General features: G+C 41.4%; 1 protein-coding gene and 2 pseudogenes across 1 annotated transcript; 1 reads left to right on the top strand and 2 right to left on the bottom strand.

Moving 5' to 3' along the window:
* Window positions 1-19,045: 19,045 nt before the first annotated feature.
* Window positions 19,046-67,602, bottom strand: LOC128579594 (leucine-rich repeat-containing protein 37B-like). Its single transcript, XM_053581592.1, has 20 exons — window positions 66,336-67,602; window positions 64,404-64,559; window positions 63,961-64,082; window positions 63,081-63,123; window positions 62,722-62,762; window positions 60,250-60,560; window positions 53,972-54,043; window positions 50,787-50,858; window positions 46,418-46,489; window positions 45,677-45,757; window positions 35,062-35,133; window positions 34,264-34,338; window positions 29,825-29,943; window positions 27,835-27,984; window positions 26,196-26,485; window positions 25,496-25,600; window positions 22,732-22,790; window positions 21,400-21,451; window positions 21,176-21,318; window positions 19,046-20,497 (listed from the first exon to the last, which is right to left on the bottom strand). Exons 1-20 carry the CDS (start codon window positions 67,600-67,602, stop codon window positions 20,407-20,409), a joined length of 3,393 nt encoding a protein of 1,130 aa, XP_053437567.1. The 3' UTR covers window positions 19,046-20,406.
* LOC128579597 (calcineurin subunit B type 1-like) lies at window positions 41,693-42,311 on the bottom strand (annotated as a pseudogene).
* Window positions 67,603-68,457: 855 nt separating the features above from the next.
* On the top strand, window positions 68,458-69,641 carry LOC128579596 (BEN domain-containing protein 6-like; annotated as a pseudogene).
* The last annotated feature ends 2,448 nt before the right edge of the window (window positions 69,642-72,089 follow it).

The raw sequence follows: 72,089 nt of genomic DNA, 5'->3' as shown, positions 1-72,089 counted from the left end.
AACTGGCAAGCGGTTGCGTGTGTTCGATTGACCTATTCCCACCAGCAACCGTAAGTACAAGCAGCAGTGAGACTGCAAACTGGAAAGGCCTTACCTGTGAACTGTTTCAGTTGAACTGCCTTAGGGAGAGCTTGAGCAGGAGTGCAGAGAACTTTGGGCATTGTCTATGGCCCCAGACTGAGCTGCTAAGCCGGACAGAGCTAATAATATTTGGCTGTGGGCTGCAGGGAGCCATTGTGAGAGAACTGCCCTGGCAAGTGCAGCCCTCAGGGTTGAGGAGCAAGTATTGAGCGGGAGCTAGCAACCTAGTGACTGAGTAGGTGGGGACTGAGCTGCCTTACAGCCGTAATCCTCAGGGGCAGAGTGAGACCGGTTTTGGCACACTGGAGCCTCAGGCAGTTGCCCTGGGTAGAGGACTGTGGCATCACAGCTCATAGCAACCTCAAACTTCTGGGCTCGGCACTGCCCAGACCTCCATTACAGCTTCACCAGCTGGGCCTCTGCATACCCTGATCAGGAACCGTGGGAACTGCACAACCCCGCCTCCTCCCTCCCTGTCTCCACACCGGCTCGCTCATCTGGCCAGGGACACTGGTAGCCACGTGCCCTCCGGAGCCCTCCCTGTCTCTGTGCAGAGCCCTTCTCCTGGCCAGAGACTGCTGGAGCCTTGGGATCTCTGTGCCAAAATCACTGGGTGCCAGGTACTCCCAGAACTGTGCACACCACCTCCCGCCCTGTTGCTGGATATGGGTGTGTCACACTCTGGAGCTGCTTCCACAACCAAAACTCCCTGACTGGGGCAACTGCAGAGGAACTACACAGGGTAACTCCCTACAAAGATCCAGCAACAATAGGGTGATCCCGCTGGGGTCTAATCTGGGAGAGACACCTCCCCAACTCTGAGGAAGGCCACAGGCAACTGTGAAAAACAATCATGAGGTGAAATCAACAGAAAAACTCTGGCAATATGAATAATCCGAGTAGATCAACTCCCCAAGGATCAATGTGGCAGACACAGCACAAGATCCCATGCACAAACAAGTATCTGAGATGTCAGAAATCGAATTCAGAATCTGGATAGCAAATAAGATCAAATTAGAATTCCAAGCAGTAACCCAAAAGATATCTCAAGAATTCAGTGAATTCAAAGACCAAATGACCAAAGATATTGACACATTGAGACAAGAACTTGCAGCCCTCAAAGATCTGAGAAACACAGTAGAATCCCTCAGCAACAGAATGGAGCAAGCAGAAGAAACGACTTCTGGCATTGAAGACAAAGGTTTCAAATGCTCCCAAACTCTCAAAGAGGAAGAGAAATGGAGAGCAAAAACAGATCACTTTCTCAGAGAGCTCTGGGACAAGTCAAAGAAAATCAATATTTGTCTTATAGGGATCCCCAAAAGCGACAAAGTGACTTCACAAGGTACAGAATCTCTTCTCCATGAGATTATGAAGGAGAACTTCCCAGACATGCCATGAGATTCTAAAGTTCAGATAGCAGTTTCCGAACTCCAGCATGACTCAACCCAAATAAGACATCCCCCAGACGCATCATAATCAATTTCACTAAAGTTAATATGAAGGAGAACATTCTGAAAGCTGCCAGATAAAAGAAAACCATCACCTACAAGGGCAAGAATATTAGAATAACTGCAGATCTCTCTGCTGAAACCTTTCAAGCTTGAAGAGGATGGTCATCGACTTTTAATCTCCTAAAACAAAATAACTTTCAACCCAGGATCCCATACCGAGCTAAACTGAGTTTCATTTATGATGGAGAAATTAAATACTTCAATGACATTCACATGTTGAAGAAATTTGCCATAACTAAACCAGTTCTCCAGGATATTCTCAGACCTATCCTCCATAAAGACCAGCATAATCCTCCATCACAAAAGTAAACCCACCCAGAAAATTTTGAACAAATTCCAACTTCCACAGTCACAAAAGGATTAGAAATGTCCACCAGACTCTCAAAAGGCTTATCAATATTCTCAATTAATGTGAATCGTTAAAATTGTCCTCTAAAGAGGCATGGGTTCGCTGACTGGATACAAAAACTCAAGGCATATATCTGCTGCATAAAAGAATCTCATCTTACATTAAAGACAAATATAGACTGAAGGTGAAGGGATGGTCATCTGTAGCCCAGGCAAATGGAAAGCAGAAAAAAGCAGGCATTGCTATCCTATTCGCAGATGCAATAGGTTTTAAACCAACCGAAATAAGGAAGGATAAGGATGGACACTTCATATTTGTTTTTTTTTTTTTTTTTTGTAGAGACAGAGTCTCACCGTACCACCCTCGGGTAGAGTGCCGTGGCGTCACACGGCTCACAGCAACCTCTAACTCTTGGGCTTACGCGATTCTCTTGCCTCAGCCTCCCGAGCAGCTGGGACTACAGGCGCCCGCCACAACGCCCGGCTATTTTTTTGTTGCAGTTTGGCCAGGGCTGGGTTTGAACCCGCCACCCTCGGCATATGGGGCTGGCACCCTACTCACTGAGCCACAGGCGCCTCCCAGACACTTCATATTTGTTAAAGGTAATACTCAATATGATGAGATCTCAATTATTAATATTTATGCACCCAACCACAACGCACCTCAATTTATAAGAGAAACTCTAACAGACATGAGCAAGTTGATTTCCTCCACTTGCATAGTAGTTGGAGATATTAACACCCCTTTAGCCGTGCTGGATAGAGCCTCCAAAAAGAAGGTAAGCAAAGAAACTTCAGATTTAAACTTAACCATCATAATGGTGGCCAAATATTCATTTAGTTAATATTTTAGAAATCTGGTGCATAAATATTAATAATTGAGATCTCACCATATTGAGAATTACCTTTAACATTTGAACTTAACAGACATCTACAGAACATTTCATCCCAACAAAACTGAATACACATTCTTCTCATCAGCTCACGGAACATACTCCAAAATCGACATCCTAGGCCACAAATCTAACCTTAGCAAATTTTAAAAAATAGAAATTATTCCTTGCATCTCTCAGACCATCATGGAATAAAAGTTGAACTCAATAACAACAGGAACCTGCATACCCATACAAAAACATGGAAGCTAAACAACCTTATGCTGAAGGATAGATGGGTTATAGACCAGATTAAGAAGAAAATCACCAAATTTTTGGAACAAAACAACAATCAAGACACGAATTACCAGAACCTCTGGGATACTGCAAAGGCAGTCCTAAGAGGGAAATTTATAGCACTGCAAGCCTGCCTCAAGAAAACAGAAAGAGAGGAAGTTAATAACTTAATGGGACACCTCAAGCGACTGGAGAAGGAAGAACACTCCAACCCCAAACCCAGCAGAAGAAAAGAAATAACCAAAATCAGAGCAGAATTAAATGAAATTAAAAACAAAAGAATTGTATAACAGATCAATAAATCCAAAAGTTGGTTTTTTGAAAAGATCAATAAAATAGATAAACTTTTGGCCAACCGAACCAGGAAAAAAAGAGTAAAATCTCTAATTGCACCCATCAGAAATGATGACAATGAAATAACAACAGACCCCTCAGAAATTCAGAAACTCCTTAACGAATACTACATGACACTCTACTCTCAGAATTATGAAAATCTGAAAGAAATCGACTAATACCTGGAAGTACGTCACCTACCAACATTTAGCCAGAACGAAGTGGAAATGTTGACCAGGCCTATATCAAGTTCTGAAATAGCATCAACTATACAAAATCTCCCTAAAAAGAAAAGCCCAGGACCAGATGACTTTATGTCAGAATTCTACCAAACCTTTAGAGAAGAACTAGTGCCTATATTACTAAACCTCTTCCAAAATATAGAAAAAGAAGGAATATTACCCAACACATTCTGCGAAGCAAACATCAGCTTGATCCCTAAACCAGGGAAAGACCCAAGAAAAGAAAATTAGAGACCAATATCACTAATGAATATAGATGCTAAAATACTCAGTAAGATCGTAACAAACAGAATCCAACAACGCATCAAAAAAATTATACACCGTGACCAAGTGGGATTTATCCCAGGGTCTCAAGGCTGGTTCAATATACGTAAATCTATAAATGTCATTCAGCACATAAACAAACTAAAAAATAAGGACCATATGATTCTTTCAATTGATGCAGAAAAAGCTTTTGATAATATCCAGCATCCCTTCATGATCAGAACACTTAAGAAAATCAGTATAGAAGGGACATTTCTTAAACTAATAGAGGCCATCTACAGCAAACCCACAGCCAATATCGTATTGAATGGAGGTAAATTGCAATCATTTCCACTTAGATCAGGAACCAGGCAAGGTTGCCCATTGTCTCCATTGCTCTTTAACATTGTAATGGAAGTTTTAGCCACCGCAATTAGTGAAGAAAAGGTGATCAAGTGTATCCACACAGGGTCAGAAGAGATCAAATGTTCACTCTTTGCAGATGATACGATCGTATATCTGGAAAACACTAGGGATTCTACTACAAAACTTTTAGAAGTGATCAAGGAATATAGCAATGTCTCAGGCTACAAAATCAACACCCATAAATCTATAGCCTTTGTATATAGCAACAATAACCAAGCCGAAAAAAGAGTCAAGGACTGTATTCCTTTCACAGTAGTGCCAAAGAAGATGAAATATTTGGGAGTATACCTAACAAAGGATGTGAACCATCTTTCCAAAGAGAACTATGAAACTTTAAGGAAAGAAATAGCTGAAGATGTTAACAAATGGAAAAATCATACCGTGCTCATGGCTGGGAAGAATCAACATTGTTAAAATGTCTGTACTACCCAAAGCAATATATAATTTTAATGCAATTCCTATTAAAGCTCCATAGTCATACTTTAAAGATGTTGAAAAAATAATACTTTGTTGTATATGGAATCAGAAAAAAATTCAAATAGCCAAAACATTACTCAGCAATAAAAACAAAGCAGGAGGAATCATGCTACCAGAACTGAGACTATACTATAAATTGATAGTGATCAAAACAGCATGGTACTGGCACAAAAACAGAGAAGTAGATGTCTGGAACAGAATAGAGAACCAAGAGATGAATCCAGCTACTTAGTGTTATTTGATCTTTGACAAGCCAATTAAAAACGTTCAGTGGGGAAAAGATTCCCTATTTAACAAATGGTTCTGGGTGAACTGGCTGGCAACCTGTAAAGGATTAAAACTGGACCGACACCTTTCACCGTTAACTAAGATACACTCTCACTGGATAAAAGATTTAAACTTAAAATATGAAACTATAAAAATACTTGAAGAAAGTGCAGGGAAAACTCTTGAAGGATTTCGCCTTGGTGAATATTTTATGAGGAGGACTCCCCAGGCAATTGAAGCAGTGTCAAAAATACACTACTGGGCCCTGGTCAAACTAAAAACTTCTGCACAGCCATGAACATAGTAAGTAAATCAAGCAGACAGCCCTCAGAATGGGAAAAAATATTTGCAGGTTATACCTCTAATAAAGGTCTAATAACCAGAATCCACAGAGAACTCAAACGTACTAGCAAGAAAAGAACAAGTGATCCCATCTCAGGGTGGGCAAGGGACTTGAAGAGAAACTTCTCCAAAGAAGACAGTCACACGATCTATAAACACATGAAAAAGAGCTCATCATTCTTAATTATCAGAGAAATGCAAATCAAAACTACTTGGAGACATCACCTAACCCCAGTAAGAGTAGCCCACATCACAAAATTCCAAAACCAGAGATGTTGGCGTGGATGTGGAAAAAAGGGCACACTTCTACACTGCTGGTGGGAATGCACACTGATACGTTCCTTCTGGAAGAATGTTTGGAGAATACTTAGAGACCTAAAAATAGACCTGCCATTTGATCCTATAATTCCTTTACTAGGTTTATAACCAGAAGACCAAAAATCACAACATAACAAAGACATCTGTACCAGAATGTTTATTGCAGCCCAATTCGTAACTGCTAAGTCATGGAAGAAGCCCAAGTGCCCATCGACCCACAAATGGACTAGCAAATTGTGGTACATGTATACCATGGAATATTATGCAGCCTTAAAGAAAGATGGAGACTTTTCCTCTTTCATGTTTACATGGATGGAGCTGGAACATATTCTTCTTAGCAAAGTATCTCAGGAATGGAAGAAAAAGTATCCAATGTACTCAGCCCTACTATGAAGCTAATTTATAGCTTTCACATGAAGGCTATAACCCAACTATAGCACAAGACTATGGGGAAAGGGCCAAGGAAGGGGAAGGGAGGGGGGAGGTTAGGGTGGAGGGAAGGTAATGGGTGGGGCCACACCTACAGTTCATCTTAGAATGGGTACAGGCAAAACTTACTAAATGCAGAATACAAATGTCTACATACAATAACTAGGAAAATGCCATGAAGGCTATGTTGAACATTTTGATGAGAATATTTCAGATTGTATATGAAACCAGCACATTGTACCTGTTGATTGCACTAATGTACACAGCTATGATTTAACAATAAAAATAAATAAATAAAGTGAAAATAAGTAAAGTTGAAATCATGTAACAAATCACAGGGTAACTTATTATAGTGCCCCAAATTATTCAAAACATAAATGAATACTTTTGATTCCAGTTCAACATATTAATAATATACAATTACAAAATATTTTAATATTTCATATTTGCAACAACCGTGGTTGTTCAAGAATAGATCAAGGGTGATACATCAAGGCACTCTTGTATATGTATCTATTACATGTGTAAAATGATTAAATCAATAATAAAAATTAATAATTGATAAAAAAAATCTCTAACATCTTTGTTTAATTTCTGTTAAGAGGATATGTCCGTCTCTACGAGAGGTGTATTAAAGTCCCCTTTTACTGGGATGTTAGAGGATATCATATTGCTCAAACTAAGCAAGGTCTGTTTCAAGAATCTGGAAGCATTTAAACTGGGTGCATAAATATTTAGAATTGAAATATCTTCTTGTTGTGTTTTTCCCCTGACCAATATAAAGTGACCATCATTGCCTTTTTTGACTTTAGTTGCTTTAAATCCATATGTATCTGAAAAGAAGATTGCAACCCCTCTTTTCTTCTGAATTCCATTTGCCTGAAAAATTGACCTACAACCTTTAACTCTGAGTTCTAATTTGTCTTTTGATGTGAGGTGTGTTTCCTGCAGATGGCAAGGAGACGGCTTGTGTTTTTTAATCCAATCAGCTGATCTATGCCTCTTCAGTGGGGAATTCTAGCCATTGACATTTATTGAGATAATTGATAAGTGTGGTAGCATTCTATTCATCTTGTTTTGTGAAAGTCCATTGCTTAGTTTTGTCTTTTGCATCATTGTGGAAACTAGGTTCTGTCCTTTAATTTCTGGGTGTTTACTTTTCTGAAGGTCCATTGTGATAGTCAGTGTGTAGAAAAGGTTGAAATATTTCTTGTAAGACTGGTCTTGTTGTGGCAAACTTCCTCAATGTTTGCATATCAATAAAAGATTTGATTTCTCCGTCAATTTTAAAGCTTAGCTTAGCCAGATGTAAAATTCTGGGGGCTGGAAGTTGTTCTATTTAAGTACATTAAAGACAGATGACCATTGTCTTCTGGCCTGAAATGTTTCATTAGAGAAGTCTGCGGTGACCCTGATGGGTTTGCCCCTTGCAAATTCTTTAATTTTCTCTTGACTTTAGATAGATTCATCACAATGTGCCTTGGATAAGCTCTATTTGAATTGAGGTGACCAGGGGATTGATATCCCTCTGAAAGGAGTATGTCAGAACATTTGATGATATTAGGGAAATTTTCATTTATAATATTCTCTAGAATGGCTTCCATTCCACTGGGGCATTCTTCTTCCCCTTCTGGGATACCTATAACTCGTATGTTTGAATGCTTCATAGAGTCCCATAATACTGTCAGTGAATGTTCTGCTTTCTCTCTCTTCTTTTCTGCCTCTTTAACTATCTGAGTTATCTCAAGAGCTTTACCCTCTACCTCTGAGATTCTTTCTTCTGCACGATCGATACTGTTGTCGATACTTTCTATTGCATCCTTAAGTTCCCTAATTGACTGCTTCAGTTCCTTCAGCTCTGCTATATCCTTTTTATATTCTTCATATCTTTCATCTCTTATTTGATTGTTTTTGGATCTCCTTTTGGTTATTTTCAACTTTCTCAGCAATTTCCTTCATTGTTTTCATCATCTGTATTTTAAATTTCCCTTCTGTCATTTCTAACATTTCTTTGTAGGAGGAGTCCTCTGCTGTAGCTACCTCACGATCCCTAGAAGGGGGTTACTCTGAACTGACATTTCATGTTACCAGGATTTTTCTACTGATTCTTCTTCATGAGTGCTTTTTTGTATCTGTTTCCTTCCCCTAATTATTCTTTCACTTCTTGCTCTTTAAAGTTTTTTTTTATTATTATTAAATCATAGCTGTGTACATTAACGTGATCATGGGGCAACATACACTGACTTTATATAACATTTGACATATTTTCATCACACTGGTTAACCTTTCCACACTGGAAATGCCTTCCTGGCATTTTCTTAGTTATTGTGTTAAGACATTTATATTCTACATTTAGTAAGTTTCACATGTATCCTTGTAAGATGCACCGTATGTGTGGTCCCAACAATCACCCGCCCTCTGCCCATCCTCCCCCCTCCCCTTCCCTCCCTCTCCCCATTCCCCATATTCTTAGGTTATAACTGGGTTATAGCTTTCATATGAAAGCCATAAATTAGTTTCATGGTAGGGCTGAGTACATTGGATACTTTTTCTTCCATTCTTGAGATACTTTACTAAGAAGAATATGTTCCAACTCCATCCATGTAAACATGAAAGAGGTAAAGTCTCCATCTTTCTTTAAGGCTGCATAATATTCCATGGTGTACATATACCACAATTTATTAATCTATTCATGGATCCATGGACACTTGGGCTTTTTCCATAACTTAGCAATTATGAATTGGGCTGCAATAAACATTCTGGTACAAATATCTTTGTTATAATGTGATTTTTGGTCTTCTGGGTATATCCCTAGTAGAGGAATTGTGGGATTGAATGGCAGGTCTATATTTAGATCCCTAAGTGTTTTCCAAAGATCTTTCCAAAAGGAATGTATTAATTTGCATTCCCATCAGCAGTGTAGAAGTGTTCCCTTTTCTCCACATCCACACCAACATCTCTGGTCTTGGGATTTTGTGATATGGGCTAATCTTACTGGAGTTCGATGATAACTCAAAGTAGTTTTGATTTGCATTTATCTGATGATTAAGGATGATGAGCATTTTTTCATATGTTTGTAGGCTGTGCGCCTGTCTTCTTTAGAGAATTTTCTCTTAAAGTCCCTTGCCCAGCCTGAAATGGAATCACTTGTTCTTTTCTTGTTAATACATTTGAGTTCTCTGTGGATTCTGGTTATTAAACCTTTGTCAGAGACATAACCTGAAAATATCTTCTCCCATTCTCAGGGCTGTCTGCTTGCTCTACTTACTGTGTTCTTGGCTGTGCAGAAGCTTTTTAGTTTGATCAGGTCCCAGTAGTGTATTTTTGAAGCTGCTTCAATTGCCCGGGGTGTCCTCCTCATAAAATACTTGCCGAGACCGTTTTCTTCAAGAGTTTTCCCTACAATTTCTTCTAGTATTTTTATAGCTTCATGTCTTAAGTTTAAATCTTTAATCCAGTGAGAGTCTATTTCAGTTAATTGTGAAAGGTGTGGGTCCAATTTCAGTCTTCTACAGGTCACTAGCCAGTACACCCAGCACCGTTTGTTAAATAGGGAGTCTTTCCCCACTGAATGTTTTAATTGGCTTGCCAAAGATCAAATAATGGTAAGTAGCTGGGCTCATCTCTTGGTTCTCTATTCTGTTCCATACATCTATCTGTTTTTGTGCCAGTACCATACTGTTTTGATCAGTATTGATTTATAGTATAGTCTGTAGTCTGGTAGCGTGATTCTGCCTGCTTTGTTTTTATTTCTGAGTAATATCTTGGCTATTCAAGGTTTTCCCTGATTCCATATAAAACGAAGTATTATTTTTCCAAGATCTTTCAAGTATGACAGTGGAGCTTTAAAAGGGATTGCATTAAAATTGTATATTGCTTTGGGTAGTATGAACATTTTTACAATGCCGATTCTTCCCAGCCGTGAGCCTGGTATGTTTTCCCATTTGTTAACATTTTCAGCTATTTCTTTTCTTAGAGTTTCATAGTTCTCTTTATAGAGATCTTTCTCGTCCTTTGTTAGATAAACTCCACTCGTTAAAGTTTTAATAAGTTCTTTTGGTAGGGGACTAGAAGCATGAGAAAATTGAAGAGTAAGAAGGGAAAAAAGATTTAAGAAAGAAAACAGAGAAAGAAGAGGTGGTGAGTAAAAGGAAATATTGACAAAAAAAATAAAGGAAAGCACTGAAAGAAAGAAACAGGAGTAATATAGTTGTATAGTAGTGTACTATGACACAACCTTGAAGACCCCCAACCTCTGGGGGTGCTGGGTTGGGTGATTCCCTTGAGGTCAACAGCTCTTTGCCAGCCGGATCAAAAACAGTACCCCACCTCCACCTGGTAAAGAGAAAAGCCAAAAATACTGTAAATAAAACCAAAACAAACAAGCAAGAACCCTAATGGGGTAACATTGGAGGAAAAAAAACCAACAACAAATAATAGGGGCAGACACACTGGCAAAAATGAAATTCTAATTGTTAAAGAAGGCAAAAATGGAAGATTGTATTTGAACTAGGATAGTGAAAAAAAGAAAGAATATATTAAAAAAAAATTGCAATCAGTGTAACTGGCTTATTGTACCCTCGATGAATCCCCAGCAATAAAAAAATAATAATAAAAAAAAAATAAATGAAAAAGAAAGAAAAACACCAGGGAAAAATGTTGGAATTAAGAAAACAAACAAATAAAAAAAGAAAAACCCCAACAACACCCCCCCAAAAAAAAACCCCCCTAAAGAACCAAATACTATATATATTTTACTGAATATTGTCCGGGCAATAGGTGATCTTCTGAGTTATAAGATGTTAATCACAATGTTGATACAGCTGTACAAGATGGAGACTGGAGGTCTCTGCTGACCTCTCAGACCCTGCAGGCTTGGGAGCCCCAAAATGTCCTCAGCCCACTTAAAAGACACTCAAAACTATGAACCTTGGCCAAGCAGAAGCTTTCCAGGGAAAGCACTTATCCCTGGGATCTCTCCCAGTGTGGCTGCCTGCTTATCCAGTGCACCACGTCCAGACTCCCACTATGCCCCTGAGGGCCAAGGCTGTTAATCTGCCACACTTGGAACTCCACACTTCCCCAGTGTCTCAGTGCCCTCCTTTGGGCAGCTCAGTCACTAGATAGCTCGCCCAAGGTCTCCCGGCTGATCTCCGCGCTGCAACACACAGGGGCAGCTCTCCCACAGCAGCTGTGCAGGCAGTCCAAAGCTGAACGATATTAGCTTCCTTCCGGCTCAGTGTCTCTGACCTGGGCCCCAGACAAGGCCCAAAGTCATCTTCACACACAGCCCAAGATCTCCCAAGGCAGTTTAATTCAATGCCCAAGTCCAAGAAAACCCAAACAGCCCACAGGTAAGGCTTTTCCTGCGTGCACTCTCGCTGTTGCTATGGGTGCAGCTGCAGGCAGCCTATGATTGAACAAACGCACCTACCACTTGCCAGATTTTCCACTGCTTCTGTCCTCCTCATTGGGTCCAGAAGTCTCTCACTGGCTTCCTGTGTCACCAAAGGGAAGCCTCTGGGCAAAACTCACCAGCCAGAGATGGCTGGAGTCTTCTCTCGCCACTCTCACTGTGCCTGGCTGCACAGAAGCTGTTACTTGACTGCCATCTTTTTTCCCTCCTCAAGTTCTGTTTTCTTTTAACTAGCAACTGGCATGCTGTCTCAACAGCCACCCGGTCTGTCAGAGCACAGCAGTGAGGATGCCACAAGAGAAAAAAGAAGAGAGGAAGAAACAGCTGAGCAGGGTCACATGTGAAAACAGTGCACTCCGTGGATTAAGAGGTGTCCCTGTTAGTGCAGACGAGCTGCACTAAGCTGTGGTTTGGGAAAGTCTTCTTTTTTGTTCTTGATGGTTCTAGCACTCTGGGAGACTAGGTGGGAGGATTGCTTAAGGTCAGGAGTTCTAGAACAGCTGGCGCAAAATCAAGACCCTGTCTCTACAAAATAAGAAAAATTGGCCAGGAATGGTTGAAGCCAAGATTTGAGAGTAGGCTGGACATCATAGCAAGGTCCCAGCTCTATAAAAAGTGTAAAGAAATTAGTTGGTCACAGTGGTGAGTGCCTGTAGTCCCAGGTACTCAGGAAGCTGAGTCAGGAGGATCACTTGGGCCTAGGAGTTTGGGACCGCAGTGGGCTATGATTTAGTCAGTGCACGCCAGCCTGGTAGTGGAGTTATGCTCTGCCTCTAAAAAAATGAAATAAAAATGAAAACATGAGGAGACTTTTTTGAAGGTTAAAAAAATCGTTTTATATAAATTGTGGTATAAGGAAATAGATTATGACAATACTTTTTATGTTTGATAGGGTTACAGCAAATAACAAAGAGAGAAACAGAAACAAAACCCAGGACCTTGAAGGACCAAATGATTATCTTCAAACAGTGTGGGTTTAAAATTTTTTTCATTTTTTGTTTTTGTTTATTGCCAAACTTCTAAAACATGGATCTTCACCATCATGGAGAAAAAGCCCATTTGAAGGTGTCACTGTGGTCTAGTGAAGGTGATTTTTAAAAAGGACAAATCAGGTTTCCTCAGTTGCTGAAATCAAAATATGAGGTGGTTTTACTTTGTGAGCAAAAAGTATTTGAAACCAACTCCACTCATTGCATAAACAGTAATAAGGAGACCAAACATTTTGTTTTAAAAGTTACTTTCCAAATTTCAAATCTTCTCATATACCAGCAATTCAACCTGTGGGTCGCAACAACCCCTTGTAACAGTGAAAATACATCCTGCATATCAGATCTTTACATTATGATTCATGGCAGTAGCAAAATTACAGTTATGAAGTAGCAATGAAAATAATTTTATGGTTGGGGGGTCAGCACAACATGAGGAACTGTATTAAAGAGTTGTGGCATAAGGAGGCATCAGGAAGGTTGAGAACCACTGTCATATACAGACATGATATTCAAGAGCTAATCTAGAAGAAGGGGTGTCTTTGTATGTTAATAAAAATACAACAGCTTCGGGATAATTTGCTCTATTTTGCACATAGTACTTCTATGCCTCTTCAGCAAAAACTCATTTATGGCAGATTTCAACGAGGCTGTGATTGAATTAGAGAGGCAAGGTGATAATACGGTAGGAGGGACCGTCTGTGTAAAAGCCCCTGGCAGGTGGATCTCCACATCTGAGCTACCTTCAGAAGCAGCTGGAGGACAGAGAAGACTCTCATGGAAATGAGGCCAATCATTTCTTTTTTTACATCTCAACTTTGTATGAGAGGTAAATGTAAAAGAGTGAGGTTTCAAGACTGGAGTAATTGATATGGCAAGTGCTGACTGAGGCCAAGTCAGTGCCAGGCACAGTGTGTGCACGTAGGGCCACTAGGCCCTCTACTCCAGAGCCGTAGGCAGGACTAGATCCTTCATGTCAATGACCAGGTGCAGAATAGTCTCAGGGGGACTTCACTTCCTTGATATAGAAAACCACTTGAAGCCAAGGATGCTGAAGTTCAAAGTGAGGCTCTGTCCTACCCAGCCCTCCCCATGAAGTCCCCAGAAAACGCAAAGTACAAAAGGCTCTCCATTAAATATAGGAGTTAGCTGATTCCTGGCACCTAACACTCTCCAAGCAACACTAGTTCTCTGCCCTGAGTATAGATTAGAACCACCTGGATATTTGGAAGGAACTATAATATTTAGGTCCTGCCCTATATCTGTGCTGTCCAAAATGATAGCCACGGTGGCTAGTTAGCACTTGAAATGTGGCTATAGCCAGGTAGGAAAATGGTAATATTTTTAATGCATTGGGTCAAATGAAACATTAAAATTAGTTCGTTGGTTTCTCTTTATGTTTGATAATATGGCTACTAGGAACTAAAATTACACTTGTGGTGGCATCATGTCTCTGTAATGGGAGCACTGCCCTATGGCTTTCCAGGCCTGGTGTTTGTTAGATGACCCTGGCTCTTTTGAAAATGAAGATTCTGATTCCACAGCACTGGGCTGGCCTGAGCATCTGGGTTTCTGACCCAGGTACCCAGGTGGTGCTGCTGTAGCTGCTTCCTGAATACCTGCTGGGTAGCAAGACCTACACCAGCTGCATCTGGGGTTCTCTCTGGCTGCAAGGCCCTGAACGTGTAAAGGCGCCTGGGTGGATTTTAACCCAGAGTCCATCCTGAGAACCAAGCAAAGGCTGGTAAAAGTGCATGTGACTGTTGATCCTGTAGACTGAGGTTGGTTGTAGATTCTGGCCCTGAACACCCTATCGTGTGCCAAGCTCTAAAGTATATAAGTGCCTGATTCAATGTCACAACTGAACTCTACCCCATACTTATGACCTGATTTTCAAAAGGTACACAGTGAATTGCTAGAATGCAACTGTATCGCCATTGTGCTAAATGTAGGGAGACAGGCCCCACCTGCCAGAGTCCTGGATCCAGACTCCGCTGAATGTGCCAAGTCCTCCTGCTCCGTCTTTTCCCAGTGTCTACTATAGGATGCCTCATAGAATCAATGGTGGCTGTGCTGTGTTTGCTTATGATGAGATATACTTTAGCTTATATGATAGTACACAGAATCAGTCACGAGGAAAACAAAATACTATACTTTCTAAGTGAGCACACTTTCATTTGGAGTGATAAAACATGTCCCAAACATTTTTGGTCCTTTGCAACCCTTGTATGGGCCAGGACAGACTCAGAACATTCCAAGGTGCTAATTGAAAAGGAATCCTGGGGAAGTAATTGGTACTTGGTCCAAAGGGTTTATTTCTGTGGTTACCATTGCATCCATCCACTTGGCCTCATCAGAACAAGCAGCTCTGTGCTGTTATCCCAATAACTAAGAATTACTGGAAATGTTGGCAACCCAAAAAGTCACTGGTTCCCAAGTTCCCCTCAACTCTAAACAGTACGTGTAAGTTCTGGATCTCAGTGCTGCCAAAATCCAAAGATATCTCAACTCATGCCCAAGGGACTCTCTTTGTCTATCAGGACTTGTGCAATGGTAGCCCAGCTCATCTTAGAACTCTTCATTTTGTTATCACCCTAGTGAAAGGAAGCTTTGCGTGCAATTGTCTAGCCAGCAGGATGAGATGGAAATGCAAGGAAACAAGTGTTAAATTTCTATATTATTCTGCAATAAATAAAATTTTGTTTTCTTCAAAGTACATATGGAATGTTTATATTTTGATAGGATGTATATCTGAGCCATCATATATATTAAATTGGAAAGCAAACAATGTCCATAGTCCCTGCCCTATGGATCTTACATGTTAAAGAAAAAAAAAAAAAAACTTTAGATAATGTCATTTGCTATAAACAGAAAGCCTTGCTATAAAGGAGACAAATGTACAAAATCTTTCTGGTAGGATAATGGCCCTAGTCAGGAGTTCAGGAAAGATTCACTAGGAAGATTTCTGATTTAGGAGGAAAGAATTAATGAAGTTTAAGTGAATGAGATGCTGGAGCCTTTGCAAAATGAAGAGTTCATCTTCAGTCTGCCCGTTTGCTGAGCCACTCATTTTTCTTCCACAGCAGATAGGACCCTGGATGTTGACAAAGCTAATGAGGTCCTCATCATTTCTGATGACCTTTGGAGTGACCACTATGGGTGTATCAAACAGGATCTGAAAGGCTACGCTGAGAAATTCAGCTTCCGAATTTGTGTCCTGGGCTCCCCTAGGTTCACTCTGTCAGCCATTATGAGGATGCGGATCTGGGAGTTTGCAAAGAATCTGCTTTCCAGTGAGGACAGATCCAACTGGCTTTAGAACTTGGATTCTGGACACTGAGTTCGATAAAGGGAATTCAGCCAGCACTGTGCCTCCACCTGCACTGTGGGTGAATCTCTGGTTACACGGATAGGGATTTTGCTGGATATGGGCATCACAAATATGACTTTTTGTCACCTTAGTAATGGACCCACGTCTTCACATTGAGCAACATCTCTCCAAGCATCTTATTTCTCTAGCATAGCCCACAATGGGCCAGTTAAACCAAGAACACCAAAAACTATTATTGGAAATTACTTTTTATTCATGTTTATGAGCTTTTCCACTTAGTAAACATTTTCTTCAAAGTAACCACAGACAATTATGGGGCACTTTATAAATCACAAGAATAAATAAGTAAGAAATTAAATTATATTATAAATATTAACTAAAATCATACTCATACCCTTTTGGTCTCAGGCTTATATTTCTTTTACTGTTAATATGTTTAAGCTCCCAGATTAATTTTTATTTTATAATAATAATAACAATAATTTTTTGGAGACAGAGTCTCATTGTATTCACCTTGGGTAGAGTGCTGTGGTGTCATAGCTTATAGCAACTTCAACTCTCGGGCTCAAGTGATCCTCTTGCCTCAGCTTCCAGAGTAGCTTGGACTATAGGCTTCTACCACCATGGCTAGCTAGTTAGTTTTTCTATTTTTAGTAGAGAGGGTTCTTGCTCTTGCTCAGTCAGTTCTCAAACTCACAAGCTCAAACAGTCCACCCACCTCAGCCTCCCAAAGTGCTAGGATTATAGGTGTGAGCCAGTGTGCCTGACCCCAGATCAATTTTTAAATAGTTTTCTATTTCTGTAAGATAAACTTAGTTTGTTTGGGAAGTTATGAATTAAACTAACATTAGGATATCAGATTATGTAATTTTCTAAGTTACAGGGAAACTAACTTTTATTTATAGCAAGAAGGTATGAATGCATAAACAGTACAGACATGGATCAATCCCAGTATAATATCCACAATTGAAAAGACAACACCCATAGCCGGGCGTTGTGGCGGGCGCCTGTAGTCCCAGCTACTTGTTAGGTTGAGGCAAGAGAATCCCTTAAGCCCAGGAGTTGGAGGTTGCTGTGAGCTGTGTGAAGCCACGGCACTCTACCAAGGGCCATAAAGTGAGACTTTGTCTCTACAAAAAAAAAAAAAAAGAAAAAGAAAAAGAAAAGACAACACCCTGCATGAAATATCTTGGGCTACATACAACTTCGTAAAGGACCCAACGTTGTTGCCCCAAACAGCCTCCTCCAACCATCTGCCGACGCAATAAAACTATTTATCAAAGAACCCCTACAAACCCTAACATCCTCATCCCTACTATATGTAATTGCCCCAACCCTAGCTTTATCCATTGCCCTTATCATATGAACCCCACTACCAATCCCATACCCCCTGATCAACATCAACCTGGGCGTACTATTTATCCTAGCCACATCCAGCCTAGCTGTATACTCAATCCTGTGATCGGGATGAGCATCAAACTTAAAATACGCACTAATTGGAGCACGACGAGCAGTAGCACAAACTATCTCATATGAAGTAACCCTGGCCGTCATCCTACTATCCATCCTCCTAATAAGTGGAACATTTACACTATCAACCCTGATCCTAACTCAAGAACACTCATGACTCCTACTTCCATCGTGATAAATGCAGCAGTAGCACATGTGGGTGTGTGGAGGGTGACAGAGGCTGGGCGGGTGTCAGGAGGGTGGTGGGACTTGGTAAGCTGCAAAATGGGCTAAAGCCCAGTGACAGATGGACTCCATTCTTTAATCCTATGTAGCATGTATTTTACTATTTCATCTTTGGAGATTGATTATTTCTTATTGCTTTCATATACCTTTACCTGGAGAGCCAAAGACTTGTTCTCGCTGCTCTTCTCTTCCTTCCTTGGTCCATGAAGGAGGGTGGGGCAGAAGAAGCTGCCTCCATGCTTGTCAAACAGCCACATCCATCTACTCTATTTTTTTTTTTATTAAATCATAGTTGTGTACATTATTGCGATCATGGGGCACCATACACTGGTTTTATACACCATTTGACACATTTTCATCACACTGATTAACATAGCCTTCCTGGCATTTTCTTAGTTATTGTGTTAAGACAATTTCATTCTACATTTACTAAATTTCAAATATACCCTTGTAAGATGCACCGCAGGTGTAATCCCACCAGTCATCCTCCCTCCACCTACCTCCCCCTCCCTCCCCTCCCTTTCACCCATTCTTAGGTTATAACTGGGTTATAGCTTTCATGTGAAAGCCATAAATTAGTTTCATAGTAGGGCTGAGTACATTGGATACTTTCTCTTCCATTCTTTTTTTTTTTTTTTGCTTTTTTGTATATGCAAGTAGTTTTAATATAGTCCACAAGCTCTTTGATTCTTCTTTCTCCAAAAGGTGAAGTCTAAATTCCCTCCCCTTGAATGTGGGCCGCATTTAGGGACTGACCTCTATTCATGTTATGTGGCAGAGGTCTTCTGAGGCTAGGTCATGAAAAGGTTAACTTCTGCCTGGCTCTGTCTCTGTCTCTTAGACCACTCACTCTGGAGGAGGCCCACCATCAAGTCATGAGAACCTTCAATCAAATAGCGTGTGCACAGGCCCGTTGGAGGAACTGAAGCCTCCGAGAACTCACCAGTGTGTGAGTGAGTGAACTACCTACAGTGTGTGAGTGAGTGAACTACCTAAAGACGGATCCTCCAGCAAAATTCCATTTTCTTCAAGGATTTTCCCCAGGCCATGTAACCTTCTTTCTTCCAAACCGCTACATTTCTTTTCTGTATTATTTTTGCTCTAATCATATATTGCCTCATTTCTTCATCTGTTATAAAATTTCTCATTTCTCTGACAGTTTTCATAGGAATCAGTGAGGATTTTCATTCATTTAGTAGCTGTTGGCCTTGTGTCCCCCTCTCTCTACCTCTCAGGTCTCACTGAAGAGCTGGGCAAAGTAGAATCTCACTTTGGGGAGTTTTAATTTAGAAGTACAGTAGGGGGTGCGCCAGCCCCATATACCTAATGTGGAGGGTTTGAACCCGGCCCCAGCCAAACTGCAAAAAACAGCCGGGCATTGTGGCGGGTGCTATAGTCCCAGCTACTTGGCAGGCTGAGGCCAGAGAATCGCCTAAGCCCAAGACCTGGAGGTTGCTGTGAGCTGTGATGCCATGGTACTCTACCAAGGGTGACGAAGTGAGACTCTATCTCTAAAACAAAAAATAGAAGTACAGTACGGTAGCGGTAGCATTTGAGGTTAACAAGTATTGTACAAAGTTGAGATAGTGTTTTACGTAAGTCTCACTTTGTGTACCCAATTGGAAATAATGTAATTGTGACAAAATAGGAATCTGGATTTGCCTGGAATCCTGGCCCAGAGTCTGGGAGGCCCAGCAGTACAAGATCTCTAGTCTTGGTTTACTGTTAGCTTCCTGTTTATGTCCAACACTCATAACACCCCACGCCCTTGCAGAGTTTGAGCTGGCATGTGGCGTTTTGGTCCTTGTGACTTAACAGTGTAACTAAAGAGCTTCGTATTATGCTGGCCCAAGCTGGTGCCTAATAAACCGTAGCAGCCATCATCCCCAGTATTATTGTCATTGTTGACTCTTCACTGGCAAGCATGGGTTCTACTTCTCTATCTCCCTAGACCAGGCGTCCTCAAATTGCGGCCCGCGGGCCACAAGAAGCGGTGTGATTGTATTTGTCCCCGTTTTGTTTTTGTACTTCAAAATAAGGTATGTGCAGTGTGCATAGGAATTTGTTAAGCTTTATTTTTTTTTAAACTATAGTCTGGCCCTCCAACCATCTGAGGGACAGTGAATTGGCCTAGTAGCTATCCAAGGGTTGAGATTTTTAAAAAGAAAAAACCAACAAAAAAAAATTTTTGAATTTTCCACCAGATTTAAAGGGTAAAGGACACACATTCACGCATGAATTTGGGAGCATGGGAGAAAACAGAGGACTTGATGCAACAGTGCAGGTCGGCTTAGTGATCCAAACATTTCTGGCAACCCCACCCACCCTCTGAGAGGTGGCAGCAGGTGGAAGGTCCCCTCAGGGCAAGAGGTCAAGTATGTTGTAAAGGACTGGTTCTTAATGGACAAGGGGAGAGAGCCCCAGAACAACTGTATTTGATTTAGAAATTGGCTCCCTCTCTCCAGGATGATGTATTTTCAGCTTCCCGGAGACTGGCTAGACTGGGAAATGAGGTGGGGGAGCCCCCGTGCGTCCTCTGCCCACAATGCCGCTTGTGGAGGTGTTGGCCAGCTTGACAGTCTCTGGCTTCAGTCCTGCTTTTCTTTACTCTGGCCCTTGTTTTGCGTGTATAAATATTTAACTATTAACATTTAAGTTTCTTACCAGCTGGCTGGAATTGACAATAGACTGTATACATTTTTTGTGTGTGAATAATAAGTATCTTACAAGCAATGCCGAGATGCCAACATTAGAAAGTACAGTTTGCAGGCGGCCTTAGGCAGGCTGGATCACTCTTCGTCCTCCCCTTCTGGCGCGGTCTCACTTTCCTCACCACCTTCAGCAGCCGAATCCACAGGTGTTGCTGTTGATATGCGCTCCCTGGAATAGGAAGACAATGGCAAGGCTTTTACTCTTAAAAGGAGCAATTAACTGGGTTATAGCTTTCATGTGAAAGGGAAAGGGAGGGGAGGGAGGGGAGAGGGAGGCGGAAGAAGGGGACTAATGGGATTACACCTGCGGTGCATCTTACAAGGGTATATGTGAATCCTAGTAAATGTGGAATGTAAAGGTCTTAGCAAAATAACTAAGAAAATGCTACAAAAGCTATGTTAACTAATGTGATGAAAATGTGTCAAACGATCTATGAACCAAGTGTATGGTGCCCCACGATCATACTAATGTACACAGCTATGGTTTAATAAAAATAAAAAATAGAAAAAATAGGAGCAATTAAACTTCTCATTATCCCCTCATTTTAGATAAGATTTTTTGTTGAGATGGAGTCTGGCCTGGCTAGATGTTGTGAGCAGCTCATAGTAACCTCAAACTATGGGGTCCAAATGATTCTTCTGCCTCAGCCTCCCAAATAGCTTGGACTACAGGCACCTGCCACAACACTCGGTTAATTTTTCTATTTTTAGTAGAGCTCAGGATGGCTTTGAACTCTGAGCTCAAGCAATCGTGCTGCCTCAACTTCCCAGAGGGCTAGGATTACAGGCGTGAGCCACCGTGCCCGGCCATTGTAGATGAGATTTTAAATTGTTCCCAGTCATTTACCCTGCATCCCTCTTGTAAATCTCTTCCTCATCAGAAGACTCCTTGTCGTGAAGCTTCTGGGCCATGTTTTTCTTGCGTGTGGCATTGAGAGGTCTGTACATATCCCTAAGCCAAAGTGGACACCTTAACCAGAAAAAGCCCTCCTAGAAAAGAGAAAGGCAGGTATTAATTCTGCATTTCTCCTGTTTTCTCTGGCCACAGCACTGAATCTTCCTCAAATTTACCTGGCTTTCACTCTGCGATGAGCATCTCCTATGCAGAAAGTCAAAAAAGCCCCTTGGGAAAAAACACACACACGAGACAATTAGTGATTCCTGCCATTTCCCAAGTCTCCCACGATGTACACCTCTCGTTTTATTGGGACTAAATCTGTGGTTCGGTCCATAATCACAGTGGGCAACATTATTATGGACCTGGAATCCTGAAAATCATTTCATGGAGAGACTTCCAGAAGCTCTCCATGTCTGTTTAAGAGGGCCCCGTAATGTCACTGGGGGGACCTTTGCGCAAGGCTTGGTGGGAGGTACAGGGAGGATTTTCAGCCCCACTTACCCCATTTGCCAAGTTCCCTTGTACAGTGAACAAAGTGTACAAACACACAGGCCAGAAGTACTTCACTCTCCAGAAGCATTTTACATCAGTCCCTTTCAAACCTAGTACCACAGATAGCCTTTGCTGGTGGGTGAAGGATAAAGTGCTTCTATTCTCCTAGAAGCTTTATCCTATCAGGCGAGTCCCGTCAAGCAAATGCCTGGGTCCAGCTAGAAAAATTATTTTCATACTGCAGGCTATTTCATACTGCAGTAGTTGTAAAATCAGTTTAAAGGACAAAATATCCTTTTTGAATATGAGCAGAATAGACAAAAAATCAGACTGTTTCCACATCTACTCATGTCTACACAGCATGTGCGTATTGAATTGTGATATAAAATGTGACTCACAGCCCAAGTAGAGAATAATCAATGGAGAAGTCCCCAGCTGGAAAGGGACCACCCTCTTTCTGACACTAGCACTGGGACCATGGAGCAAGGTAATTTCCTTTTCTCTGTCTCCGTTTTCTCATTATAAAAGGAAGAGGCAAAGTATTATTTAAGGTCTCTTCTAGTTAAAATTCTCTGACGTTTGGATAATAGAGAATGGAGACCCCAAAGCAAGTAGAATGAGAAGGTAGGTTTTCCTGCCACTCTAGAGGAAGGATTCATATATTCTTGAAGGAGCCTTGAAGGAGACTAGCTCCCTTGCCCCTTCCCCAGAGCCTCCAAAAAGGCCTCTGGCCTGGCCCGATGCCCGCCACCGGAAGGAACAGGCACAACTACAACCCCCGCCCCTGCCTTCCCTTGAAGGACTGGTGGCAGCAGATTCGTCCTTGCCACTCCTGTCCAACTCAGCTTTGTCTGGGGAGCTAATTTTGCTGGATCCAGGCAAAGCACTAAGGCAGGTAAGTATTCTTCCTGCCTCTGGCAGTTTCCTCACTATAAAACGGAAGGATTGAAAGAGATGAGTTCTAAGTTCTCTAGTTCTAAAATTCTAATTTAAATCGCCAGACCAGTATTTACCTCCTTGGGACTGAGCCTGATTCTACATCTGTCCTTGCTGCTCTTCTATGAGAATAAATCTGTTTTGGAAGAAAACAATCATGATTATCCATCATAATGACCAGTATCTCCAAATCTTTATTCATTCCTTTCAAGTCTTACCTACCCAGTGAGATAACTTCTATTTATCTATCTTTCCTTTCCTTTTTTTTTTTTTTTGAGACAAAACAAAAGGTGTCACCTGGGTAGAGTACTGTGGTGTCACAGCTCACAGCATCCTCAAACTCTTCGGCTTAATTTTTGTGGCAACCTCAAACTCTTGCCTCAGCCTCCCAAGTAGCTGGGACTACAGGTGCCCACCACAATGCTTGGCTATTTTTTGGTTATAGTTGTCATTGTTGCTTGGCGAGCCTGGGCTGGATTCGAACCCCCTCCCAGCCACCCCCATCCCCACCCCCCAGCTCTCCTGTATGTGGCTGGTGCCCTAGTCACTTGAGCTACAGGTGCCGAGCCAGCTATCTATAATTTTTTATTAGAGATAGGGTTTCACTCTGTCACCTGGGGTAGAGTATACTGGTATGATCATAGCTCACTGTAGCCTCAAATTCTTGGGCTCAAGTAAGCCTCCTGCCTCAGCATCTCAGATGCTCAAGGCAGCATCTCCTGCCTCAGCTACTAGTTCCTAGTAGCTGGAACTACAGGTATGCACCACCATGTCTGGCTGAAAGATATATTTTCTGAAGACATAAATCATTTTTCTGAGACAGTCTCACTCCGTTGCCCTGTCTAGAGTACAGTGCCATCACTATAGCTCATTGCAACATCAAATTCCTGGGCTCAACCGATCCTCTTGTCTTAGCCTCTAGAGCAGTGTTTTTCAACCTTTTCACAGCACACTCGAACCTACAGTTAAACTTTGGCAGCACACTTAAATTATGTTGATCAAATAAAAGAGTAAAAAGAGAATATACTTACTGTGCTTTGAGCTTCCTTTGAACATAATTTAATAACGCCCTTTAAAAAGTTTTTCACGGCATACCTAAGATCCTGCCATGACACACGTGTTGAAAATCATTGCTCTAGAATACCTGGAACTTGAGGTGCACACCATGACCCCTGGCTAATTTTTCTTTTAGTAGAGACGAGATCTCGCTTTCACTCAGGCTGGTCTCCAACTCCTGAGCTCAAGCAATTATAATCCTCCCTTATAATCCTTAGGATTATAAGCATGAGCCATCGCACCTGGTCTGAAGACAGAAATTCTATCCTGTTTAATGGTTCTTTGGCTCTTTCCTTGGTATCTGCAGGCAACTCATTCCAGGATCCACTCCCCTCAGCCTAGCATACCCAAATCCAAGGATGCCAAAGTCCCTGTATTAACAGGTTGATTATCCCTAATCTGAAAACCTGAAATCCAAAATGCTCCAAGATCTGAAACTTTCTGATCACCACCATGACACTCAAAGGAAATGCTCACTGGAGCATTTTGGATTTTAGATGTTCAGATTAGGGATGCTCAGCTGGTTAAGTATAATACAAATATTCCAAAATTTGAAAAAAAATCTGATATCTGAAACACTTCTGATCCTGAGCATCCAGATAAGGGCCACTTAATCCGTATATCAGCCAGGTTCTGCTCCCATCTGATAGACCAGGAGCCACTTGGTCCACACAGCTCTCCTCTGCTTCATTCTGTCCTGATCTTGGGGTTCTTTCCTGGATAGCATCTTTAAGAAAATGGTTTGCCATATTTTTAAGTTCTCAGGGGAGGGAAAATGCTTCACCATATCCTCCAAGAAATGGTGACAAACCTCACAGAGACACTAGGCCCAGGCAGGCTGGAGTATTCAGAGAAGGCATCAGAAAGAAAGATGAACTTGAATTTGAACAGAGTCACAGGATTTCCATGGGCAGAGTTTAGTAAGAGAATTCTGGATGGGTAAAGGCACAGATGAAAGCAGGGATACGCATGATGTGACTGGGATATGGTGTGGGCTGCTTTGGCTAGAACAGAGGGTTGCCACAATAGAAAAAGTAAATCAAATAAGGTAAATTAGGTTGGATGGTGGGGTAAAATCATGATTGTCAGCTTATTAAACCATTCTTTTAATATGCTAGCACCTACATGTTGGGTAAAGTAATAGGCCATTATGAAATGGCCTATTGAACAAAAGGTAAACACAGGCAAGCGCCAGGAACAGGCCACTGTAAATATGACACACTTTGGAATAGCCAGGTGCAAGGTTTAGCTGAGGTGCTTTAACTGAACCTGTGTAGACAATGCCTTGCACAGTGGAGAAGGAGGATGCTACCTGAATCTAATGAATCTATAAGATGACACCTCTATCTCTTGCTGTGTGCTTTCTCCCCAGGGTAATGACAGCTCCGTGAGGGTGGAGATAATACATCTCTTGTCATTTCAGCAACAAGGAAAGAAATCAGTGGTAGAATGAGAGTGATTGGTGAGTACATAAAATTATTGATAGTTTTGGGTTGGAAAAACTTTCCTATCACTTCAACTTTGGCTTTCTTAAACTTAATTTCTCCAAATAATCTAGTGGTTTGTTATCTTGGTTTCAGTTCTATAGCGATCTCCTGGGAGAGGGGTTACTTTAAAAAAATCCTTGGTATATATTACAGTAAAGAACAATGCATACCTTAGTCGTAGTGACTGAAGAGGAATGTCAAGTAATAGTAGGTGGGATAGTGGCTTTGATTTTCAGTTCATGAGTACTGAATCTATTAGCAAGGATGTTATTCTGGAAACCTGAATGATTGTCCTTACCTCAATAAGACAGAAAATTATAATCAAAATCATCACTATTACAGTCACAGATATCGCCAAGATGAGTTTGTTGTTATAGCCATATCCTGGAACTCCTTTAGTGAGCTAAAAAAGGGAAAGAATAATTAAAAAACCACCAAAGAGATGGAAAGAATGAGATCTAACTATTCAAAACTCCACCCTCCCAAGTAAGTAGCTTATAGGTTCTTAAAGAACAAAGCAAATCTAATGTGTTACATAATCTTACTATTGAGTATTTTGTTCTACATCTTCTTTATCTTGAGTGTTCTGTCTGCTTCATTCTCTAAATGAGCAAAGTGGGAGATCACTGTCATGGCCAAAATTACATGGCCAAGATAAAATATGGACTTGTCTACCTGGGCCTTGCTGCATGGATGCTTTCATGGTATATTCTAAACCAAGGGTATCCAACCTTTTTTTCCTCTGCCACACATGGGAAGAATAAGAGTTGTCTTAGGCCACAGAGTAAATACACAAATACTAATGAAAGCTGATTAGCAAAAAAAAAAAAAAAAAAAAAAAGGAGGGGGTGTCTGTGCATACTTTTCATGATATCTGACACCACATATAAGTGAAAAAAAAGTCCTCACAGAATCATCATGCGGCCCACAGGCTGTAGGCTGGACACCCCTGAACTGATGGAAAAGTCCAGGTCTCATGTTCCCGTAGTCATCCTTACCTCACTTGACTCCTGCTCTTTCTGTTCAGCCTGGGCTTCTGTGCTCTCCTTGATGTAGTTCTCACTCTTCCACTGATCCGTATCCCATTCTGCCTTGGATACTTTTAATTCTTGCTGCTCACTCAGAAGCTTCATCAGGAGACCTGTTCTAGAGATGAGCTTGGCACAGGCCAGTTGCACATGGGTCTCAGAGCAGTCCATTTTCAAAGTCCGGATAACGTGAGAAATGAGCCTTCTCACGTCGTTGTTGGGGATGAGGGATCGGAGCTGCTGGTTTAGCTGCATTTCAAATTGATCACCCGGGGACGCGAGCAATGGGTAAGTGAAGCTTTTTTCCATGTTGGGTAAGTCAGTGCCCGTGTTGTGGTATTCCCACAGAGTTTCATTGATTTGTTTAACAGTCGGTATTAAGAACGCAGTCCCAGTGGAATCTATAGTGGAAGGATTCTTATCATTTGTACTTTCAGAGATAGTTTCTTCAGGTATAGCAGTGTTTTCCATAAAACTGTTTTCTTCAATACCATTTCCTAGAGGGGATACAGTAGTGATTTCTGTAACAGATTCTGAAGGAGCAAGTGATTCTGGAAAAGGATTCTCCTGAGGACTCAGCTCTTCTGAAGGTGGAAAAACCCCATGTGACGGGGAATTTATAAGGCTCCTTACTGCAGAGAATGGAGGCCGCTTTACAGGCATCTGTCCATGGAACACTGTTTCTTTTCTAAACTTTTGACTTAGTTTGGCCGCAGGTGTTCTGTGGGCCACATGGGAATGAGGTTTATGAAAGCGGTATTTTCTTCTGGAATGTACAATTGGTTTACTAGCTTCCATACTTTTAACTCTAGCATTTGCATCTTCTAAAACAAAAATGGTGTCGCTCATGTCTTTTGATTGTTTTTTAACCTCAGGTAGGGATTTTGAGGTGGCAGAAGTAGAAGGCATGCCAATATACTGTTTGAAGAAAGAAGAGACCGCAGCCTGGTGCGTCTGCGTGAAGGAAGGCTCGGTGTGGAAGGAGCTTCCCACAAACTTCCGAGGCCTCTGCACCACGTCAAACTGTGTCATTTCACTCGGGATTGGTTTCCCAAGCGTTCTTTCTTCGGCCACTTTCTTCGCTGTCGGCCAGGTACCCTGTTTCCTCTTGATTCTTGCCTCCTGTAAGAGCTTTCTCCGTAGGCGCTTGGGCCCTTTGAGGAATAGCGTCACTTTCTTCAGCCCCCTGTCTCCACTCTCACTCTCTGTCAGGCTATTTTCCTGTGATTCAGCAGTTGCCACTTTTTTGGGAAAGATTTGGCGTTTAAGTTTGGGACCTAAAAGGCCAGACTGCATAAGCATGGCAGTTTTTTCTTTCTTTTTAACCTCATCGATTTTTTCTTGAATTTCTGCATCTAACAAATTTTCCGGGAAATAGAGCTTCCTAGTTTATTTTTGTAAGCTGAATTGCTGGGTCCAGATTCAAGAGGCTGAGCCTTTGTATTGTTTTTCATATGACTTAGGGGCTTCTCTCCTTCCTGCACATTTGAGAAAAGCAGTTTAATGAATGGTAATAATGTTGATTCTACATCTTCTAGATTTCCCTCTGAGAAATAAGGCAATATGTAATTAAGTGCACTAATGACATCGCTTTCATCATTGAAGTCCATCTGGTCACTCGTGAAGCCTGACAAGCTGACGCCATTTTTATTTGCGGATACCTCTGGCTCAATGGTCAGCTCGGTGCTCGTGTGCTTCTTCCGAGCCTGTAATACCTTCATGAGCGCTCCTTCCGCATTTCCTACACTTGCTTCTTCAACTGTCAAAAAAGAAGAGACTGCTTTTGACGATGGAAGGCTGATGGCATAGCTTTTTGCCAATCCACAGCCATATAACCCAGTCAAAGAAATTAGGAGTCAGCAAACAGAAGAGTGCCACTTAGAGAGGAAAAAAAGAAACCCCAGTTTAAACCTATACAATGGAATAATAAAAGGAGAAAAATATCTTTGGGAAAAGTGGCTACCTACTCAGAACATTCCATAATGTGACATACAGTTACTCTACTTGGGGTTATTCCACTGGTCCCTCAAATCCACTTGCCCAGCACTCAGTAAATGCCCAAGATGGGAGACCCTTGCTCCCTGCTCCTGGCTGAACCAGCCCTTCTGCAGCCCAGACTGTCCTGCCTCAGATGCAGAGGGGGCATGCTTGTAGATGACTCTGATGAAAGACAGTTCCCTAAGGGGACCAAGAGAAGAGATGCTAATGTGGAGGCCCCAATCCTATTGCTAAGACATCCTTATCTGGACATGGCCTTGTCATCTCCCCACCAGTTCCTCTTCTTGGCCCCTGCTCTCATGTATCCTAGCCTGGATAATAGGAGGTTCTGCACAGAAAAAACACTAGGTAGATTCTGGTTCTTTCCTCAATTTGGGCTGGGATCTGGGATGGAGGTTAAGAGGTTTTTAATTTCCAGATTACATGCTTATGTGGCATGTTCAATGAATCTAAGGAGTAACAACAATTTTAGATAAACATTACTTGACTTCCTAAAATGCAGAAAGGAAAAAGCAACTTTTGTCAGATGCCCACTTTGCTTTCGTTTCATGTCTATAATTCCCAGCTTTACTTGTGGAACCATCCAAAGCTTCTAACTGCATGAAAAACAAGTGTACCATCGTGTAGCTGGGTTCCTGTCCAGAATTAAAAGTTTCTGTGGTAGTGGTTAAAGGTCAGAGGAGTAGGTAAGCATCATGAGAAATGAGGAACATGGACTATGGAGAACCCAAATTTGGGGATAGAAGGCCTGAGAATAGGCTATAGCACTTAACGCCTCTGATCTTGTTTTTCCTCATCTGTAAAACAAGATTAAAAATGTTTGTTCTGCCTACTTTCAGGAGAGAAGAGACGAATACAATATAATATAATATGTGAAAAATTGTTTTGGAAAGTACGCAACTTTAGTATCACGGGTAGAGATCTGTATTCAAATTGTCTGGACATGAAAGCAGTCACATTTTGATGAAGTTAGTGCTAATAAACGTAATATGAGAAAAACACTTAAAAAAGCACCCGAGTGTTTGTTCTGTGGATATAAATGCTTTAGATTTAGAGCAAGTTCAGAGTTGGAGAGTCTAAGAATGGAAAAGCCCTCTGTTTCTTTAGAAGGGCCAGGTAGCAATTTCTGCTCATGCAACTGGAAACTCTCAGGCTCCAAATATCACTTATACTCTTTGTAAAAATAAACGAACCAAAACCCGATCTATACCTGTCCTATAAGGCAAAGAGCTCTTGAGACGTAATGGATATAAAACCAGTTACAAACTTTGAGGAGCTGTAGAGACAAGTTATTGGTGGGGGGCAAAACACCAAGCAGAGACACAGTACAGAGTATGTGGCCGCTAATGTTATACTCTCCCCCTTCCGTTCCTTCCTCTCTGTCCTTTATGGATGTGGAACAGTTACATTATTAAATTATGTAATAATAATTGAGAACCTGACTTTCAGCCAGGGAGTAGTTCAGAAATACAGGGAGTTTAACTCTGAACGAATAAACAAGAATAAAGCAATTTCATCATTAGCTTAAAAATTCTCAAATTAAAAACTTAAAAAACAAAATAAAAATTAAAACAATTTATCATTAAGCAATTTAAACTCACAACAATCTTCTGTGCTGTTTCCTATACATGCATCACAATGTAGCTTCACTGTCTTGCAGACAACCTCAATATTATTTTTAAATTGGCAGAGGCAGCAGGCCATATGGCTAGGTAAGATCCTATAAATGGAAACGCAGAGAATTAAATTAATGGTAAAGGGATGACTTCAGTTGGTAGAAGAGGGAGGTTGAAACTACCGCAGGGCTATGCAAAAAGAGTTCTTGAGGCATATGGCCTGGTCAGTTGTTGGGTAGGAACCAGAAAGCCCAAAGGAAAGGAGACAGAGAGATGGGTGAACATGGCAGTGGTTATGGTATGCCTAGAGTAAACGTGATAGAGATTAGAGGTGCCAGGTATGGTAGCTTTCACCTGTAATTCCAGCTACAGGGGAGGCTAAAGCAGGAGGATTGCTTGGTGCTAGGGTTTGAGACCAGCCTGGGCAACATAGCAAGACCCTGCCCCTACAAAACTTTTTTTTTAATTAGCTGGGCATTGTGGTTGCAGCCACTCAGGAGAGTAAGGTGGGAGGATTGCTTGAGGCCAGAACTTTGAGACCAGCCTAGGCAAGATAGCAAGACCTCATCTCTTAAAATAATAAATTTTTAAAAAAGGAATTAGAATTGGGTGACACTGATTTGTAGTTTCATTCAGAAATTATCTTCTCCCATAGAAGACAGAAGAAGAAAATCTGTCTCACTTTGGGTTGAGAGGACACAGGAGGCAGACTTCTAAGAAGAGTCTGGAGGCCCCAAACTTCTAGAATTCCTTTCTCAATTACTGTTGGGAGCGGTAAATATTAGAAATTACTGTGGGCATAAATGATAGCTTAGTTTAAACCACTTTATAGGGTTGAAGAATAATGAAGATTTCATTGGCCAAATGTGGACAATTTCAGCCTTCAAAATAATAATGATGATAATCAGGTACAACATAATTACTATAAAGAAGAATCCATGAATTCACAGAAGAATCCATGAATTCACAAAAGGGAAAGAGGGCCAGCTCTTCTTTAATATTAATAGAATAATGCCAGCTATGTAGAAGGAATGATGTAATTAGAAAAGTGTCATTTTGCAAACACAATAATAATGGATTTGGATAGTGATTATCACTGATACACAGTTGGTTGGTTTGTTTGTTTTTTAAGACAGAGCCTCAAGCTGTCGCCCTGGGTAGAGTGCCATGGCATCACAGATCACAGCAACCTCCAACTTCTGGGCTTAAGCGATTCTCTTGCCTCACTGATGCACAGTTGGGTAAAAACATGTTTTGAAAGCAGGATTTTCACTGATCTCAAAGCATCACCCCGGAGATTATTTATACTTATTATTGTTTCTTCTTGGACTTTTGTCTAAGATCAAATGTATTTACACATATTAATTAACAATGGAAAAAATAACTTCATAATTGAGAGCTCTAGAAGATATCACTTTGTAATCAAGTGATCAAACTTAGCATTATGGGCCATCTGAAGTCATGAGGTAGGAAGAACACATCGTCTATTTATTAATAGTATTCTTCCTCAAAATGTTTTACCTGAATCTAATCATGAGGAAATAGACAAATCCGGATTGTGGGAGAATTTACAAAACAACCCTGTTAGACTCTTCAATGCATGAAAGACCAAGAAAAAGTAGACAAATGTTTTAGACTAAAGGAAACAGAGACATAACGAGCAATGCCTGATCTCTGATCGGATCCTGGATCAAAACAAAACAGATTTAAAGATTATTATTAGATTCTGGCCAAGATGTAATAACAGGGACATTGCACCCCTGGCCAGAAACAACCAAAATACCAGATAAAAGAAACAAAACAACAGTTTTAAAGACACTGGACATCAGGCAATGAAGGACAGTGATCTCTGTAAGATGTGAAATAAATGAAGTGAGCCCCGTGGCTGCCCTAGCTTACTTCTTTGAGAGAGTTTCCAGGTCATGGTGCTAGGAAAGGAAACTGGTGGACTCTTTGATTAAGGAAATGGAGCTGAGAGTCTGGGACAACCAAGGTGGCTAGAAGTCTCAAAGCAGAGTACTAGAGAGAAAAGAGGCACACAGAACATGAACTCAGGAGACACACAGAGGGAGCTCTTGAGTGTTCAGCAAAGTACTGATTGGTACACGTGTATGAGGAAACTACTTGAGGCTAGGAAAAGAACCACCCAAAAGTATCAAAAAATAATTAGATGTTGCTCAAGATTAGGAAGACTGCCTGTTAGCATAAGCTAGATAGGACAATCTCATGATCCATGGGGCAACACGTACCAAGATCCAATAGAAAATTACCAAACATGAAAAGAAGCAAGAAAATATGACCCATAGTAAAGAAACAAAGCAATCAATAAGAACCAACTCAGAACCTACATGGATAGAATGAGCAGGCAAGGACATTAAAATCGTTATTTCAAAAACTTAAAACTTCCCAAAATGAAACACAAGGAGAAACAAAATAAAACATGAATAGAGCATCAATGAGCTATGCAACAATATTCTGGGCCATAAAACAAATTTGAATAAATTCAAAAGAATTCAAGTTATTCAATATGTGTTCTCTGATCATAATGAAATTAAATTAGAAACCAACAGAAAGATCTGAAAAATCGCCAAATATTTGGAAACTAAACAACACCTACGGTTTTCTTTCCTTTTCTTCCTTTATTTTTCTTTTTGAGACAGGGTCTCACTCACACAGGCTAGTGTGTGGTGGCATCTTTATAGCTTGCCGTAACCTCAAATTACAAATTACAAAACCTGTGCTGTAACCTCAAATTACAAATTACAAAACCTGGGCTCAAATACTTTTAACAGCATGAAAAGACAGGCCAGGCACAGTGGCTCACGCCTGTAATCCTAGCACTCTGGGAGGACAAGGTGAGTGGATCGCTTGAGCTCAGGAGTTTAAAACCAGCTTGGGCAAGAGCAAGATCCCGTCTTTACTAAAAGTGGAAAAAGTAGGTGGGTATGGTGGTGGGTACAAAGCTACTTGGGAGGCTGAGGCAAGAGGATCAGCAGATCCTTATATTTCAGTTTTCTGGTTTTGAGCCCAGGAGTTTGAGGTTGCTATGATTTATAACACCATGGCAATCAACCCAGGGTGACAGTGTGAGACTCCTGTCTCAAAAAATAAATAAATAAATACATACATACATACATACACACATACATAAAATTTAAAAAGAATGAAAAGACAAACCACAACCTGAGAAAAGAGAAAAGATAGTTACTAAACACATACCTGAAAGACTTGTATCTAGAGTATAAAAAGTACTCTTAAAACTGAACAAGAAGATAAATATCAATTAAACTACAGGATCGGATTTGAACAGATAATTCAGTACAGAAGATATTTACACATGAATAGATATTCAACAGCATTAACTATTACAGAAATGCAAATTAAAACCACAATGAGATTCCACTATACATCTACTAGTAGATTTTTCAAGAAAACTGAAATAAGGATCCGCTGAATACCTGTAGCAACTGCAACTTTCACATTGCTGGTGGGAATACAAAATAGTACAGCCGCTTTAGGAAAGAAGTTAGCAGTTTCTTAAAAAGTTAAATATATACTTAGGATGTGATACAGTAGTCCCACCCTAGGTACTTACCTGAAAGAAATGAAAACGTATGTTCACACAAAGACATGAGTATGAGTGTTCTTAGCAGTTTTCATAATTGCCAAAAAAATGAAAACAACCCAATTGTTCATAAATTGGTGAAAGGATAAGCTGATATAGCCATACGACACTGTCCCTTGCTGTCTGTGGGGAACTGGTTCCAGGACTCTGCAGATACCAAAATCTGTGAATGCTATAATATTTGCATATAATCACTAGTATACTTGAAATCATCTCTAGATTACTCTTAGAATATTATGTAATACAGTGTAAAGGTCATGTACATTGTTGCTATACTGCATTTTAACACATATTATTTTTTATAGTTTATTCTCTCCCCCACCCGCCCACCCCACACCAAATATCTACCATCTGTGCTTGGTTGAAGCTGTGAATGAGGAGAGAACTGCACTGACAGATACAACAAGAATAGTAATATAATATCAAAACAATTATGCTAAGTGAAAGAAGCTTCACACAAAAGGTTACATACTACATCTGATTTCATTTCTAAGACAGTCGGGAAAAGGCAAAACTATGGGGATGTAAATCAGATGTAAATCACCAGGGGCTGATGGTGGGAGGAGGGGACCGACTGCAGAGGAACATGAGAGGCTTTTTTTAGGGCACCAGAAACATTCTATTTGGAGAATGTGATGGTGGTTACATAATTATACATTTGTGAAAATTCATTGGTTGGTGCACCTAAAAAGAGTGAATTTTACTGCATAAAAATTATACCTCACAAAAACTGACTTAAGAAAATATAAACCTAAAAAACGTACTAAGTGAAAATAAAGCTAAGAAAAAAATAACTTACAGTTTTTCCAACTCAAGAGTTGTCATGAGGATGTTCTCGACTGTTGTAAGTGGGGCTTGTGTTGTTCCCATGTCTCTGAAGGAGAAAGTCCGAAGAGTCAAGATATTAACCCCAATAGAAAAATTCTGTACTTAAAAACATATTTCAAGGACATGTCAGCACTTCAATTTTTGTTTCTATATAAAACAAGCCAGCTCAAGAGTTTGTCATAGAAGATGATTACAGAGCTTTTACTGAAGAAATGTAATTATCTTCATTTGCAGCATCAAATTAATGACATCGAATAATGGAATGTATACACTTTTTAACATTTATCTTCCCATTTTCTTATTGGATTCACCTCTCAGGATTACTTCTTTTTTTTTTTTTTTTTAGGGGGGAGGTGTTTTTTTTTTTGCAGTTTTTGGCTGGGCTGGGTTCGAACCCGCCACCTCCGGCATATGGGGCTGGCGCCCACTCCTTTGAGCCACAGGCACAGCCCTTTATTTTTTATTTTTAAAATAGAAGCATCTATTCTTTTTTGCTTTCTGGGATAAATGATATTCCTACATACATCTATATATATTATATTTATATACATTCCTCAATACTACTGTTCTCTTTCCCTGCTGGCTGTCTTGCCCATTCATTACACATCCATTCTTAATCTCTTTTCTTTGCCAATAACCTTTTTTTAATAACCAGTTAAAGTTTAAATTATGACTTTTTAGCCTAAATTCAACATACTTAATCTTTGATTAAAATAAAAAATAACAGCAGAAATAATCTCATGATTCATGAGATGACCGCAATACTTACAGATATTTTAATGCTGGCAATTTATAAAGATATGAATCTTCAACAGTTGTCAGAGGATTACGATTGAGAATTCTGAAAAATGCAATTGAATTAAAAATACCTGTATTTCAATGTACATGTAACTCCACAAAGAGTTTATAGTCGTTTTTTAGTATGAAACTTGTAGGTAAAAAAATAAAAACATTTTCTGTTTTTCTCTTAAATCATCCTAAGACTCTGCCAAGCACTTTTCCTTTGGGAACAACCCAGGTTTATTATGCCAGTTACCCTCCATAATCTGAGGTGTTTGTCTTTCATCTTTTGAAAATTTTTTTAAATCCGTGGTTTAATTTATCTGATTAAGAAAAAAATGGACCAAATCCTTGGCTTTAGAGCTAAAGAAAAAGGGATAAATCTGAGAGAAGGGAATTCTTGTCACACACTTGCACTCACATCACAGCCTTTGTTACTGTGCTTGTAATCACCTGGGCACTCGTCAGTCTCCTGGACTGTCAGCCCCTCGAGAGTGGGGACCACAACTTAGTGACATTGTCATACCTGTGCCTGGCATGGTGCCTGAAAATTACTAGATATTTAATCAATGTTTGTTGAAAAAATCATTTTATTTAAATATCAGTAAAATGAATAAATTAATTTTGATGCAAATTTGTATTCCAAAATGCTGGAACAGATTTTTTTTTCCATTCTTAAAAGCAAACAAACAAAGCAAAAGAGAGAAATAGCGAGAGAGAAAAGAAAATCTGCCTTTAGGTTAACTCTACTCAACAATTATTAGTGTACTTCTGCAGAACATTATAAAAATAACAATTATATAGCTAATATCTATTGGGCTGCCGGTCGTTTGTGATCAGCATTTTACATTTAGTCCTCAGAATAAGCTTACGTGGTAAATATTATCTTTTATAAATGAGGAAACCGAGGCACAGAGAGTTTATATAATTTGTCCTAGACCACTAAGCTAGTTAGAAGCAAAGCTGAAATTTAAAGTTAGTTCTGATTGCAAAGCCTGTGTTTATCTTCTCTGAAGAAAAAAGGTTTAAAATAGCTGTTACTTTAACCTTAATTCTGTGGCAACTAAATATAAAATACCTTTCTAAACTTCATCTATTCATCTGGGAGAACCTCTTGAGAATGACATTTCTCTTTCTACTCCTTTTCCCAATCACTTCCCGTGATTAAATATTTAATTAGCCCATGGCCATGGAGACTTTAGAGATTTAAAACCATATTGTAGGCTGGGCGTGGTTGCTCACACCTGTAATCCTAGCACTATGGGAGGCCAAGGTGTGTGGATTGCTTGAGCTCACAGGTTCACAGGTTCAAGACCAGCTTCAGCCAGAGCAAGACCCTGCCTCTAAAAAAAAAAAAGAGCTTGGCGTTGTGGTGGGCACCTGTAGTCCCAGCTACTCGGGAGGCAAGTACTCTTGTCTGAGACAAGAGAATCGCTTGAGCCCGAGAGGTTGCTGTGACCAATGACGCCAGAGAACTCTACTGAGGGTAACAAAGTGAGACTCTGTCTCAAAAAAAAAAAGGGAAGAAAACCATGTTGTAGGTGACAGCAGTGAAAATGGTGGAGTAAAGACATCTGAAAATTCATCCCTTCATGAAAACAACAACAACAACAACAACAAAAATATGGCCAAAATGTCCAGAATCAATGTTTTCAGAACTCTAGAAATTTAATCAAAGTCACAATGCAGCAACCCAAGGAGTGTTTATTCAGGAAAAATGGCTAAATTTCAGTAAAAACAATGAGATTTGTGTTGTTTTAGCTTACCCTAGACCATCTTTTGCTCCCAGCTCAGTAGTAGCCTTAAAAATAGCACACATCTGGGTGGCACCTGTGGCTCAGTGGGCAGGGCACCAGCCCCAGATACCGAGGGTGACGGGTTCAAACCCAGCCCCAGCCAAATTGCAACAAAAAAACAACTGGGCATTGTGGTGGGCGCCTGTAGTCCCAGCTACTTGGGAGGCTGAGGCATGAGAATCGCCTAAGCCCAGGAGCTGGAGGTTGCTGTGAGCTGTGTGACGCCACAGTACTCTACCAAGGACAATAAAGTGAGACTCAACAACAACAACAAAAATTAGCCCACATCTCTAGTACCAAAAGGAGGGAGCAAAATGGAGCCAGAGCTCTTTCAAAGCCACAATTCCAATAAACTGTCATTATTTGACCTGTTTGTTACATGGAAGACCTTCCTGCAAAGGCTTGCTTCTATTTGACCTAAAAGGGTGTTTGTGGAAGACAATTATAAGAAGTGTCTTAACATGGCAGCTACATGAGGCGATGGGTAAAAGTTGGCACCTTTTACCAATAGATGGCTTGGAACCTGCAGCTCAAGCGGCTAAGGCACCAGCCACATACACCAGAGATGGCGGGTTCAAATCCAGCCCGGGCCTGCTAAACAAGAATGACAACTACAACCAAAAAATAGCTGGGCGTTGTGGCGGGCGCCTGTAGTCCCAGCTACTTGGGAGGCTGAGGCAAGAGAATCGCTTGGGCCCAGCAGTTGGAGGTTGCTGTGAGCTGTGATGCCACAGCACTCTACCCAGGGTGACAGCTTGAGGCTCTGCCTCAAAAACAAACAAACAAACTAACGAAACTTAATAGAAAAGGCCTAGGAATGAGATATCCATAGGAACTCTGAAATACTCCAACATTTCCTTGTTAAACTGGAAGACCATGAGTCATATTCCTTGAAATCTGGAAGGTCATATACATATTTAGGACTGTGAGCCTTTTCAGGAAACATCAGAGAAGTCCCTAACCTCTCATCCATGTCTGATTCTGAGGTTCTGCACAAAGCAGGAAATGAAAGCTAAGGCAGAGCTATAAAACCATCTTGCTGAGTGCTGAAGGTACGCCCTAACATGCACACAAGCCCCTTGGGAAAATCTCGGAGACTTACTGGTTCTAGACTTTTAAGGAAATCTCTGTTCATTCATCAGCAGACTAACCTAACCTAGTAGAGATTTCAGTGGCCACACATGACAACAAATACAAGCCTTTACCAAATTAGTTCCAAAAAGTTACTAAATAAATTAATAACTACTATAATAAGCAGCAGTACACACCAAACCCTGGTGGCAGGGATCTGATTTCTAGAATTGTTACATTATACGTAGTATTATTTAAAATATCCAATTTTCAACACAATTTATAAGGGACACAAAGAAACCATGCACAGGGGTGGGTGTGGGGGTTGGCAATCAGTAGATACTGTCCCTGAGGAAGTCAAGATATTGGGCTTACTAGACAAGAATTTAATTCAACTATTTGAAATATGTTCAAAGACATAGGGAAAACGTTTAGTTCTATAGATTAAAGTAGATCAAGATCAAGGATAGGTACACAGAAGCCTAAACAAATACTAAATGAGAAACTTTGCCTTTTTGGGCCATGTGGTCCAAACATCCATCCTGAGCATAATTGTCCTCAGGATGGGGTTTATACAAAAAGAGATGTAACAGGAAATTTATTAGCCACCTTAGGACAAATCACTAAAGAGACTAAAATAAGGTGACACAACAAAAGTCTCTAAATTCCTTAGCTTAAGTGATTAAGTTTCTAAATTCCTTGGCCTTTTTGTTACAAGCCTGCAACTAAACCTCAAAATATAGTAGCACAACACAGATCAATTAATTTTGTAGCCTTGCCTTTAACATTTTGATTTTTACCTTCATGTTGTCTAGAAGGTTTAAAAGCCTCCATGAGTACCTGTCCACCTCCAGTCCCATCTGGCCTAAAACACTTCATGGATGTAAGTCCTTTTGGCTCTTCAGTTCTCTTGGCCATGAGGGTCCCACCAAGGGCCTAGATGGAACCAGGGCAGGGGCCATACCATCCCAGCTGTTGGAGCCTAACATAGCCACACACAAACCCTTCACCCTCCTCCTCCTCCTTTCCTCCTAAGACAAAGACACAAAGGGTCTAGTTACCCACACCCCCTCAGAAATTCACACCAAAGGACCCTAACATTCTTGGCAAGTTGTAGAATTTGCCTACCAGCTACCCTACACCCCTGTATTTGAAAGAGTTCTCTAACTGCCCCTGAGCACAGACTTTTGCACTGCCCAGGTGAGTCACCCTTCCCTTCTAACAAACCTGGCCCGAACATCCAGTCTTGCTCTCGGGATGGGACAAAATAAGAGTCTGGCCATCAATGGTGCCTCTGGTGGATCTTGGCCAAAAGGGAAGAATTGTGAACCAAAATAAAATCATAAGCCGGGGGGTGGGTTTGGGGGCACAGATCTTGGCCAAAGGGAGAAATTGTGAACCAAAATAAAATACTTAAACCAGGCGTGGTGGCTTAAGATTTTTTTTTTCAAGTTTCAAATATTTTGTTTTCTTATTCATACAGTATGAACTTTTCTAAAGATCCCACAACATGATGTACCATGCAGAAGAAAAACTAAACATTCAACATAAACCAGCCCTCCCCTACCCAACCCACACACAAACTAAAACAAGAAAGAAAGAAAAGGAAACAAACCCATTCCCCAGTAAGGAAATAATGTCTGCACTATTTTTCTGTAACGCCAGCCAAGATATGCACAAGCAAGAGAAATAGAAAGCATTTGCTAAATTATTTGTAACAAATACTAACGTACAAAAAATTCACAAAAAACTAGGTTCCCCCTTGAAGCAGAGCACATGGCAGTTGACACTGGAACAGATTAAACCACTGGCTGGGATTATAAAGCAGAGGAAGATGTTACATGAAGTGGAGATTTTCAGTTTGAATATTAACATTTCAAAAGTTTGGCAACATTGTCTTTTAAAATTATGCAAATTATGTAAACAAGAGGTATATTTTAAATTGATCTACATGCAAAATTCCATGTCATGCAGGGACACCAAGCACCCGGATTTTTCTCTCACAGGCAGAGCCCATGATGTGCAGCACTCAGTTGAAGGAACAGCCAAGGCAGGAGGTGCACTCAGCTTAAGATTCAGTCACCTCTGGGCGGCGCCTGTGCCTCAGCTGGTAGGGCGCCCGCCCCATATGGCGAGGGTGGCGGGTTCAAACCTGGCCCCTGCAATAACAAAAAAATATAGCCAGGCATTGTGTTGGGTGCCTATAGTCCCAGCTACTTGGGAGGCTGAGGCAAAAGAATCGCTTAAGCCCAGGAGTTGGAGGTTGCTGTGAGCTATGTGACGCCACGGCACTCTACCAGGGTGATAAAGTGAGACTCTATCTCTACCAAAAAAAAAAAAAAAAGATTCAGTCAACTCGTTCAACCTGCCCTTTTCCACTCATGATTATAAAACCAATTTTTATAGAATAACTATATCAGGAAATACTGTCATACAAAGCTAACCAAAATGTTTTTCTTTCAGCCAATAGTACCTTTGCAGAAAAGGGAAGGGATAACATCAAGTGGTAGAACAGGATATACTACTTTTATATCACACACATCTATTAAGTTATTACCCATTACCAATTATATGGGCAAATCAAGGAAAACCATTATGCATTCTCTATGCCTTACAGTAAAGAGAGGTACAAATTTGAATAGAATTTTGCTCTTCTGTGACATATAATTAGCAAGATTTCTCCCATTTTAATCACAAATATATATGGGTGTTTAGTACATATATGCACATTAAATGTTCCCAGTTTTTATTTGCTGCAAGTCTTTTGAAACATAAAGGGAAATTCATGGTTCAAACACAAGTTTAATGACAAATTATCCATTTACTGAAACAGATGGATATCCAAAGCAGTTACACGATTATTTCAGGTATTCTTCAGTAAGTAATGCATATAATAAATCATGACTGCCTAAGCTAGCTTCTGGCCTTTATGTATAAAATCACAACTGGTAACTTACACTTACTCAGGGACATTCAATAAATGCAATGGCTCCTAGTTGTAAAGTAACAGAATGAAGCAGCCATAAGCACTGTGCAGTTATCACGTGCACACAAGAACTAGCTCTCGGCAGTAGCGCTGAACTATACTTTCTCCTCAAGGAGAGGCATATTAAAAGCTGCTCAGCAGTGAGACGTAGTCCCTGGAAATATATTCTTAAGTATAAATAAAGTTACAGACTCCTTTGTTACAAAAATGTAATTAAGGTAAATAATAAGACATTAACAAATGCTTTGTCAATCTCTCAAAGGAGAAAGCACAGGAAAAGGAAAACAGCTGGCCTAACACCGGGCTCAAATTGTACAATCTCCTATCTATATATAAAACTGTGTGAAATAAAAACATAAACAAACAAAAAAAAACTGTGTGAAATAAAAGTAAGGATGTTTTATGTTCTGCTTGACACTTTTACTCTATTTTGTTTCTGAATCAAAGTATATTAAAGCCAACCTACTACATACATAGAAAGCTACATATATCACATATAAATATTTACATATGTATATATACTTTGTTATAAAACATGAAGAAAAATAAATTAAAAACCCAACCCTTTCCCTTTCTCCACCACACTGATATGCTCTTTTCATGTTGCTGTTCTTCAGACTTTAAAGTGCTACACTGAGTTATTCAGAGAGTAAGAGTTCAATAACACTTGGTTGGCTTCATGAGGCTCATGTTGGAAAACGTGGCTTCAGAGAGAAAAATGCTTCCATTTGAATACACAGAGAGCATTGCTGGGCATCTTGAGCAGATCTTCAGAGATGGATAAGAAAGCAGAAGTGTTGTGTGGTACTCTTTAAAAAGAGCCACACATCTACCACCATCTTTTTGTGGATGTCTAGGCCACCTACAACAGCACAGAATTCTTCAAAGGATATTCTTCCATCTCCATCCTTATCTGCATTTATTATGGTTTTGTCTACGATTTGCTGTAACTGTGTATCTTTCAGATTGCTCCCCACCATCATCTTCAACACCTGGAAGAGTTCCCCATTGGAAATCTAGCCATCCTTATCCATGTCATAGATAGGAAAAGCAAACCTTAACTTCTGCTCCTTATCTCCTTTGACACTGAACTGAGAGACTCCCTCGATAAATTCTTTGAAATCTACTTCTCCATTCCCATCTGTGTCGAATCTATCTATTACTCACTGTACTAAAGAATTCTGTTGTAACTCAGGCAGAGATATGAACTCTTCCACACTCAAAGAACCAAAACTGTCCAAATCAAGCTTCTTAAATCTTTTTCCTAACGTTTTAATTTCATCTGCACCAAAGTTTGAGCACATTTCCAAAGGATGACTTGCCTCATTTCCCATTTTGCTCGGCGGGTCGGAGGCTCGCTGGAGTGGAGAAGTGTCAGCGCTGAGACGGGCTCCAGGCCAAGGAGGCCCAGCTGCGGCCCCGTGTCACCTGCGGGGAGGGGGTGGCGTTTGGGGAGGGGAGGAGGCGTTGCAGGGCCCACTCGGCCTGGTGATTGGGCACGCGAGGGACCGGGCAGGGTGGGGTGGAAGAAATTAAGGTCGAGATTCACAGACGAGAGCGCGGGAGGAAGAGACGGCGACAGGGAGGAGAGGCAGACAGGCAGAAAAGAGGGGCAGAGGGCTGGGTGGCCCGGGGCTGCAGCCGCACGCTCACGCTGGAGGCTCTTGCTGACCCGCAACCTCAGGCGCGACAAAGGCGGAGGGCGGGAGAGGGAGGGGAGGGCCGAGCGCAGCAGCGCGCTGGGCGGAGGTGGGGGCGCGCGCGGCCGGCGGCGGGGGCGGGGCTTCCGGGAGCTCCGTTCATCCGGAACCTGCAAGCTGGCTCGGCTGCGGCAGGTGAGGCCTTCTAAGGAGCTGTGGTTTGTAAGATTTTATTTTAGTTCACAACTCCCCTTTTGGCCAAGATCCGCCAGAGGCAGCATCGATGGTCAAACTCTTACTTTGTTCTATTCGTTGCCAGTGAAAGGTGTAAGCGGAGATGAGATGACACCACAGCACTCTACCAAGGGGCGACAAAGTAAGATTCTGTCTCAAAAAAAATGATAATAATAACTAAAAATAAAATCTTAAGGCTCCCCCCTCCAGCTGACTAATTGGACCCCCCTCTTGGCCAAAGGGCTGAGTTGCTAACCCTAAGAGGGGAAGTCAGAAATGCCTCATCAAGCCCCCTCCCTTCTGGGAGACTCATTAACAGGCCTGAGGCTATAGAAGACAAACCTGTTGGTCCTCTGCTTACTTAACAGTTCACTGGAGTCTAGGTATCTGTCAGATGTGTTGTCTCTAATTAACAGATGTCCTTAACTTAAAGGATCACAAGCCTTTAGCCCCAGGGTCCTCAAACTGCGAGCCCGCGGGCCACATGAGGCCATGTGATTGTATTTGTTCCTGTTTTGTATTTTTACTTCAAAATAAAATTTGTGCAGTGTGCATAGGAATTTGTTCATAGTTTTTTTTTTTTTTTGTACTATAGTCTGGCCCTCCAACGGTCTGAGGGACAGTGAATTGGCCTCCTGTTTAAAAGTTTGAGGACGCCTGCTTTAGACAAAGCTCCATTTCTTTAACCAATTACAAATCAAAGAGTTTTAAAACCCACCTATAACCTGTAAACCTCCATTTTCAGATATCCCACCTTTTTAGGCCAAACCAACTTACACCCTGCCTTGTATTGATTTATGACTTTACATGCAATTCCTGTCTCCCTGAATTGAATAGAAGCAAACTAATCCAGTCACAGTGAGTCCACTTGCTCAAGGTTTCTTGGGCATGGGTCCAGGCCATGGTCCTCAAATTCAGTTCTTAGAATAGACCTCTTCAAATTATTTTACAGAGTTTGCCTTCTCTTCTGTTGACAATGTTCAGTGAAGGTGGTGAGTTCAATACATTCGTACTGATGCCATCTAAATCTCTTGGTGGAGGGATCTAATGAATCTGGTTCTTTGGTGTGAGGGCAAAAGAAAAACAGACCCTTGTGTTCTTCCTCTATCAAGGCATCAGTAAATTAACAAGGGAAGAGAAGAGGTCCCTATAAGACCAGCCTCTGTAGAAACTGTTAATCAGTTCCACACACACCCTAAACCCCTTCCTCTAACCCAAAATGAATGGCGTGAAATTAGACTTCCAAACCTCAAGACAGGTGGACAGTCTTTTCCAAAGTCAAGTTTAGAAGAGGATCTTCACCTTGAGTCTAAAATTTCCTTCAGGCCATAGATCATATATACCTACCATGATCTGCTTGTGTCACAGAGAAATTATTGAATTCTGAGCTGAAAGAAAATAAAACCTACATAGTTTTTTTTTTTTTTTTGAGACAAAGTCTTGCTTTGTTGCCCTTTGTAGAGTGCCATAGCAAGACAGCTCATAGCAACCTCAAATACTTGGTCTCAAGTGATCCTCTTTCCTCAGCCTCCCAAGTAGCTGGGACTACAGGTGTCCACCACAACACCTTGCTATTTTTTTCTTTTTTGGAGAAAGGGTCTCATTCTTGCTCAAGCTAGTCTCGGACTCCTGAGCTCAAGAAATCCACCTGCCTCAGCCTCCTAGAGTGCGAGGACTACAGTTGTGAGCTACTGTGCCTGGCCCCTCTACATTACTTGTTGAAGGGTTGTCAGGAAAGCAAGTATGTGGAATTAGGCTAAAGTAATGTATTTTCTTTCTGAACATTTTTTGCACTATAGCTTAACATGAACACCATTTTCCCCCACAGTGCAAAGATGCCCACAGATCATTCTTCATAGGTATGTATTTTTAAGAAAAAATAAGGTTTGGTGTGACAGGGAGAGAAGTGCCCTATGGCAGATTTTCTGGAATTCTTTCTGCTTTACCATTTATTTATTATTATTATTATTTTTTTGGCCGGGGGCTGGGTTTGAACCCGCCACCTCCAGCATATGGGGCCGGCGCCCTACTCTTTTGAGCCACAGGTGCCACCCTGGTTTACCATTTAAAAGAAACTGACTCTGGGTGGCACCAGTGGCTCAGTGCATAGGGCACGGGCCTCATACACCAAGGGTGGCGGGTTCAAACCCAGCCCCGGCCAAACTGCAACAAAAATAAAGAGCCAGGCGTTGTGGCGTGGGCCTGTCGACTCAGGTACTTGGGAGGCTGAGGCAAGACAATCACCTAAACTCAGGAGTTGGAGGTTGCTGTGAGCAGTGTGACGCCACAGCACTCTACCGAGGGCAATAAAGTAAGACTCTGTCTCTACCAAAAAAAAATAAATAAATAAATAGAAAACTAAAAGAAACTGACGCCGAGAAAACATCCTTCCCCTTTTGCACCCTGGAGGACTTTGTGTTACGCTTCCTTCTTTGTGGCTGTATGCTGTATACATTTCAGCGGTTAGAAACTGTACATGAGTAGGAATCAAAGTTATATTCAAACGTAGGATTTCAAGGATAATTCACATATCAAAGCAGCATTGCTAGGGCTCCCAAGACAATGCTAATTTGAGCATTACTTGCTTGACATCTTTTATCACCCATACCAAAGATCATTTCTAGGGAAAGCAGAGCATGTCATATGGAAGTTACACAAGTCTCCTGGCCCCTTTGTCCCTTAGTTTCCTCACCTGAAAAAAATGGATGGATCCTTTCTCTGAAATATAAATATAACTTTAAAAAAAATTAAAACAGAAAAATTGGATAGATCTTAAGATATGCTATTCAGAGTTCATAATGAGCTTATACCTAGTTAACTGATAACTGAATGATGCTTTTACACATAGCTTTTTATGTGTTCATCTATTTAACTTACACCTTGTGTAAAAATTGCATTCCATGCCACGCCTGAAACGTTCCGAAGCTCAGTTCAGTGATTAAATTGCAACCAAGATTTCTACAAAAAAACAACAAGAAAAAGGAAAGACATAAGCCGATAAAGAATAAAAGATATTCTTTCAGAGCATTTATCATTTGGCAGTGATTCTAACTTATATATGACAAAACATAACCTCAGTACTTTCTCCGTACATGAAGGAAATTTTGCTGAAGAAGATATTGGCTCATGATTTATACTTTCATATTTACTATACATGCAATGTGTAGATACAAACCAGTGAATGCTCAGCCAATACTTGTGTTAAGAGATCTTTATTTCTCTACGACAGAGTTTTGCAACTTCAGTGCTGTTGATATATTAGCTGTATAATTCTTTGGGGGATTTGTCCTGTACATTGTAGGTCAACAACATTCCTGGCTTCTGCCCACCAGGTGTCAGTAACATACCCACAGTTGTGACAACTGAAAATGTCTCCAGGCATTGCCAAATGTCGTCTGGGTACAAAATCCCACTAGTTGAGACCATTGTTCTATTATGATCCCCTCTGATCTGTGTAATAATTCTCACACTAATCTTTGCTAGAGATTAAATGAATTTGCTATATAATTTTAGTAACTTTCTACTAGTAAAATTTTAATCATATTTCAAAATGAATAGCAGAGGGTTTATAAGCTTAATAAAAGTTCCAAATGTAATGAAGTTCTATTTGTAACTTACACATACTGCAGAAATGGTAGTGATTCAAAGGTACGTCTTTCAATAAATTGGATTTTATTGCAGGATAAATCTCTAGAAAAAGTGAAAGGAAGACATTGCCTTGATTCGATACGAAATTAGTAGGAACAACTAGTAGAGTTTAGAATGATAATAATGAATATGTAGCTTTTGTCTACATTCTAAACTTTTGGACTTGTATTTGAACTTTCATAGCCTCCTAATGCTCCCTGTATTTCATGATTTTCACCAATAAAATATGCAACTGTAGATCTTAAAAGATTTTGGATGTAATCTTTCCCTGGGCAGCAGGAGACTTGATTAAACAACCTTTTGTAGCCTCATCAAATTCTAGATTAGAAGCTTCAAGTTTTTATTTTTCTATATAATTTCTAATATGAAAAGGAATAACCTCACATTTTACACCTTTCTGGTTTAATTCTGTTTTTCTAAGCTAGTTCAATACCAAAAGAGATAAAAGCTATCCCTTCACATCCTTTGAAAGGAAGTTACCCTTCTAATTAATACATAACTTTGAACTAATTCAGAATTATACCATATTAATAGAAATTCATTTTGGTTTTATATTGCCTTAATATTCCATGAAAGCAGTTTTTTCGGTGGTACAGTGATGGGACGTACCAAAAGGCAACACGGAACTGGATTTTTATTTGAAAACACCCCTTAACTATAGTTGACTATTTCTCTTGACTCCAGTTTATCCCTCGCTCTTCACCTGGCTGTTGTCACTCTGTTCTGACTGGTATCTCTTCCTTCTAAACCAGTGGTTTTCAACCTGTGGGTCGCGACCCACAGGAACTGTGTATTAAAGGGCCGCGGCATGAGGAAGGTTGAGAACCATTGTTCTAAACTATCCTGCACACAATTGACCAGATGAACTCTCCAGAAGTGATTCTCAAAGACCAGCATATAGGAATTTATGAAAGATGCAAATCCTTGGCCTTACTCTAAACTGACTGAATCAGTAGCTGTGGAGTTGTAGTCCATAACCAAGGCCTAACAAGACCTCCAAGTGCTTGTGGTGCAGACTTAAGATGGGCGTAAAGCATGGTGGTATAGCATGGTTCCCTGTGATGGCTTTTGCTTGGCATTCAAAGCCCTGGAAAGTCTGGCTCCAGTCTTCTACTCTCTCTCCTTGCACTCTACAGGTACTCAAAGCATTCCTCAAATACTTTGCTGTATTTTGCCTTTCTCCCATTTCCCTTTTCCAAGTTTAGACTATTTCCCCCCAAATCTGTCCCAGGAAATCTGTCTAAGGATATCTGATGTCCTTCTGATAGATCCTGTTCTAGCAGCATTGCTCTAGGAACATCTTCTCTGATCCAAACTCAAGTCTTTTCTCCTCCTTCTGTGCTCCAGAAGCAGTTTGTCCCTCTTAGTGCCCATAGCTATGTCTTCTTTTCAATGTAGTTATTTTTGCTCCCATTTCTTTTAAGTATAAACTCCTTGAAAGCAGGGATTAGGTCTTGCTCATCTGCAAGCCCACTGTGTTTAAAATTGACACATGAGAATACAGTAGAACCTCTCTAAGCTGATCACTTACTGGACTATAACAAACCAGGCAACATACAGTGGTGGTCGGCATAAGGAACTTCCACTGAGCACATGTGGCGCATGTCTGGTCTGTGAAAATGAGGTAAAATTATGGAGATGGTCAACCATGGAGGTTCTACTGTATTTATAAAATGAGTGAAAAGCCGAGAACGAGGAGAAGAAGAAAAAAAACTATTTTAAAAGAAATGCAATTTTATTACTTTGTATCCTTCTTCTGGGCCTTTGCAACCAGCCCTTTGTCATCCTCTTAGTGCTTGTGGCGTTATGGTTGATGCTTACATGTTTGTTTCCCCTGTGAAATGTTAAGTTCTTAGAAGGGTAGGAATCCTGTCTTACTCATCTCTCTGACTCTAATATTAGGCAAAGTGGTTGGCATATTCTCTTTGTTTTTTTAATTGGTTGGCATTTTTTAAATGAATGAGAATATATCCTAACATGAAAGATTAGCTTACAAAATATGCATATTTCATTGTGGAAGTAAGGAAGGGCCTACTCCATTGAGCAATTACGTCATTTACTTTTTTTCCGAAATGTGGCAGACGTGCCTAAGAAGACCAGTACCAAAGTGGTCATGCCTTTAAGGCCTAGAAGGTTAGATCATTCAAAGGACTATTTTTAGTGTCATGTACCTACTTCCCTTAAGTCTTCTACATTTGAAAGAAGAATCTATTTGCTAAAGAGCAACATTAGTGAGCTTAATAAAGATTAATGATGTACACACTAATTTTTTTTTTTTTTTTTGTAGAGACAGAGTCTCACTGTACCGCCCTCGGGTTTAGTGCCGTGGCGTCACACGGCTCAAAGCAACCTCTAACTCTTGGGCTTCCGCGATTCTCTTGCCTCAGCCTCCTGAGCAGCTGGGACTACAGGCGCCCGCCACAACGCCCGGCTATTTTTTCTTTTTGTTGCAGTTTGGCCGGGGCCAGGTTTGAACCCGCCACCCTTGGCATATGGGGCCGGCGCCCTACTCACTGAGCCACAGGCGCCGCCCGATGTACACACTTCTTGACCACACTTCTTTGCCGTGGGAAAAGGATAAAACTCAGACTTTCATAGCAAGGGATATAGTATCTTCTTAGAAATAAATACTATGCAAGTATTTATTGGCGGGTTCAAACCTGGCCCCGGCCAAACTGCAACAAAAAGAAAAAATAGCTGGGCGTTGTGGCGGACGCCTGCAGTCTCAGCTGCTCGGGAGGCTGAGGCAAGAGAAGCGCGTAAGCCCAAAGTTAGATTTTGCTTTGAGCCGTGTGACGCCACGGCACTCCACCCGAGGGCGGTACAGTGAGACTCTGTCTCTACAAAAAAAAAAAAAAAAAAAAAAAAAAATTAGTGTGTACATCATTAATCTTTAGAAATAAATACTATGCAAGTATTCCCTCCTTGGCAATAAGGCAGGAGAAATTTTCATTTTGTAATTTGGGAAGAATTAGGAGCATTGGTAATATGCTTATTCATTGTAAACATTTCTAGCTATACCATTTAACCATAATTTAAACAACTTTTTTTTTCTTTTTGAGGCAAAGTCTCATTCTGTTGCATCAGGCCAGAGTGCCATGGTGTCAGCCTAGCTCACAGCAACCTCAGACACCTGAGCTCCAAGCTATCCTCCTACCTCAGCCTCCCGAGTAGCTGGGACTATGAGCACCCACCATAATGTTTGGATAATTTTTCTAATTTTTAGTAGATACAGGGTCTCACTCTCAATTAGGCTGCACTCGAACACATGAGCTTAAGGGATCCTCCTACCCTGGACTCCCAGAGTGCTAGGATTACAGGTGGGAGCCACTGCACCTGTCCTTAAACAACTATTTTCAATAAGAATATAGTAATTTCTGCTATGAAATCCTCACTGCCAGCCTATTCTCTTAAATATATATATTTACTATATGATTAAATTAAATCATATCTATATGATTTTAATATAATGTTCTTATATTAAATATTTAATATTCTGTAATATTTTATATTTTTAAATATATTTATTCTTTATAATTCATCTGCTTATTTAATAGTTAAATGTTAATTTAATTCAGAATAAATTATCAAAAAATTCTGGATTAATGGCATTCAAACTAGTGTAGATGGTCTATATTTTCCTTTCCTTTCCTTTGAGCAACAACTTAAAGTTTAATTCTTCTCATGCTACTAAACCAACTTTTTCAAATCCTTTTCCTTTCTTTCTTTTTCTTTTTATTTTTTTTTGCATTTTTTTCTCCGGGGCTGGGTTTGAACCCACACCTCCAGCACCTAGGGCTGGCACTCTACTCCTTTGAGCCACAGGCGCCACCCAAATTTAGCCTTTTCCTGAAGGCTAAATAGTAATATTTCAGGCTTTGTAGGTCACATATGGTCTCTGTTGCATATTCTTGTCTTTCTTTTTCTTTTACAGACCCTTTCAAAATGTAAAAAGCATTCTTAACTTACAGGCTTTAAATAAAAACAGACTGTGGATTAGATTTGCTCTATGGGGTGTAGACTAAATATAAATATAAGCAGATGATATATAAAACTTATAAAACAAGGGTCAATGGGTGTCAATAATTGCTCAGATGTTATTACCACTTTTTCCTTATAAGCAAAGTTTTTTTCTATCCGTATTTTATCTATATGATTTTTAAAACTAAAAATGCACAGAGATGGGCTAGAGACAGGCTAAAACTCTACACGGATTTAGAGAACTGCAGCATTTTATTGATGAAAAGTTTTAGAGATTATCTAATTTGAACCCCTTATTCACTTTACAGATCATATCACTAAAAGCTCATAAATAAATATGATTAACTAACTAACTTACAAATACTGGAGGGATAGCAGGCCTTCAAATGAATCTTTATGTAATTCGGTCAAATGATTTTCACTGAGAATTCTGAAAAAGGATAAGGTTATTTGTTATTTCTTTTTTAAGATTTTATTATTGTTTCGGGTTAATCTGAGGGCACAAAGAAATAGGTTACAATGTTTGCATTAGTTAGGTAGAGTTCCTCTTATAATTGTGTACTGCCCCCAAGAAGTGTGCCATACACTCGAACATTGGGCCCATTGAGTGGGAGCACCTCCATCCTCCTCCTTCCCCTCTCCCTGCTCCCTCTTTCCCCTTCCCAGACCTTGAATTGATTTGAGTTTTTCTCTTATGTGGGAATGTATCAGATTATCTACTGGCCTCATGTTAGTATTGAGTACATTGGATTCTTGCTTCTCCACTCTGTGATACTTTACTAAGAAGAATGTGTTTCAATTCCATCCAGATTAATACAAAAGATGTAATGTCCCCATCTTTTTTAATGGCTGAATAGTATTCCATGGTATACATATGCCACAGTTTGGTATATCCATTCCTGGGTTGGTGGCATTTAGGTTGTTTCCACATTTTGCCAATTGTAAATTGAGCTGCGATAAACAACGTAGTACAAATGTCTTTATGATAGAATGAATTTTTTTCTTCTGGATACATGACTAATAGTGGGATTGAGGAATCAAATGGGAGATCTAATTTGAGTTCTTTGAGGATTCTCCATACTTCTTTCCAAAGAGGTAGAATTAGTTTGCAGTCCCACCAACAGTGTAAAGGAAGAGGTTATTTCTAAATAAAAATGCAAACTATTTGCCATATAGGACTAACTCCTATCTGTGGAGGAAACCTGGGTAATGGTGCCAATTGAATACACTAATTCTTATTTAATTTCAAGGTGGCAACATCTGCTTTGTTTTCATTCAAACCTTTTTCACATTTTCCTTTTTGTGTCCAAATCTCTACACACACACACACACCCCTACCCACTATCCCCACCAAATTGTATATTTAATGCCTACTCTCTAGATCACAAAATCCCTGTTAGAACCCAACACTGGTTCTAATCAAGACCAGCAGAACTGCCATTTCCTCATCTCTTTCCCCCCAATTTTTTTTTTTTGTTGTTGCTTTTTTTGAGACAGAGCCTCAAGCTGTCATCCTGGGTAGAGTGCTGTGGCGTCACAGCTCAGAGCAACCTCCAACTCCTGGGCTTAAGAGATTCTCTTGCCTCAGTCTCCCAAGTAGCTGGGACTACAGGTGCCCGCCACAACTCCCAGTTATTTTTTGGTTGTAGTTGTCATTGTTGTTTGGCAGGCCCAGGCTAGATTTGAACCTGCCAGCTCTGGTGTATGTGTCTGGCGCCTTAGCCACTTGAGCTACAGGCACGGAGCCCCACAATGTTATTATTAAAGCACCACATGGACCTATGTCAGGTTACAAGTGAAGTCAGTAGGCTTTTCCTCCCATTTAAAAAATGTTTTTTTTTTTTTTTTGAGAAATACAATGTGCATAAAATGCATATAACTTAAATGTTCCGTTTAAATAATTGTAAAGCAGGTACCCATGTAATATCATCATGTCAAGAAAGAGTACCATGAGCATCCAGAAGCTCGTGTGGCCCTTTCCAATCACAACCCTCTCTCTGACCTCTGAAGATAACCACTATATTAACTTTTATAGTAATTTCCTTGTTTTCAAAATATAGTTTTACCTGTTATATGTCAGTCATACACAACATACTTTAGTTTTGCCTCTTCCTGAACTTTATATAAATGGAATCATATTACAAGGGGACAAACTTTAATGGAAAATAAAACGACATCTCTATTTTCAAAAATGAAAACTCAGAGATCACCTATACAAGTTGAACTGATGACACACAAACTACTACTGTATTTTTCCAAAATAACTTATGTATCTAAATTGACTGCTTTAATAAATTAATAAGAAAATGATAAAAACAATTCAAAAGGAAAATGGATAAAGGACAGAAAACTCAGAAGAAACACAAATGTTCACCAACTTTTAACAAATAAAGGTATTTAAATTCAAGAATAATCAGAAAAATTCAAATTCAGACAGGACCCTTTTTGTTCACCCATCATATCAGCAAAGAGTTGGAGAATACTCAGTGGTAAAATGCTGTCATATTCTGTTGAGTATAGTATAAGTTGGCACAACTTTTTGAGGACAATTAAAATTTAATACCTACATTGTCTTCATATCAACCATTCCATTTCTAGATATCTGTTCTACAGAAATATTTGCCCAAGTTTACAAAGAAGCAGCAATGCACCTAACAAGAAAACTGGACATAGGAGGGTGTCGCCTGTGGCTCAGTGAGTAGGGTGCCAGCCCCATATACCGAGGGTGACAGGTTCAAGCCTGGCCCCCACCAAACTGCAACAAAAAATAGCGGGCATTGTGGCGGGCGCCTATAGTCCCAGCTATTCAGGAGGCTGAGGCAAGAGAATTGCCTAAGCCCACGAGTTGGAGGTTGCTGTGAGCTGTGATGTCAGGGCACTCTACCGAGGGTGACACAGTAAGACTCTGTCTCTAAAAAAAAAAAAAAAGGAAAGAAAACTGGACATAATCTAAACATCCATCCATAGGGGAATTATTAAATAATTCATGCCACATCCATAGTATGGAATCCATAATATGGAATGATGCAAGAGTTTAAATGAATAGGGTAACCCTCTAAGTGCTGTGAAAGAAAAATCTAACATGTATCATGAAGTGAAAGAATCAAGCTGTAAGATGTTACCATTTCTATAAAACAAAAAAACAAAAAAATTCTTTTGCTATATGTAAATATGTATGTAGGCAAATACTTGGGAAAAGGTCTGGAAGGATATACACCAAACTTAGGAGTAGTGGTTACCTCAGGGACCAGGCATCAGGGCACAAGGAGGGTTTCCATTATACCTGTTATTTTGTTTTTATATATTAAGAGTATGATGTGTATTACTTACATAATAAAAAATACATTTAAATTGACTCTTTCTAAGAGAGCCCACCAAATTTAATTTTTAAATAATCATAGAATTATAATCAACAGACATTGATTTGAGATGTGGAGGAAGAAATACCTTTCCTTAAAAGTGAGGACCTCAAAATTCTGGACCAAGAAGGATCTTACAACGCAACTAAGTTTTTGTACTCATATCTGGAGAGAATATACTCACAATTTCTCAGTCCAACGGTATGATTTCCATACATTCTCATCAATGTAAGAAATAGCATTTCCTTGGAAATTTCTGTGAAGAAACACAGGAGATATTCAAATACAGAAAATACTTACAGTTTTCTCATTTCCAGAGCTATGAGCTTCCTAGTTTGCACAATTAATCAAGAAATAATGTGGGGATTCCTGGAGATTCCAGGTGTCTCTGCAGCAGCTTCTGTCACTCTGTGACCTGCAGGTACTGGGACATCTCGGGAGCTGGGAAATGATGCACAGCCAGAAAGAAGAAGGCGGCACCGAGGATTCTGAGCAGCGTTTGTCTCTGGAGTTGGGCTCTGAGCTACGGCCTCCTCTTCAGCTGTTCCCTTCCCTGGGGATCCTAAGTGTCTCTGCAGCAGCCTCTGTCACTCTGATTCTGCAGAGAATTGACCTGCAGGACACCGGGACATCCCGGAAGCTGGGAAATGCCCAGAGCTGTCTGAGCAGCTGTCTGCCTGCAGCGCCCAGCATCCCTCCCTCGTGGTGACATTCAAAAGGTCCTCAGGGAAGAATCCAAAGGAGTGTTGACATTCAAGGACATGTCTGTTGAATTCTCTATGGAAGAGTGGGCCTACTTGGACCCTGCTCAGCAGCATTTGTATGGGGAAGTCATGTTAGAGACCTACAGAAACCTGTTCTTCCTGGGTCTTACTGTCTCTAAGCCAGAACTCATCACCTGTCTGGAGCAAAGCAAAGAACCCTGGAAGGCGAAGACACACCAGACACTAGTCAAGCACCCAGCTCTATATACTCATTATACTGAAGACCGTTTTCAAGAGTGGGGCACAAATATTTTATTTCCAGAGATGATCCTGACCAGATATCAAAGCTATGGCTCCGAGAATTTAAACTTAACAAAATATTGGGAAAGTGTGTATAAGTGTGATGAGCAGAAAGTAAGTTACAGTGGACTTCACCAGTGATTAACAGCTACCTATGGCAAAGTATTCCAATGTAGTAACTCTTTGAACACCTTCAGACAATTGTTAAATCTCAATGGACAAATAATGATATATACCTTAGAGAAAACTTTTAATTGTAAAAGCTATAGGAAAGCCTCTAACTTCTGGTCACATGTTACAGAACATAAGATCACTCACATTGGAAAAAACAGTCCAAATGCAAAGAAGGTAGCCAAGTTTTTCAGTCTTGCTCAAGATTTGATACTGGAGAGAAACTAGACACGTGTGAAAATTATGGCAAATGTCTTAGCCACAGTTCAAAATATCGTAACCATGAGAATTTTGATACTGGAGGAAAAACCTACAACAAGAAGGAATGTGACAAAATTACCAAGCAACACTCACACGTTTCTGGACAAGAAAAAGAATTGATTCTGCAGAGAAACCTTTCAAATGTGAAGAATGTGGCATAACCTTTAACCAGCACTCTCTCCTCTATAGACATCAAAGAATTCATTCTGGAGATAAACCCTACAAATGTCAGGAATGTGGCAAAGCCTTTAACAAGTACTCAAACCTTTCTGTACATCAAAGAATTCATTCTGAAGAGAAACCCTATGGATGTGAAGAATGTGGCAAAGCCTTTAAACACCACTCACACCTTTCTAGACATCAAAGAATTCACTCTGGAGAGAAACCCTACAAAGGTCAAGAATGTGGAAAATCCTTTAAGTACTACACAAGCTTTTCTAGACATCAAAGAATTCACTCTGGAGGGAAACCCTACAAATGTCAAGAGTGTGGCAAAGCCTTTAACTGTGACTCAAACCTTTCTGTACTTCAAAGAATTTACTTTGGACATAAAACTTACAAATTTAGAGAATGCACTAAAGCCTTTTTCCTTAGTTAAACTCATAGTGAACATAACAGAATTTCTTGTGGAGAGAAACTCCACAAATGTGAAGAAGGGGGCAAGGCATTTACACTGTACTCAACCCTTTCTGTTCATCAAAGTAGTCATTCTTGAAAGAAACTACAGTGGTCAAAATGTGGCATAGACTTTCATTAGTTTGTGAACATTACTAGACATTGAAGAATTTATTCTGGAGAAAAACCTTTTAAATATGGACAGTGTGGCAAACTCTAACTCAAATTCAATCCTCACTGTACATAGAAGAAATCACACAGAGAGAAACCCTCCATTTGAAGACGGCGGCAGTGCCTTGACCTGGTGTTGATAGCATGCTAAGCATAGAAGAATTCAAACTGGAGAGTAATCCTACAAATGTGAACAGTGTGGCAATGACCTTAACCAGAGCTCAAACCTTAACATACGAACATTCATATTGGAGAGAAATCTTCCAAATATCGATAATGTGGCAAAGGTTTTCAGTGGTCCTCAGTCTTATTAAACATCAGAGAAACCATAGGAGGGAAAATGGAAACGATGTGAAGATGTGGCAGAGCCTCATGCCAGTATGCACTGTTTTCTGTACACAATAGAATTCATGTGGAAGAGAAAGTCTAAAAAGAAAAAGAAAGAAAGAAAGAATGTGGGGCTATGGGCTCAAATTATAAGGCATCTCCTCAAAAGCTTAACTTCCTGTCTGTCCAATCTCTTGGAAGATAATATCAGTTATGAATGAATAAATGGATAAAATCACTTATGGGTCTAAATTATCATATATCAACTGTTGCTCTTCGCAGATGATATGATTGTATATCTGGAAAACACCAGGGATTCTACTACAAAACTCTTAGAAGTGATCAAGGAATACAGCAGTGTCTCAGGTTACAAAATCAATATTCATAAATCGGTAGCCTTTATATATACCTACAGTAGTCAAGCTGAAAAAACCGTTAAGGTCTATATTCCATTCACAGTACTGCCAAAGAAGATGAAATATTTGGGAGTTTATCTAACAAAGGATGTGAAAGATCTCTACAAAGAGAACTATGAAACTCTAAGAAAATAAATAGCTGAAAATGTTAACAAATGGAAAAACATACCATGCTCATGGCTGCGAAGAATCAACATTGTTAAAATGTCCATACTACCCAAAGCAAAATACAATTTTAATGCAATCCCTATTAAGGCTCCACTGTCATACTTTAAAGATCTTGAAAAAATAATACTTCATTTTATATGGGATGAGAAAAAACCTCGAATAGCCAAGCCATTACTCAGAAATAAAAACACAGCAGGAGGAATCACTCTACCAGACCTGAGACTTTACTATAAATCGATAGTGATCAAAACAGCATGGTACTGGCACAAAAGCAGAGAAGTAGATGTCTGGAACAGAATAGAGAACCAAGAGATGGATCCAGCTTCTTACCGTTATTTGATCTTTGACAAGCCAATTAAAAATATTCAGTGGGGAAAAGATTCCCTATTTAACAAATGGTGCTGGGTGAACTGGCTGGCAACCTGTAGAAGACTAAAACTGGACCCACACCTTTCACCATTAACTAAGATAGACTCTCACTGGATTAAAGATTTAAACTTAAGACATGAAACTATAAAAATACTAGAAGAGAGTGCAGGGAAAACCCATGAAGAAATAAAAAATAATAAATTATCATATATCATATATATACATGCACACATATACATATACACATATATACACACATGTACTTCCATGACTTTTTTAAAAAAAGTGTAAATATATCCATGAATGACATGTTTGAAAGCAAACTATTAAATGCCTTACGATCAGTTTCAGCTCTGTGGATAACTTTAAATCTTTACCTTTAACACTGTTCCCTATTCCTCAGCAACAATTTTTTTTTTTTTGAGGCAGTATCTCACTATGTTGGGTAGAGTGCTGTGGCATCACAGCTCACAGCAACCTCAAACTCTTGGGTTTAAGCAATTCTCTTGCCTTAGTCTCCCGTGTAGCTGTGGCTACAGGCACCCATAACAACGCCTGGCTATTTTTTGGTTGCAGTTATCGTTGTTTAGCTGGCCCGGTTAGGAATCGAACCTGCCAGCCCGGATGTATGTGACCAGGGCCCTACTCACTGAGCTACAGGCGCCGCCCCTCAGCAATAATTTTACCTATTTACTTTATAGGTGTATTTTTCCCAGTTGGGGGCAGGGGTAGAAATAAGACAGTCATCTGCCTAATGCACATTTCCATTTAACCAGAAGCTTTCTGGTTGTTTAATGCTCAGAAATTTAAAAAAATGCCCAAACTGATCTTCTCTCCCTCAAATTGGCTCTGACTGCTGCACTTGTTATATACCACCATCATTATCTTTTTTTTTATTATTAAATCATAGCTGTGTACATTAATGCGATTATGGGGCACCATACACTGGTTTTATAGACCGTTTGACACATTTTCATCACATTGGTCAACATAGCCTTCCTGGCATTTTCTTAGTTATTGTGCTAAGACATTTACATTCTACATTTACTAAATTTCACATATACCCTTGTAAGATGCACCGCAGGTGTAATCCCACCAATCACCCTCCCTCTGCCCAACTCCCCCCTCCCTTCCCACCCTTTCCCCCTTCCCTCTATTCTTGGGTTATAGCTTTCATGTGAAAGCCATAAATTAGTTTCATAGTAGGGCTGAGTACATTGGATACTTTTTCTTCCATTCTTGAGATACTTTACTAAGAAGAACATTTTCCAGCTCCATCCATGTAAACATGAAAGAGGTAAAGTCTCCATCTTTCTTTAAGGCTGCATAGTATTCCACCCCCATCATTATCTTCATCATGCAGGACAGAAACCATGGAGTCACATTTGATTTCTCCCTTCCCTATACACATCCTCTCCCAACTCATTAGTTGGTCACTAAATCCTGTCCTTCCTTTGTAGTATCCCCAGGACTTTATTCCCACTTCTATCACAAGCACTCAGCTTTAGTCCTTTCTCACTTTACTTCTAAATTTTGCTAGACAAGTTTTCCATTTGGTCTCCCTGAGTTACGCTTCCCCCTCTAGAGCATGCTATGTATGGATTCTAAAATAATCCTTTTGTCTTTTATTTTTTTTTGTAGAGACAGAGTCTCACTTTGTGGCCCTCAGTAGAGTGCCGTGGCCTCACGCAGCTCAAGCAACCTCCAACTCCTGGGCTTAAGTGATTCTCTTGCCTCAGCCTCCCATGTAGCTGGGACTACAGGCGCCCGCCACAATGCCCGGCTATTTTTTGGTTGCAGTTTGGCCGGGGCCGGGCTTGAACCCGCCACCCTCAGTATATGGGGCTGGCGCCCTACCGACTGAGCCACAGGCGCTTAATCATTTCTTTCTCTTGCTTAAAAACTTTCCATGGCTCTCCATACCTCATTGCATATAACTTTCAAACTCCCATATCTGATGTTCAAGGTTTTTCATAATCACGTTTTCCATTGCTTCCTAACCCAATTCTTGGAAGCAAGACTGGTCTTCTAAATCCCCATCCTTCCTGCAGCCATGCCGTTGCCTAGGCTTTCCTCCCAATGTTTCTCTTTAACAGATTATAGATGCTTTTTAAGCCCCAGGCAAAGTTTCAGCTTATCCAGGGAGCTTTCCCTGACCTCCACACCTCAATGATTATAGATTCTGGTGAATTACAGCATCTATGGTCTCTATATCTCTTTAGTACTTAATTAAAAACCACCTCCCTTTTGATGCCTATTTCTTTTCTTCCTACCTATCATTTTCATATTCTAGAGATAATGTCATACTCTGCCCTGAGTTGGGCACAAAATGGGCACTACATACAGGAAACCAGGTACAAAGATGAGGCCTGGACATAATTAAAGGACTGAATAATGATAATAATAGTTAACAGTCATATATATGCTAGGCACTGATATACATGTAAGTATTACATGTACTCCCACCCCTAAATCTCACAACGATCCTATGAAATGGTAAGTATCACAATCCCCATTTTAAAGATGAGGAAATTGAGCCACAGAGTGGCTCAAGGTCACAAAACTAATAAATGACAGACCTGGGTTGTTGTTTTTTTTGGCCGGGGCTGGCTTTGAACTTGCCACCCTTGGTATATGAGGCTGGCACCCTACTCCTTGAGCCACAGGTGCCACCCAGAGGAATATGCTTCTGTGAAGAGAGTGAAGCAAACTCAGAAGAGTAGAGGGTAAGCAATGATATGATGGGACTAAAGAGAAATGGATAAAGAAAAAAAGAGTCGTCACAGGTAAAAGTTTGGAGAAGGGGCACAATAGTACAAAGGAGAATGAGGATAAGGAAAATCTGACAAGTAAAAGGTAAAAGCAGAAAGTCAACCAATGAAGAAAGCCCACAAGTGTCTCAAGGAAAAGGCTGCCATGTGAGGCAGGATGCAGAGAACGAATGAGGATAAGTGACTTACAAGACGGTGAAGGTACCATTATAGGCTTCAGGCTCCTGCACAGGCACTCGGCGGAGTCTCTTCTCTGGGCTGAGACCAACACACGACAGTGTCTCATCTCTGCAGGTACAGAGCTCACATATGCTGGTGTTCATGTCGGTGTTGATATTGGCAATCTCTTGTTCCATATTGTAATTTGGCAACGAATTTTGAGTTACGGTAATGTCCGAGTCGGATATTTGAATTGTAACTTCAGTCGGGATTGGAGGCTGAGTCTGAATCTGGTCTGGATGGGGAGCTGCCATCGTTTCCAGAGCCACAGGATGTTCAACCTCTGATGTAGTTGCTGAAGTTACAACAAATTCCAGGCTCAAAGGTAAAACTGTGATCGTGACACCAGGGGATGTTGTATGCTGGGCTTGATCCTGACCCGGTGTTGGAACTGTTATTTCATAATAGGCTGGAGCTACTACATCCCTTGGTACCTCTAGAGGTTGAGTTGGAGTCGCTTGCATGGTTGGAGAAGGTTTAACCTCTCTAGTTTGTTCCGAAGTCATGGTAAGTTCCTGGTCCAAAAGCTTAACTGTGACCTCAGCTGGGTTTGTCTGCTGAGTCTCCATCTGGTCTAGATGTGGAAGTGTCACATCAAGATGCTGAAGTGTCACCTCAGGATGCGACAGTGTCACCTCAGGATGCGGAAGTGTCACCTCAGGATGCGGAAGTGTCCCCTCAGGATGTGGAAGTGTCACCTCAGGATGTGGAAGTGTCACCTCAGGATGCTCTGAAGAAGAATCTGTGCTTGTTAGGACTGTAGAAGGTTCAGCCTCTGTAGTGGACACTGGAGTTATGGAAAGCCCCGTAACTATGGGCGATGTTGAATGCTGAGCTTCATCCTGACCTGGTGTTGAAAGTGTCACCTCTTGATATACTGGGGGTCGAATTACAACTTCCTTAGGTGGCTCTGGAGGCTGAGTTGGGGTCTCTGGCATGTTTGGAGGTTTAACCTCCATGGTGTGTTCTGGAGTTACAGTAGATTCCTGGTCCAAAGGTTTAGTTGTGACCTCGGTCAGGTTTGGCTGCCAAGTCTGAATTTGGTCTGGATGTGGAGGCGTCACCTCAGGAAGCTTTAAAGAAGGAGCAGTACTTATCTGAGCTGTAGAAGGTTCAACCTCTGTAGTGGACACTGGTGTTATGAGAAGCCTCAGTTCCAAATTTTTACCTGAGGCACTGGGAGATGTTGAATGTTGAGCTTGATCCTGACCTTGGTTTGGAGGTGTCACCTCTTGATATACTGGTAGTTGTACTACAAGTTCCTTAGGTGGCTCTGGAGGCTGAGTTGGGGTCGTCTGCACAGATGGAGAAGGTTCAACCTCTGTATTGGACCCTGGAGGTGAGGTTGGTTCCACAACATAAGATGGAACTGGACCTTCAGTCACTTTTGTATTCTGAACCTGAACCTGGTTGGGAAGTGGAAAGGTCACCTCAGGGAACTTAGGAGGAGGTGGAGTCTCCGTCAGGGTTATGGGATGTTCGACTTCCACAGTGGGTTCTGTAGTTATGGAAAATATTGGGCCTAAAGTCGGAAGTGTGATAATGGGTAATGCAGGAGGCTGAGCTTGATCCTGACTTTGTGTTGGAAGTGTCACTTCTATGTGTACTGGGGGTTGAGCTACAACTTCCTTAGGTGGCTCTGGAGGTTGATGTGGTTTCCTGCATGATTGGAGAAAGTTCAATGTCCGTAGTGGGTTCTGGAGTTATGGAAAACTCCAGGTCCACAGGCTGAAGTGGATTTGGATTTTCAGCCTGAACCTGATTGGGATGTGCAAGTGTCACCTCAGGGAGCCTTGGAGGAACTGTAGTCATTGGAGCTGTAGAATATTCAGCCTCCACAGTGGGTTCTGGAGTTACAGTAATTCCCAGGTCCAAAGATTGAAATGTTTCACTGGGTGATGTTGGATACTGAGCTTGATCCTGACCTTGTGTTGGAACTGTTACCTCCTGATATATTACAGTTTGAGCTACAATTTCCTTAGGTTGCTCTGGAGGTTGAGATGGGGTCTCTTGAATGAATGAAGAATGTTCAACCTCTGTAATGGGTTCTGGAGTTACAGTAAGACCCAGATCCGCAGACTGAAGTGGGACACTGGGCAATGCTGGATAGTGAGCTTGGTCCTGACCTGATGTTGGAACTGTCACCTCCTGATACATTACAGTTTGAGCTACAACAACTTCCTTTGGTGGCTCTGCAGGTTGAGGTGGAGTCTCTTGCATGAATGACGAATGCTCAACCTCTGTAGTAGGTTCTGGAGTTACAGTAAGTCCCAGGTCCCCAGACTGAAGTGGGACACTGGGCAATGCTAGATAGTGAGCTTGATCCTGACCTGGTGTCATAACTGTCACCTCCTGATATATTTGGGGTTGACCTACAATAACTTCCTTCGGTGGCTCTGGAGGTTGCGGTGGGGTCTCCTGTATGAATGAAGAATGTTCAACCTCTGTAGTAGGTTCTGGAGTTACAGTAAGCCCCATGTCCGCAGACTGAAGTGGGACAGTGGGCAATGCTGGATAGTGAGCTTGATCCTGACCTGGTGTTATGACTGTCACCGCCTGATATAGTTGGGGTTGAGCCACAACTTCCTTAGGTAGCTCTGGAGGTTGAGGTGGCGTCTCCTGCATGAATGAAGAATGTTCAACCCCTGTGGTGACTTCTGGAGTTATGGTAATCCCAAGGTCCAAAGGTTGAAGTGTGACCCTGGGCAATGCTGGATAGTGAGCTTGATCTAGACCTGGTGTTGGAACCATCATCTCATAATTCATTGGAGGTTGAGCCATAACCTCCTTAGGGAGCTCTAGAGGCTGAGCTGGAGACTCCTGCTCTGTTGGAAAAGGTCTGACCTCTTCAGTGGACTTCGGAGGACGACCTAAGGCTTCCTGATAGCTCCCAGATGGTCCAACTTCCTTAAGGGGCTCTGGTGCCTCAGCTGGGGCCTCCTGTTGGACTGAAGAAAGTTCTAGCTCCTTAGGGGGATCTGGAGTCTGAGCCACAGCCTCTTGCTGGACTAGAGAAGATGGAAACACTTCAGGGGGATCTGGAGGTAGGGAAAGGGGATCAGACTGGGTTGGCAAAAATTCACCCTGTTCAGTGGGAACTGCAGGCAGAGTGGCATCTTCCCACTGCGTTGAGGAAGATTCGCCTTTAGAAGTGGGCTCTGTAGATACAGTAACCTCCAAATCCACATGTTTAACTGTGGTGGCAGGCAATGTTGAAAGACTTCTGAAAATTGTAGACAGATCTAGAGGTGAAAATACCTCATCTGACAATGAATGTTCAGCCATTGTAGAGAATCCTGGAGGCTTAGGTGTGTGGAACAGTGAAGGTTCAACACTCGCAGTGGGTTGTTGAGAAATTGGTGATATTCCTTGCTGGCCTGAAGATGGTTCCTCAGGAAGCTCCTCAGGCTGAATTGGGACTCCTTGATGGATTGGAGAATGTTCATCCTTTCCAGGGACATTTGGCTGCTGTTGGCCTTTCAAAGGTTCAAACTGCTGAGGGGGCACTGGAGCCTCCAGTTGGGATGAAATGTCAACCTCATTAGTGACTTCTGGAGTCGGGGTAACCACATGATCTGAAGGTTCAACCTCTTCAGAAGGTTCTAGAGATAGAGGTGGGGCCTCTTGCTGGGTTACAGAAGGTTCCATATCACTGATTGGCACTGAGAGCTGATCTGTAGCCTCTGCAGTAGGCTCTCCTGATATGGTGACCTGCACATCTGCAGGCCTAACAATGTCATTGGGCAAGTTTGAATGTTGAGTTTGATGGTGCTCTGGAGGTGAAACTGTTACTTCATGATGTTCTGGAGATAGGGTTGATTGCTCCTGCTGGGTTAGAGAAGCTTCTACCTCCTTGGGATACTCTGGAGGTGAAGCCTCTGGCTGGGTTTGAGAAGATTCAGCCACACTGGTATGCTCTGAAGTTATGGTAACCTCCACATCTGGAGGTTTAATGGTCACCTCATGATTTGGTGAAGTTTGAGTTATACTTTCCATAGGGGGTTCTGGAGTTTGAGCTGATGCCCCCTGCTGGATTTGAGAAGGTTCGAGCTCCCCAGGAGACACAAAAGGCTGAGGTGGCTGCTCCTGCTCGCTGAGGGAAGGTGCAGCCTCCCCAGGAAAGCCTGGAGACTCGGCTGAGGTCTCTTCCTGGGTGGCAGAAGGTTTCACCTCCTCAGGATGCTCTGGAGGCTGAGTTGGGGTCTCCTGCTGGGTTGAAGAAGATTCAGCCTCTTTGGTAGGCTCTGAAGTTATGGTAACCTCCACATCTGAAGGTTTACCTATAACATTGGGGAAGTAATAATGATGAGGTTGATTCTCACCTGGAGTTTGAACTGTCACCTCATGATTAGGTGGAATTTGAGCTATATTCTCCATGGTGGTCTCTGGAGCTTGAGTTGTGGCCTCCTGCTGGGCTGTAGAAGATTCAGCCACACTGGTAGGCTCTGAAGTTATGGTAACCTCCACATCTGGAGGTTTACCACTCACCTCGTGATTAGGTGGAGTTTGATCTATATTCTCCATAGGGGACTGTGTAGCTTGAGCTGTGACCTCCTGCTGGATTTGAGAAGGTTCAATCTCTCCAGGAGACACAAAAGGCTGAAGTGGCTGCTCCTGCTCACTGGTGGGAGGTCCAGGCCCCACAGAGAAGCCTGGAGACTCAGCTGGGGTCCCCTCCTGGGTGGCAGAAGGTTTTACCTCAGGATGCTCTGGAGGCTGAGTTGGGGTCTCCTGCTGGGTTAAAGAAGATTCAGCCTCTTTGGTAGGCTCTGAAGTTATGGTAACCTCCACATCTGGAGGTTTAACTGTAACATTGGGCAAGTAATAAAGATGAGGTTGATCCTCACCTGGAGGTTGAACTGTCACCTCATGATTAGGTGGAGTTTGAGCTATATTCTCCATGGGGGACTCTGGAGCTTGAGCTGTGACCTCCTGCTGGATTTGAGAAGGTTCAGTCTCCCCAGGAGACACAAAAGGCTGAGGTGGCTGCTCCTGCTCACTGGGGGAAGGCTCAGCCTCCCCAGGAAAGCTTGGGGACTCAGTTGGGGTCTCCTCCTGGATGGCAGGTGGTTTCTCCTCCTCAGGATGCTCTGGAGGCTGAGTTGGAGTCTCCTGCTGGGCTGAAGAAGATTCAGCCTCCGTCACAGGCTCTGAAGTTATGGTAACCTCCACATCCGGAGGTTTACCTGTCACCTCATGATTAGGTAGAGTTTGAGTTATACTCTCCATAGGGGAATCTGGAGTTTGAACTGTGGCCTCCTACTGTATTTGAGAAGGTTCAATCTCCCCCGAAGACACAAAAGGCTGAGGTGGCTGCTCTTCCTCACTGGGGGAAGGTCCAGCCTCTGCAGGAAAGCCTGGAGACTCAGTTGGCTTCTCCTCCTGGGTGGCAAAAGGTTTCACCTCCTCAGGATGCTCTGGAGGCTGAGTTGGGGTCTCCTCCTGGGTGGCAGAAGGTTTCGCCTCCTCAGGATGTTCTAGAGGCCGAGTTGGGGTCTCCTCCTGGGTGGCAGAAGGTTTCACCTCCTCAGGATGCTCTGGAGGCTGAGTTGGGTTCTCCTCCTGGGTGGCAGAAGGTTTCACCTCCTCAGGATGCTCTGGAGGCTGAGTTGGGTTCTCCTCCTGGGTGGCAGAAGGTTTCGCCTCCTCAGGATGCTCTGGAGGCTGAGTTGGGATCTCCTGCTGGGTTAAAGAAGATTCAGCCTCTTTGGTAGGCTCTGAAGTTATGGTAACCTCCACATCTGGAGGTTTAACTGTAACATTGGGCAAGTAATAAAAATGAGGTTGATCCTCACCTGGAGGTTGAACTGTCACCTCATGATTAGGTGGAATTTGAGCTACATTCTCCATGGGGGACTCTGGAGCTTGAGCTGTGACCTCCTGCTGGATTTGAGAAGGTTCAGCCTCCCCAGGAGACACAAAAGGCTGAGGTGGCTGCTCCTGCTCACTAACGGAAGGCTCAGCCTCCAGAGGAAGGCCTGGAGGCTGAGCTGGGGTTCCCTGCTGTGTCGCAGAAGGTTCAACCTCCTCAGGGTGCTCTAGATTTTGAGCTGGGCCTTCTTGTTGGGTTGGGGACAGTCCAACCTCCTCAAAAGGTGAGACCTCTTGTTGGGTTGAGGAAAGTTCCACCTCTTCAGGGTGCTCTGGAGGCTGAGCTGGGGCCTGCTGCTGGCTTAAAGTAGGTTCAATGTTGTTACTTGGCTCTGAAGTTAGTGTAAGCTCCAGATCTACAGGTTTAACTGTGACTTTGGGCAAGACTGAATGATAAATTTCAGCCCGAGTTGGAGATGGAACATTTACCTCATGATGTATCACTGGCTGAGACACATGCTCTTCAGTATTAGTTGCCTGCTGAGCTGAGGCCTCCTGCTCTGTTAAAGAAGGTTCTACCTGCTCAAAAGGCTGTGGGGCCTGCTGCTCAGTTAAAGGTTCTACTTCCTCAGGGTACTCTTCTAGGGTTTCTTGATGGAGTAAAGAGGATGGGATCTTCTCAGGGGTCTCTGGATTTCGACTTTCATCTTTTACATTGAACTGAGAAAGTTCACCTTGTGCAGCGGTGTCTTGAGCCACCTCTGGGTTTCTCGCAAATCCCAGAGGTATGCTGCCAGGGTAAAGTAAATCCATACTTTGATCTGTATAATCGTCATTCTGCAGAATTTGTTTGTAAGACTGAGATTTTGATTCAAATTGGTCTAGAGCTCCAACAACAACTTTAGTGAGCTGTGGATGTTGAGCTAGATCTTCCTTTAGGTTCTTTGGTGAAACAATGAATGTTGTTGGTTTTGAACTGTGACTATCTAGAGGTGGAACAAGTATTTCAAATGCCTGGTGACCTGTAACCTCATCTGGACTTACAGTTTGAATCTTCCTTATGAGTTGAGGACGCAGGACTTGATTCTGATCCCAGCCGGGCGTTGGAACCACCTCTGGAAGCCTTCGTCGTCTCCTTAGCTTATTCCTCAGAAGCCGACGACGTAGAATAGTAAGCCTATCTGGCCCTTGAAGTAGCTCTTGAGCTGAATCCCTGTCCAGGAATGGAGCCAAATTCTCAGTCAACTCCTGAGGTGAAGCCAACAAGTGGGAAGGAGCAGAAGACCCCAGGTAATCAAAGTCCCCAGGATCTGCTGGGGTTGTAGGCACATGAGGGGATTCGGGTGAGAGATCGGAAGAGAGGGAAGACCAGGGCTCTTTCGGCCCTGGAGATTCGGAGGTAGGCTGGACCGTGTCCCAGGGCCACCTCCAAACAGGAGCTGCCTGTATCAGCAGCCACAACAATTGCACCGTGAGAAGGACCCGTGGGGTCCACAGTCGCAGTAGGGACATAATGTCCAGAGGCTCCGGCGCCAATGAGAGCCGGAACTCTTATGGCAGCTCCGCAGCGCGAGCACCCACGGCAACTGCGTGCCCCGCCCCCACCCTTTATCTACGACAACCTTTGTTTACGCAGCAACATTTATTAAGCTCGGGCTGGCTCCATGCCACCAGGGTGAGCTTTTGCCCACAGTCCCTGAGCCCAAACCCCTCCCCACAGAGATACAACTGTCTCACACCAGAACATCCCTCCCGCCCTTAGCAGAGCAAGATTTCGGCCACAGACTAGGGTAGCCCCAGGACTCCAGCAGCCCATTATGGTAGGGGCGCCGGAGCTTCCCAAGGACGTCACAGGGCCTTGCCTCTTGGCACATTCAGAAGTGCTAGCTCGGTTCTGGCAGCCTGAACTCGTCTTCCTCCAATCTGAAATCCCAGAGATATTCTTCTTCCCCCACGCAGTATTGCTTCCAAGAAACACAATTGACCTGCAAAACGATCACCAGTTGGACACCAGGGCCGGGAGGCTGCTGTGGGGTGCGCGGACATGGCTGCGGCAGCTGCGGCGGCGGCGGGCTGCGCTCTGGCTTGAGAGCCCAGAGCCCAGCGCCCTCCCGCGGGGCTGCCGGCCTGTCTGCACTGTCCTCAGATGCACTGGCCAGGCACCTCTTCGCTTCGCGGACACCTGGGGCTTCCGCCTGTCCAGCCTTCCTAGGCCCAACTGCTGGGGAGTCCGGCGTCAGGGGGCGCCACAGAGCCGGGGGAACGGCCAGGCGCTGGCGGGAGCCTCCTGGCGGTGCTCCCCCTACCTCCCACCTCCCTGCACCAGCCCCGAGGCTGGGGCTTTGGAGCAGGCAGCCCGGGAAAACATTAACTTTTGGGCCACGTGCAGAATAGCATCATCTACATGGACATTCCTTCCTCCTACGATCTCAGAAAACCTTTGATAACAAATTGAGAAAATGCAGATGATCTTTCCAACAGATGAAATTGCCAATACTCAAGCTTTTAGAAAAGGAAAGAGGAAAAGGACAGAGACAATGAACTCAGAAAATGCAAATAATGACCTGGATAAAGGACAGAGAGACCCATATTCGGGAAATGCCTTTCTGCCCGGTGAGATCTCCAGTGAGGATGAAGAGCCCTTAGCAGAACTGTCTAAGGAGGAATTGTGCACCAAAATAAAAAGCCTGAAAGAAAAACTAACCAACACGAAAAGAAAACAGCGGACTTGGACAGTCTTTGGTCATGCTTCAAGTGTTACCACAGGCAGTCACCCAGTTTGAAGAGCTGGTTGGTATGGCAGAAGCCCTGCTTAAAGGTGGAGGAACCACGTCTACGTCTGCGTCCACCCTCTGGAGAGCAACAAACAACTCCTCCCCAGATTCATTTACTTCAACATGCAGTAACTCTAATGCTAATTGCAGTTCACCAGTTTCCTTGAAGGCTGAGGAAGAGCATCAGGCTGATAAGAAGCAGTTCAAAATTGAGAAATGGCAGATTGTCCGTTCTAATAAGAGCAAACCTCAGAAGTCTATTAATGACTTAATGCAAGTGCTATACACAAATGAATATATGGCCACACACAGCCTGACGGGAGCAAAATCCTGTACTTCAAGGGACAAAGCCGGAAAACCAGCTATGAATCAGAATGAAGTTCAAGAAATCATAGGAGTAACAAAACAATTATTTACCAATACGGATGATGTTTCAATTAGGAGAATGATAGGGCAAAAGCTAAACAACTGTACCAAGAAGCCAAATTTAAGCAAAAATCCTAACTCTCAGGATATTAACTAGATTATTTTGGTATTACAGGTATCTGTAACAAAGCTCCTTCAGTTCTAAATCTAGCATTGGATTTTGTGGAGAATCTGCAACCTTCCTGGCAGTGAGCAGAGACAGACATCTGCAATGACAAGCTGTAAGACATCGTATCATCACTGGGCTCCCTGAGGGACCAACAAGCTCGCTGAAGAAGCTGCATGTAGGTAGAATCCCTCCTAAATACCAGTGATGCATCAGACCAGAGAATTTCTCCCAATCAAATAAGCATGCAATATCATTTTTTGGAAATATGCATTTCCTGATCCCCCCATACTACTCTGTACAGCTAACTTAACTGGATGGTCAGAATTCTTATCATAGCAACAAAAATTTCAATCTTTAAGATTATTCATTGTCCCAACTGATCATTATACATTTATTATTATCAATGACTCCTCTTTAGAGTTTTTGAATCTTAGTGTAAGTACATGTTTGGAAAAGTAAACAGTGAAATAATCGATGTTCACAAATATGACAGCAACAAATTCAGATAATAATGAAAATCTGATAATCATGACTAACAAGTAATAAGATTTTAGCAATAAAATTATAGAATTATTCCATTATCTAAAAATGTATAAAATAGGAATATGAAAAAAATCTTGCAGGTGTCAAGATTTTTTTATTTTAATATGACACTAACATACACACACACACATACACACACACACACAAATCCAGGTTTGGGGGATTGTTAAAACAATGCATTGATTTTCAGAATTTTCTTTTTGTTTGTTTACCAGACATGTTTTAACTTTTTATTGCCCAAAGTATATTAACTACATATGTGTAATATAAAACATCAATATCGCCTAAGACATCCTATAGAAGATATAACGTCATATCTATTTGGTTGACTATGTTGCTAAACTGCTTAGTTTTAGCTGATTTATTTTAATCACAGCAGAAGAAAAATGAGTTGAAACAATCATATGGGTTGAATAATCACACACACAAATCATTTTGTAAATCAATAGAAGATTAAACACCCAAAGCCTTCCTGCAGGTCAGGTTGTCATACATGATAACTCTACAATGAGAAGCCATGCTTCTTCACTGCACAAGGTCATGTTTAAACTTGGAAAAGAGAATGCTACAATAGTTACAAAGTTCAATATCCCAGATCCAGGGCACATTCCATAAATGTTGCTTGATAACAATGTAGTTGTATAAATTAAATGTTCTTAAAGAAATAACTTACGTAACATTTGCTACTTTTACTTAACCGTAAATAAATCCCACTGAAAAGATAAAAAAACATGCGCACCAGTTAGGGCGGCAGGCAGAATACACATTTGTTCCATTGGTTAGTTACTCCAAAATGTTGCCATTTCTGCTCAACTTTCAGTATCCTTTCTTCCATGTTTGACAATTAATTCACCACTCTATCATGTAGGGGCTGCCATGGAATCAGAGATGACTCTGAAATTTCTGTAGGAAGGGTTTTAAGAGTTGAGCAATTCAACTTAGCAGAGAAGGTATTGCTGCAAGTGAATAGCCCTTTAGGTCAGCAATGGGCAAACACAGTCAATAATCTAGAAGTAACTAGGCCGCTTTTCAGAGGTCTATCCTGTACGCACACATGGAGAAAGACACAGTGTGTTAAAGTCAGCATGTTAAATAATTATCTTCAAATACTACTATAACAGAACCCAAGTGACTTATTTCACAACTCTTCAGCATGTATCACTCTTAGGAAAATGTGGAACTCTGAGAGTATTTCTGGTGCTTTTACTAAAGTCCTGGCTCTTGGCTCTGACCCCTTATTTGAAGTTTGGAGAGCAGAAGTTAGAATCCTAATATGGTTGCGGATACAGGAGAGAGGTTTGTCTCTCTCACTTGGAGATAAAATAGTGGTTCGTCTTTTTCCCAGAATCTAGCATATGACTTGGTACACAGTAATGGTTTTAAAGTTGGAGGTGATTCCAAGATTTACCTCATTTAGAGATGATCTGTTGTTAGAATCAGATTTCTGAAATTGGTGCTGACTTTCTTCCTTCCTCTCACATTTCACAGGAAATGAGTATTCTTTTTTTTTTTTTTTGAATCAGAGTCTTACTATGTGGCCCTCAGTAGAGTGCCATATGGCACCACAGCAACCTCAAACTCTTGGGTTTAAGCGATTCTCTTGCCTCAGTCTCCCGAGTAGCTGGGAAGAAACTAGTATTCTTAAAGTTTGACATTTTCTTTACTGGTTTTATTTAAATAGAATTATAATAATTTACCCTAAATAGAATAAAACTTCAAATACTTTTTCAGACTTCAACCACTTTCTCTTTCACTCCCTTCTTCAAAACAAAACACTTTGCAACTCTGGAGCATGTTAAATAATCAAAAATCTAGCCCCAAATTAAGTTCCCCTGACACAAAACACATTTTTGGTTCCTTAAAAAAAAATCTCATACATAGTAAATAATGATAACTTTAGAAATTACTTTAGCAACTTAATCCCTAATTAAGGGATTTCACATACAGTTATGCATTGCTTGCCATGTGAGGAGGAGCTTGAAACTGCATCATTAAAAAAAATGCAATTATGGGGAAAGGGCCAAGGAAGGGGAAGGGAGGGCGGAGGTTTTGGTGGAAGGAGAGTAATGGGTGGGACCACATCTAGGTGCATCTTAGAATGGGTACAGGTGAAACTTACTAAATGCAGAATACAAATGCCTATATAC

Source organism: Nycticebus coucang, unplaced genomic scaffold, assembly GCF_027406575.1.
Source record: "Nycticebus coucang isolate mNycCou1 unplaced genomic scaffold, mNycCou1.pri scaffold_79, whole genome shotgun sequence".
NCBI lineage: Eukaryota > Metazoa > Chordata > Mammalia > Primates > Lorisidae > Nycticebus > Nycticebus coucang.
The sequence above is the reverse complement of the archived record's forward strand: the minus strand, read 5'-3'. Positions and strand labels throughout refer to the sequence as shown.

Coding starts and splice junctions, on each gene's coding strand:
- LOC128579594 (XM_053581592.1), bottom strand. CDS start 67,602: ATGTCCCTACTGCGACTGTGGACCCCACGGGTCCTTCTCACGGTGCAA. Junction 62,763..63,080: donor GGAGTCTCCAGCTCAGCCTC/TAGAGCTCCCTA, acceptor CACTTCAGTCTG/CGGACATGGGGCTTACTGTA. Junction 54,044..60,249: donor AATGGTACCTTCACCGTCTT/GTAAGTCACTTA, acceptor GTTTCTTCACAG/AAATTTCCAAGGAAATGCTA.